This window comes from Cricetulus griseus, chromosome 2 (genome assembly GCF_003668045.3).
Source record: "Cricetulus griseus strain 17A/GY chromosome 2, alternate assembly CriGri-PICRH-1.0, whole genome shotgun sequence".
NCBI lineage: Eukaryota > Metazoa > Chordata > Mammalia > Rodentia > Cricetidae > Cricetulus > Cricetulus griseus.
Genome location: NC_048595.1, coordinates 270139584 through 270211672, shown reverse-complemented (window position 1 = coordinate 270211672; position 72089 = coordinate 270139584). Strand labels below are relative to the sequence as shown.

At 41.4% G+C, this 72089-nt stretch overlaps 2 protein-coding genes across 2 annotated transcripts; both read left to right on the top strand.

The window, feature by feature from the left end:
- Window positions 1–14094: 14094 nt before the first annotated feature.
- On the top strand, window positions 14095–43232 carry Ifngr1 (interferon gamma receptor 1). The gene is made up of 7 exons (XM_027401938.2): window positions 14095–14276; window positions 23215–23329; window positions 26526–26692; window positions 28742–28917; window positions 32719–32905; window positions 39837–39961; window positions 42147–43232. The coding sequence occupies exons 1-7, from the start codon at window positions 14192–14194 to the stop codon at window positions 42705–42707; spliced, it is 1416 nt and encodes a 471-aa protein (XP_027257739.1). The 5' UTR covers window positions 14095–14191; the 3' UTR covers window positions 42708–43232.
- Window positions 43233–53925: 10693 nt separating this feature from the next.
- On the top strand, window positions 53926–65372 carry Il22ra2 (interleukin 22 receptor subunit alpha 2). Its single transcript, XM_027401884.2, has 5 exons — window positions 53926–53983; window positions 56089–56224; window positions 58494–58672; window positions 63958–64127; window positions 65223–65372. Exons 1-5 carry the CDS (start codon window positions 53926–53928, stop codon window positions 65370–65372), a joined length of 693 nt encoding a protein of 230 aa, XP_027257685.2.
- Window positions 65373–72089: the final 6717 nt, after the last annotated feature.

Genomic DNA, 72089 nt, shown 5'->3' with positions numbered 1-72089 from the left:
CATACAGTCAGGTTTATTACAAGAATGGCCTCCCTTCTCAATACCAATTCCCGTTCCCTGTTACTGTGGTAAAATCACGTCAATAAAATACCAAGCTGTTGCGAAGTACTTCTTTACACTGTGTGAAAAATGTGTCACTGTGATTGGTTTTAATAAAGAGCTGAGTGGCCGGAAGGTGTTAGGCAGGACTTCTGGGAATAGAGAGGACTTTGGGAAGAAGAAAGGTGGAGGTGACAGTCAGACACAGAGAAAAAACAGAAGGTACAAGATGGAAGAGAGGTAATGCCATGAGCAGAATGAATATTAATATAAATGGGTTAATTTAAGTTACAAGAGCTAGTGGTACCAGCCTAAGCTAATCACCAAGCTTTTATAATTAATAAGTCTCTGTGTCACTATTTGTGAGCTGGCAGCTAATGAAAACGTATGCAATACCAAGCCAGTCACAAACCCTTTATCCATAATGGTGCACTAGGTATACTAGCATTCAAGATATGCTAAAGCAACGGTGGCACAATTGTGGGAATAACCAACCAATAACTGATTTGACTGAAGGTCTACTCCACAAGATCGAACCCACACCTAACACTGCATGGATGACCAAGAATCTGAGACCAGATAACCCAGGGACCTAGGGTAAAACCAAATAATACTGGACTTAAAAAATATTTATGGTGATGAAATGACTCCAAATAATATTCTGCTATACCCATAGATTAGTGCCTTGTTCAGTCATCATCAGAGAAGGTTCCTCCAGCAGCAGATGGGAACAAATATAGAAACCCATAGTCAGACATTACACAGAGAGTGAGAGACCTTGGAACACTCTGCTGTAAATGGGATGTCTCATGAAATGCCTCCCCTCAGAGTTCAGGGAATGCTGTAGAAGAGGAGGTGTAAAGAGTATAAAAGCCAGAAGGAATGGAGGACACACACACACACACACACACACACACACACACACACACACACACACACACACACACACACACACACACACACACACACACACACACACACACACACACACACACACACACACAACACACACACAGACACACACAATACACACACACCAAAAAAAAAAAAAAAACAAACAGGCCTTGTAAATCATCATGAACAAAGCTCATATGAATCACAGAAACTGAAACAATATGCACAGGGCCTACACATGTGTACTGAATGGTTTTGTGTGTCAACTTGACACAACTAGAGTCATCAGACAGGAAGGAATCTCAGCTGAGGAAATGACTGTATGAGATCCAGCTGTAAGGCATTTTCTCAATTAGTGATCAATGGAGGAGGGCCAGTCCATTGTGAGTGGTGCCATCCCTGGGCTGGTGGTCCTGGGTTCTAAAAGAAAGCAGGTTGAGCAAGCCACGGGAAGCAAGCCAGTAAGCAGCTTCCCTCCACGGCCTCTGCATCAGCTCCTGCTTCTAGGTTCCTGCCCTGTTTGAGTTCCTGTCCTGACTTCCTTCAGTAATGAACAACAATGTGGAAATATAAGTCAAATTAACCATTTTCTCCCCAACTTGCTTCTTGGTCATAGTGTTTTGTCTCAGCAATAGACACCCTCACTAAGATACCATGTCTTCACCAAGTCCTCTGTGAATATGTTATGACTTTATTTTAGTGTTTTTATGGGATTCCTGAGTGTGAGAATGAGTAGGTCTCCTCCCTTCTCTTGGGCTGTTTTTCCTCTGTTACTTTGTCTTGTCCAACTCTGGTGTGATTGCTTTTGTTTTATCTTATATTTTATTTTGTGATTTTTTTTAAAAAAATGAATAAATGAATGAATGAATGAAAGAAAACCTAGCCACTAGGGTAAATGTTAACTGAACTGTCATTTGTACCTGCTGGGAGAGGGAAAATCAGTTCTCTCCAATGGAGTAACCCTGGTTACATCAGTCACCTCAGGGCAAGCCTCAAGAGTAGTTGACCAACATAATGGAATCCACAGTTTTTTTGTGTTGTGCTTTTATTTGGTTATAGTTCAGTGGATTTTTTTTTTATTTTTTGGGTATAATTTTGTTTTCTTGGTTTTGTTGTTGTATTGAGTTTTGTGGGGTTTTAGAGAAAGAACTTAAAGTTGGGTGGGTAGGGAAGGAGAGAAGATCTGAAAGGATTGGGGGAGAGAAAGAATACAATCAAGATACAGTTAAATTTAAAAGCTTGTCTAAATATTAAAAAATAAATAATTAAAAGGTCAAGATAAAAGGGAAAATAAATAGGTAAATATATAAATCATAATGAAATGGGAAAGCATCACCTCAATAGAAACAACTTAATAAGAAAAGTCTTATTTTGCATCAGAATTCCAGGTTAGTCACATCACAGAAGGGAAGTCGCAATAGCAGGACATAGAAAGAATGAGCCATATTATATCCCAGTCAAGGGTAGAGTGCAATGAATTAATGAACACACCTGTTCAACTGATTCTCTTCATTCTTACACAGTTCAGGAACATCCAACAAGGAAATGGTATCACCCATGCTGAGTGTATTTTCCCATATCATTTAATGTAATCAGTATAATTCCCAATAATCTGTAGCAAATTAATATTATGAAAATATTTCTTACATCCTAAGAGACTCTAAAGATTTGAGACTGTTCTCCCAATCTGCACTCAGCCTGTTTCTTTACCTTTCTTTTAAGAGGGTGGTTCTCAACATGTGGGTCACAACCCCATTGGGGTTAAGCAACCCTTTCACAAGGGTCACATATCAGATATTTACATTACAATTCATAACAGTAGCAAAATTACTGTTATGAAGCAGCAATGAAAATAATTTTATGGTTGAGGGTCACCACAACATGAAGAACTGTTTTAAAGGGTTGCAGTGGTAGGAAGGTTGAGAACCACTGTTTTAAGAGAACAGTGAGATCATCAACTTTACTGGCCTTGGATTTCCTGTTTAATCACATTTACAACCTAAGCCAATGCATAGCTGTACTGTTATGTACTTAGAGCTAATCACTAATTCATTTAGTGCTTGCGTTTATAAACACACCCACAGGCAAAGCTGATCCAGATAAGCCTTCTGAGACTTTCTTCCCAAGTAATTCTAGATTGTGTCAGGCTGACAATTAAAACTGACAATCACAACATCCAATCTACTTTTTGTTCTAAAATCTTCCACTGAGACAAGCCTATTCCTGTAAACTTGATCTGAAGCAGTATTTACAGTGAGTGTTTGTTCCAAGAAAACCACAGTTATAGCTCACCTACCCCTTACCGACAAATTGACGCATACTTTTCAAACCACAGAGACAAAAAACAAATCTTTTTAAGTAATAAAAGTAATGAATAAAACTTAACACCTTCTAAAAAGGAAACCCTTTGATGTTGATATTTAAACTTCTAGACTCACACTCAAATCCCCCGTAAGGTTTGACAGAGGGAGAAAAATCAATTCTACCATCCAAATATTATTTTCATAATTCTATTTTTTTCCTGGAAGAAACATAAAATAATTTAAATTTAATATAGTCAGCATCACCACACCATTTTGTAGCAAAACTGTTAACAGGTCATATTTTTAGGCAATGAGAAGACACAGAGCACAGACAACATGGTCTGCAGAGCTGGAATTCATGTTTGTCCTCACAGTCAGACATGGTGCCTATGTCCTGCACAGCAAGATCAGGACACAATCGCTCTCCTTTTCTCAACTTCAATAATTCACTGCTTGCCTCTTAGACTTCCAATCGTTGTAAGGCAACATGCCTAGAAACATCTGCCACAACCACATGCTGCACACAGATTTCCTGCTAATTTACCCCCTTTCAGGACATTTTACCTCCCCAAAGACCATCAACATAAGTTCAGCTATGTAGCTGGGTAGTCTGGCATGTGCCACCAAGCCTGCTTCTGGAAACCTGGCTGTGTGCCAGCACCTAGTTCCTTCCTAAGCTCACTCAGCGGTGAGTCCTCCAAAACTGCAACACAAAAATTGAGCAGGAGGATTCTGGAGCAGGCAGGTTCCCCACTGGAGCTGGGACCCCAGCTCACCTGTCTTCAGGCTACATCCTTTTAGCCTTGAACTAAAGCACCATTCTTCATTAGGCTCTTCAGACTGCTATCAATTCCTGCAGATTTGGCCTCACCAAAGCCCAAAATCATGTCAGCTAATTCCTTAAAGTCTCCTCTCCCCTCTCCTTCCTTCTCTTTCCCTCCCCTCCTCTCCACCATCCTGCCTTACTTCCCTTCTCCTCCCCTCTCCTCTCCTTGCCTTCCCTCCCCTCTCCTGTCCTCTCCCTTCCCTTCCCTTGCCTTCCCTTCCCTTTCCTTCCCTTCCCTTCCCCACTCCTACACACTAAGCAATTGTTATAACATTGAACTATACACCCATTCCTCTGTCCACACATATCCATATCCACACATACATCCCATTGGTTCTGTTTCCCTGCAGACCCCTGACTTATCCAAATGTGCTCAATACATCACAAGTTTAGTTGGCAATTTAATGGGCTTAGCTATCATTTATATTTCGCTAAACCTCAGAAATCCCTCTTGAACAGATTGATTGACCCCTGCTGTGACCTCCTTGTGAGGTCACAACCTTCGTACCAAGTGGAACAATGATGATAATTTAAAGTTGCTACTTGCCCTCAGTTTCTGTCTCCAGAAAAAGTGTTTGAAATTTGTGGCTAATACCCATCTTTTGATGTCAGCAGGAAGGAGTCTCGTGTTTCTTTTGCTTCTGCAATCCACCCTGTGATCATGGGGAAGTCCTCCTTAAGACAAGGAAGGAAAGAGAAGTGTGAAAAAAAGCATGTAGATGTCTGAACCAGAACATCCTTAGTCCTTGTACCAAATCCCTTGATTAAATCTTATCTAATGTCCATCAACTCATTCCCCTTAATATTCTGACTTTTCCAGCTGAAGATCCACTACATTGTTAGTTCAATACTTTGGGTGGTGAGATGCTGGGCTGGGAAGGACTGAAGCTAGGAGGACCGTTAGAGAGAGGCTGTAGTAAGCTATTGAAGGAGGAAGAAAACATGGCAATTTCATGATCTGGACCACCATCCTTAATCAGCAGAATAGCAATCCTTCTACAATTTTCTTTCTTCTTTCTTTTTTCTTTCTTTTTTCCTTCCTTCCTTCCTTCCCTCCTTCCTTCCTTCCTTTTTTCTTTTTCTCTCCCTTCTTTCTTTCTTTTTTTTTAAACCAGGAAACATTCACTAATTTTGTTAGAGCAATAACAGAAAGTTTCTAATTTCTCAGAAGGAAAATAACATGCAGCCAGGGTCACTTGGGAACTGTCACAAGGCATCGTGTTACTGTTCTGATGGCTTCCTGCCACAATGAAGGTCATCAAGGACAAATGCCACCAGAGCCACCAAGAAACCAGTCTTTTCACTGGGGGCGGCTCCATTGTCAGGACCTCAGACAGAGGCTGAGAGGGTGTACTTTGTGTTTTGAAGATTTTGATGAGGAAAAGAACAAATCAAGATGAAGAGCAGAACCTCACTTCTCCAACGTAAAACAACAAAAGACAAAAAAAAAAAAACACCTGAAATTACAAAACAACCTAGGAGTATTTCTTTCATAGTCATAACGGAAGGGTACTCTGGGAAGAATGCTTTTTCATGCTCACCCTCCTGGGTGAAGCAAAGAAAGGGTAGCAAGGGGCTAGGACACTAGCAGATAGTTGGGCTGACACTCTGGGCTCCTTGGTTCCCTTTCTTCTGGAGCAGTAGGTGTCTTTGTTGGTGGCTGCAGCAACTTAATGGGGTATGGATCCATAGTTATACTCATCACGCATGTGTAACAGGGTGCAGGGCTCACAAACCACACACTTGTCATCACCTTTTCCAGTTTTCCAGCAGTTACCACAGACACTCCTGGCAGTTTCTCCACTAAGATTTGCACACAGGACTAAACGTAGTCACTTGCCAGGACTCGGAATACAGGAGAGTCTTGGAAATGCACTGTCTGTTTATCTTAATTCTACCTTAATCAAGCAAAACGGAAGGAGGGGTCAAGGTGCATCAAAAGGCAGGATTTCCTTCGTGAATAGTGCCTGCTGTTTGTATCTAATTGGTCACAGCTGAGACTGTTGGTATGAAAACACATGATGTAGGTAGTGGACTACCAGTGGGCCATCGGTAGTTTCCATTCATACCGTATCAGAACCACTGACTCAGCAATAGATAGATGGCTCAGTTTTCCATGCAGTGTAGGTTACCTCCAGACTTTGCTTTCCTGTGACTTCTCTAATAATTACAAGGTGCATCTCAGAGGCTATTTGCTCCTCCCTGCTGTAATTCCCATTAGTTGCCATAATATTTCTGAGTCCAGTGTTCAGACAGAGCTGATTATTTCCAGAGGTGCCCAGTGATTGGGGATGTGGGGGTTATGACTCAGAGGCTCTTTCAATCTCCTGACCTTTTTATGATGTGCAGGAAGTGATCTATTACTAGGTTGGTGACCTTGGTCTGGTATGATGGTGTCTATTCCTCTTTATAGCGGGTGGTTTTGCCCAATACCACTAGTCAGAGTCTCATCTTAAATGATGAAAGCTCAAGTTGAGCAAACACAAAAGGAGTGGACTGTATATAAATTGTCCTGGGACCTAGGCTGAAGCTACAATCAGCCAATGTAGAGGGCATGATTTTTCCAGCACTTTCTCTCTTCCAGGCCCTGAACAGTTTTGTTTTTTGTTGTTTGTTTGTTTGTTTGTTTTTTACATTAACCAGACTCTCATATCTATCTACTCCACTAAGGCAGTGCAATGACTGAGCATGAGCATGAGGCTCACAGAGTGAAACAGTGAACAAAGGCCACAAAGCTATCAAAAGGTAGGGTTGCAATAGAATCCAGACAATGTTTTCCTGCTGTTAGTTAACCCCTGCATTCTGTGTCAAAGAAACTGCTTGAACACCTCATTAGGAAATGGCACTCCTTATCTTAAACATTTTAGAGACACTTTGGGCAATTTTGCCTCCCCCAATGCCATATTTTTGTACTCAAAAAATATTCAAATCACCCGCTTTCTTTTTGTGTTGGATTGGTGTTGCAGTTGTTTTTTTTAATTCTATGGTCTCATTTAAATTGTTCCTCCATTTTTTTGGTCTTAAAATCACAAAAGCACACACACACACACACACACACACACACACACACACACACACACACACGTTTTGCCTTATTTAGAGAGAGGAGTGTTTTGTTGTTTGGGATGAGCATGAATTCCTAAACTCAAGCATGTCTCCTCAACCTCCTAAACAAGTAGACATCACCACATCCAGCTCATTACATTTTGGTTGCAAAAATACATTTTTATAATCTTTTACCAAACTGTGAATGTATTTCAATCTGAAATGAATGACTGAGAAATTAGGTGGAGGGACAGTGCTTGTTTGGTGGTCAATACAGGAGTTGCAAAAAACAAAAACAACAAAACAAAACAAAACAAAAAAATAAACAGAAAGCATATCCTGCCGGCGCCTTGTCATATGCATTAAACTGAAATGTTAAGTAAGGAAATACACAGTTAAAAAGACTCAGTCTTCTCTGCCACTGTTTGGCAGTTGCTAGGAGCCCAAGGTGAGAGGAGAAACTGGTTTCAAGATTGAGCCCAAAGGTCCTTCCTATTGCAAAGGGTTTCCTGACCACTCCCAGCCCACTGGGTTAGAACTGGCATTTCCCTGCAGCAGTCTCACCAAAGACACAGCCAGCATCTACTGCAGTTCATGAAGCTGCAGCAAAAGTCTTCCACTTTATAAATCAGCACCCCTGCCCTCGGAAAAGACTGTCTTGTTCTCTCTTGAATGACAGCCAGAATTGCCATGACCATATTAACGTATTTTTCCCACATGGTAAGTGTCCACAAAGACAAAACTGCTTTCAATATCATGTAGACTAGCAAGACCTGGCCTTCTCACTGCCCTCTGATTTCAGGGCAAAAATTATGTTAGAAATACATGTTCTCACAAACTCCATGAGGTAATTCTCTCTTAGAGGTCTATGTGCTGATGCATACACATTCTTAGATCTTCTAGAAACTTAGAGGTTGGTTGGTGTGGGGGTGGGGTGGGTGCCTTTTCCTGCCCACCATTCATCTCATAAGGGTCCTCATTGGAAGAGATAAACTATGGAAACTAGAGCCTGTGTGTTCTCATGCTGCTTAGTGATGTGGGTGGGTGGAGAAAAACTGGTTTGGATAACAAGGGTGTGTTCTAACAGTAATAAACTGGGAGGGATGTAGCAATGTCAGGTTGTTCACATTCTGCTCTTTGTCCCTGTCTGTGCCTGCAGGCTTAATGAGAGTCTGTTCTAGCAGACAGCCAACATCTACCTTTGGAATGAGAGTCTTATGGTTTCAGCAGGTCAGAGAAAATTTTCATTGTCTATGCCAAAAGAGACAGCCAGGAAGTCACAGGGCCTTCCCTTCTCCTGCTTCCTATCTCCTCAGTTGCCAAAACACCACATTCCACATATCGTTAACCCAACCCGTGGCAAATGCCTAAAATAAAAACCAAGGAAGTAACATAAATCAAGAGGTGTGTGAAATGATTTGATGGTGACGGAGATTAGCTTATTTGCAGAATCACAGCCACAGAAAAATATTCTTATATTTCTGCACAATTACGATTTTGGGGAAAAGTTTACTGAGACATGGGACCTCAGCTGGAAGAACAAGGCTTGACATTAAGAGTGACTATTAAAGGAGAATTCTAGAGTCATTGACCTCCTCCCCAAAAGTGCATGCCTTTTCCTATCAAGGGTTGGTGGTTGGGGGTGAAGCCTCGGGACCTGATAGGTATAAAGTTCATGGCTCCAGTCTTCCCTTCTTTACAAAGAAATCTATTTAGATTCCTGACCATAAGCAGCTAGGTCTTTCTTTGTATTTCCAGGGTGTGTTTGTCTATACTAAGAAAGAAAAGATTTCTCTTCATGTCTCAAATAAAGTGAGTGCCTCTTTCCTTAGGTGTAAATGCCCAGGCTGACTTTGGAAGGTGCCCTTGCCTGCCCTAGGCACCAGTAGTTGCAGGGTGACTGGCACCTGGGGTAAGAATTTAGACAAGAGGAGCCAGGCCTACCCTCATACATCTGTACCCTAGGCTGAGACAGGAAGATTAGAGTTTGAAGCTAATCCAGTTTTATGGCAGACTTTATCTCCATAACAAACAAAGGACAAAAGAAAGCCTCATATTTGCTACAAATAAAAAATGTCTCCTTTAGAAACCATCGCTGACATTCAATGCAATAACAGTAATTCAGACAGATATTAAACACTAAGCAAGAATGTGTGCCCCCTTAGCCTCTGTCGACCAAATAAAACATGTCTCTTATTTGACTCCAATCACCAAACTGCTAATGTAACTAAGAAAAGGTTAGAGCTGTCACACCATGATTTGATAGCAGTTCAAAGACTCCTTTGCTCAGGGAAAAATGTATCAATTTCTGCTTTCTTTTTAAGACTCCCCCTCACCAACACCATTTCTGAAAATTCATTCTTCAGCTGATTAAAGAACTATTTTAGTGTCAAAGTGTAGATCAGGAGTGCTGGCCCCAAAGTTATCAAATACTGACATCAGTAAATTAATTTGTTTAAGTGTGACCCAAAGCCAGGTGAAGACATTTGCCTAGAGGTTGGTGAAAGGTAAGAGTGGAGAAAAACCTTACAGTTCTGCAAATCAGAGGAGCTCTAGCTAGGAGGAGGCTCCTTGTCTGCAAGCAGTGAGAGAACAGAGAACAATGTGGGGCACAAGAGTGCTGAGTTCCCTTTCTGCTGTGTAGAGGGGATGGGGGTTGGGGGTGGCAGGCACTGAAACAGGAAGTAATGGGGCACTGGGGACAGACAGTGTGTTTCTTCAGGTTGCTCAGTTCTTTTTAGCAACATTTTTTTTTCAGCCCTATATTTTGAATGATGTTGGGAACTGTCTTCTCAAAGTGCATGGGAGCTATCCTTTTGGGAGGCTGACCACACTTGGCTGCAAATTATGCTCACTGGGCTCTTGTAGAGTAAAGCTCCAACACTGAAAGTGACAGGGGATATTATAAAGACATATGGGAAAGCCAGAAGAGAAAAGTAACCAGTGAACTAATCTCAGGGAGTTCAGAGCATACCTCAGTTCCACGAAGACTTCCAGCTGCTGCAGCTATGACAGCTTGACAAGGCCCTTGTTCTTGTCCCCATCTCCCACCCAGACACAGGATCCTCTTTGCTTGCTAACTGTCTAGCCTCTGTGCTTGAGCGGTAGCCTCTGCTTCTGCATTTTCTTCTGCCCTGTGGTTTACACCCCAACTCTTTCTCTGAAAGAGAACTTACTTAGGATGGTCTGAGACTGAGTAAGGAAAAAAAAAAAAACAATACAATGAACAGAAAATCAACTTGGCAATGGTTTCAACCATAAGCATTTATTTTTCTCTCCTTGGCAAACATGCAGAGGTGAATGGTTATGGACACTGAGTCAACGGTTCAATGCTAACACTGATGACTCAGGCTGCCAGTATTCACAATCCTCCGTGTGTGTGTGTGTGTGTGTGTGTGTGTGTGTGTGTGTGTGTGTGTGCGCGCGCGCGCGCGCGCGCGCGTAAATGTTTGCATATATATGCTCATTTGGGTGTGTAAGTGAGCATGCATGTGTGTTCACTGGCATAGGGAAGTCAGAGGTACATTGTAAGTGTCTTCATCAATCATTCTCCACTATATATTTTTGTTTTGTTTTGTTTTTCCAGGCAGGGTTTCTCTGTGTAACAACCCTGGTTGACCTGGAACTCAAAGAGATCAGCCTGCCTCTGCCTTCCAAGTGCTGGGATTAAAGGCATGCTTCACCGTTGCCCAGCCTGCAGTATATTTCTTGAGGCAGGGTTTCCTATTGAACCTGGAGCTCATCAGTCTGGCTGGACTGTCTAGCCAATGAACCCCAAGGATCTGCCTTTCTCCTTCCCACACCACATCCTCATCACTAGTGTTACAGACTTTTGTCTGCTGCACAATGTGGATACTGTAGATCTGAATCAGGCCCTCACGCTTACATGGCAGGTACTGCACCAATTAAGCCATCTCCCCAGTTGCACTTCCATTTTTAGTTGTGGATTTGTTTTCTCCTAAGACTTAGTGCATGAGGGTTGCCGATTGCCACTGCCCAGTAGACTTCACTGTGTATACCATTGAAGCAGGGAATTAGAAAGGGTCAAGTCTAATGTGTCCTCTTGTTGCATCTGTTCTTATAAAGCTCTCCAGTCATTTGCAAAAGACTGATGGGAGTTCCAAGTGTTTGATATCATACTGATACTAAGAAAAGCACTTTTTGTTTTTACTCCCCATACCTCTCTCATCTGTCTTGCTGTTATATCTGATCATGTCATGCCACCCCCTGCTTCAAAGTCAGCAGGACAGGAAAGTTACCCACTGAATGAAAATGAGGACATGACTGCTTCAAGGTATGGTTGAGAAGTGTTTTGTTGTAGATATGAGAGAGACCACAGCCAAGCATAAATTAAATTACATATGCTTTCATCCTATGTCTCTTTAAAAGCTTGATTTTCTTTCTTCTTGTGTTTATTTGATAAAGATTAATGTACTTTTAGATACTTGTCCAGGGGTAGGAGATGTGGCAGTGAGGGAAACAAGGAGTTAATCTTTCTGGCAAAATTTCTGGTAACTTTCAGTAAAAGGTTTATCTTTATAGTAAAAAGAGGCAAGTTAAAGAAATGTGTGTGTGTGTTACACATCTACCCACATATGAATTTCTTAAATCTCATATTAAATCCTTTTTTGTGTTCCTATAGTCCTGCTGCATTCTTTGGTAATTACAATAACTATTTGTGGAGATTGTGTCACCTATGTTTATACATTTTGTATAAAAAAACCCAAGTGTATATACAACACATGTGCTTTGGAGATATATAATTTACAACAAGCTCTCCAGATGGTGATAAACACTACACCAAATAGAAAGTTAGATACAGAGTAGTGTGGAGACAGAGGCCTGGGGAAGCACATGGGGTTAAGGGTATTGGCTATACTTTATGGCGAAGAGAATGTAAACCTCTGTGTTCTAGCTATAGACCCTCAGGCTCTCAGCTTTAAAGGGAAGCACAAAAAACATTCCTGCCCTGATAACGGGGAAGGAAATGCCAGAGCTTGGGCACAGTGTGTTACTCCTTGTTGGCTCTGGATCATGCTTTATATCTAAGCTTTTAGTTTATTTGACTTGGGAAGATTTAGTTCCACGTCCTCCCCGCCACCAGGAGTGCTGCTGGTAGTCAGTCTCAGCTGCCAGTTTTCTTTGGGGAGGTGCTTCAGCTAAAGTCACAGGAGCCCCAAATCATGTCCTGTTCTAGCTCCTATTCAGGGCTGGTAAGATATAGCTTCACTTCCCACACCCATCTAGCCACCCAGACTTCAGAGCAGCTTGTGAGGTTGGGATGTCCTCACACATTAGTTCTTGCTCTGCTTCCTCCTACCTCCATTTTACAGCGGCTTACATCCAGCAGCAGTCCCTAAGAAATGTTTTGCATCTCCTTTTCAATTCCTGTATCAACTAGAGCAAAGTCTGCAAATCACATAGAGTGGTCTATCCTGCTATATATTCCTAAACAGCAAAGTGCAGTAATTTATCCTCACACCCATAAAATGACTAGAAATGTCTTTCATGGAGTGTAGATCACAAGCACACCAAAGGAAATAGTCTTGCAGACAGTGTAAAGTCTTCCTATTCCTAGCACCAAGGATGATTTGCTGTGTACCTTTTCCAGAAATGCAAAAAGCTGAAGTTTAATCTGGGTCAGATCTACTGAATACGAACTTGCACAAGATCACCAAGGTCTGTACTGACATTAAAGTCTGAGAAATACTGGGCTATGTGATTAATATAAACAGCAAGCTTTAGCTGGTAATTCCTAGTCTGCACAATGTCTTCATAACAGTTTGCTTAAAGATAAGACTTTCTTTCATGCAGCAAAGACTGATTGAATGTCATGCTGAGATTTCAGACTTTCTGAGATTGCATTCTAAGAAACAGAGAAAATCAATCAATGGGCATATGTGTAGTGTGTGTGGCGGTGGCAGTGGGGTGGAAAGGTGTTATTAAAATGCAGTGGGATAAAGAGAATGGAAGAGTGGGTTGCAATCTAAAATTTCTGCAAAGACGGTGATAAGCAGAGAACTGAAGCAGGTGAGGCAGTTTGTTTGAGGATAATAAGTCTTGAGTTTTGTCGATACTAAGAGCAAAGTCAACTAAAGTGAATGCAAGGGTTTGAGAGATGCAAACTAATGGGTGCAGTTACAGAGGCAACGGAACTGATCTCTTGATGAGACTGTAATAATTTGTCATTTGACAGTTCATTATTAAAATGGACATGCAGTGTGTGTGTGTGTGTGTGTGTGTGTGTGCGTGGTAGTCGTTTGGTTTTTTTCTAAGAACAAAGTGCTTACCCAAGCACATTGGGTTGTGTTGTGGGAGTCTGCACAAACAAAAAACAGAGGTTCAAGTTTCGAAGACAAAACCGGCAGGAATTGGAGAAAGCTTATTTGAACTCTTCTAAAAAACCTCAGGTTCCAAGATGCCTACAGGGATGAGATAAGCATGGTGTCTGGGTTGTATTCTGAGGCAGAAATCTGTAACCCCAGGTCACTACAAAAACTGAAAGAGGAATAGTGGAAGGTGGTGTCAAGTTGAAAGAACCTTTGGATCGGAGTTCTTCTTGTAGCCCAGAGGCCAGGTGCTGAATACAGACCGGGCACACGAAGGTTCAAGCCTTAGGCTAGTCCACTTCTCTTGCAACTTAGTCAGGCTTTTCCGCCCACGCCCTGATCCGATAGCTTGCCCAGCCAGACTTCTCCCATTCCTGGCATCTCAGTTCAGGACCCGCCTCCTCGTGGAGACCCCGCCTCAAAATCCCACCCCCGTCCCGGATCTCCAGTCAACGCTTACAAATCGAGTATTCTCCCCGCCCCTTTGCCTAGACCCCACCCTGGCCCCGCCCCTGACGGTCCTCCTCTGCCCCTACCTCCACTCTTCGTCCTGCCGAGACTCCACCTCCCTCTAAAACCACGCCTCTCAGAGGCTGTAGACGTCCACTTTGGTCCCGCCCATCTCTCCGGCCCCGCCCCCTGCGGACTTAAGCGCCCGGGCGGACGTGACGCCAGGCCCGGGCCTCAGGCCGCACGGGTAACCCGTCAGTCCCCTTTCTTGCTCTGGGATAGAGCCGCAGGCCGCAGCTAGAAGCATGATTCTGCTGGTGGTCCTGATGCTGTCTGCGGAGGCCGGGAGCGGAGCCGTGACTAGCATCGAGGATCCAGAGCCGCCTTCGGGTAATGACTCTGAGCCGCTGCGGGCAGGGTTGTGGCAGGAGGCCAGGCGGGAGGCGCCCGGCCGGGAAGTCCCCCCTAGTTGCGCTGCACCGCTCCGGGCAAGGCATTCCTGGGTCCGGGGTCCGGAGACCGCAGAGGCGCCGAGCTTACCGCGGTTTACACGCCACTTTGGCCTCTTCTTTGCCAAAGCAACAACGCAAACCTTTAGTGTCTAAAGTTTAGTCTGATACCATTAGTTTCCAGGGCAGTGTTTGGCATTGTGTGTACAACTCACTGTTTACAGACCATTTTCCGGGTGTTGTCCAAATCCTTTGTGTAGGAGAGAAGAAAGGTCTACCAGCTGATATTAAGTGATTCTGGTTTGTAAGTCGGGCTTTTAAGTATGAAAAGTGTTGGGCTGCAAGGGTTCCTCTCATAGCGTAACTCCTCAGAGCCTTTGATTTCACCTGCCCGTTCACATTAACCAGGGAATACATGCTGGAGATAGTTTTCCGTGATAGAGCTCTAGAGAGAGCAATAAAGCTTTTTTCATCAGCTCCCTCTCAGTCCCTAGCCTTAAGTGTCTGAGATGTTTGCAGTTAACAGCTGCCGGAAGGCATGGGGATCACCCAACCTCTTTAACTCCAGGCGCTCCGCTTAGGTGTGCAACATTCCCATTCAGCCCTGCTTTGACTTGATCCTCAGAGGTCAAGCAAAACTATTCACGATAGCTGGGAAATAGCCACCTAGATGTCAGTCGACAGAAGAACAGAGAAGGAAAACGAGGTGCATATACAAAATGAAATTCCATTTAGGTATAAAGAAAAATGAAATCATAATTATAGAAAAAAATGGAATCAGAAATAGTGTTAGTTGTATTAAGTGAAATAAGCCAGATTCAGAAATTCAGAAAGACAAATACTATGTAAACCTAGATATATGTGTGTGTGTGTGTGTGAGAGAGAGAGAGAGAGAGAGAGAGAGAGAGAGAGAGAGCATGAGAAGGGAGGAAAAGATCTTGAAGGAGGGGAGGAGAAAATAAAAACATGGAACATGAATGCAGAAGGGAGCTTCTTTTGGGAGGCAGGTGACCAGAAACAGAAGTAGGAGCAACTGGGGGACAAATTAGAATGTATGATGACAGGTGTGTGTGAAAATGCTGTGTTAAAATCTATGACTTTAGTAATTTAACATTTTTTAATTAAAATGTTCTCATTTAAAAAAAATGTCAAGCAAACAAATCCTTAGTTATCCCTTAGGATAGACAAGGTGCCAAGGGTTAGGAAGACTCACAGTATGGTTAGGACTTATTGAGTGCTGGGCACTGTCTTAACAGAGAGCATAGCAGGTCTACTTTCACAGCTACTTCTAATGTAGTGTTGCTGGTATCTGCATCTATGATGAGTCACACGGGGTTGCCCAAGTGGTAGAGGTCATTTACTAGGTAATAGAGTCCACACTCTAAACCACCCTGCCAACCGCCATTACCCAGGGCAAGTTGGCTGTCATTGTGGGCAATTGCAGTACACTGTGATAAGAACTTGAACTTATAGTCTGCTGGAAACCAAAATAGATGTCCCAAACCTAGAGAGAATGGTGTCTGCAGGGATGTGAAGTGGCATGTTAAGCTAGCGGGGTAGTTAAGTGTCTCATCTTAGACTGTGTATGTGTCAGGAGAGCAGGAGGAAGCAATTAAAAGTCATGTGTGTAACAGCAAGGGATAGAAACATGGCTTTAGCTGACTGAACCTGAAACAGAAGTTTATTGGTTCAGAGAATCCAAGTCTGAGGTAAGCAGAAAATGAGAGATACCAGCTTGGCTTCAGGAACACAAGAAGGCTGCAGCTTACTATTTCTTATTTCTAGTGGCCTGGCTATGGAAATATTCCCTACTTGGCAGGAGTCATGGCTTTTAAAATTTTTGCAACTTCTACTGGAACAAAATCCCAGAGGAAGACTCTGATATTCCTAGCTTGATTGGGGGCCAACTGGTGTGGGAAGGACATTGTTTAAAAGTGTGGTGTAGACTTTTCAAAAATAGCAGCACAGTGTTCCTGACAGAATTGAAGGGCCTGAGGCAAGAAAGTAATGTGTCCCCTATTCCTGGTGTCGATGGGCGATCTTGTGCAGGCTTAGACAATGCTATGTAGAAAGGCCAGGCACCATATAAAGTAGTTTGAAGAAGGAAGCCCATTAGGAGGCTGGAGCTCAAGTGTCAGGAGGATTCCATGAGAAATGGCTGTGTAATAGAGGAGAGGGGACCTTTTCAGGGACTATTGAGAAGGCAGAGTCGGTTGGACTCTGGATATGGGTAGAGAGAAGAATAACACGGCTGCCTGGCCGGGCAGCGCCTTCATTGGAGTGCCAGACACTTCCTTTTATTGAGGTTCCTCCTCTGTGTGACTTCATGGTTTCAAGTCTTCAAATCCTGCCCTCTATGGTATCTTCACCCTTCTGAACTGTACCCTAGCATTTTATAATACGGGATGGGTCGGCCCTCCCATGTTTTTTTTTTTTTTTTTTCTCCCCACTCTCTCTTCAATACATTCTGTAGATTTTTTTAAGTGCATGTCTTTAGATTTTGTTGTGTCCCCTATGATGGTTTTATTTGTTTGTGTATTTTTTTTTAGGTCATTCCATAACCCAAGCTAGTCTCAAACTTAACTCCCTAGCTCAACCTTCGGAGTGTTGGGATTATAGCCATTACACCAGTTCCTTTTGCTTACAGTTAAGATTACTTTAAAGTGTCCACTTCCACCCCTACAGATTCTGGAAGATGACATTTTGATTCTAAAACAAGCCCTGAGAGGTTCAAAACAAATAATAGATTTTAAAAGCTAACATACAAAGTTGAGCAACACACAGCAATAGTGTAGATGGTTTTGTTTCCATTGTACAGGTACTCAGGATGAGATTTTGATCAGCATGGAGTGACTTCTTGAGAGAAAGGAGTTGGTTCATATGTAATTTTCTTACTAAAGGGGGATCTTTCTTTTACATGTCCGAGGGATTCATTATCAAAATATACCATATCCATTTTAGTCCTGTCTGTGTTATGGAAGTGACTTACTTGCTGTTATGTACTATTAATGTTTCATGGTGGCTTTATACCAAGCCAAAAAACAGCACCATTGCCCGAAGTAGACTCTTGTGAGAAAATCAGGAACCTGTCATCTCCACTCTCCTTTGTATGTGGAGGTTATAGCCCTTGTTTTATTAAATAACCACAGGGATGTTTAATTAAAATAAACAAAATATTGTGTATAATCATCTTTACCTACCTATAATCCCTGAAGCTTTGTTTTCTCCTTAATAAAGTATCTACCGTAATCTACTGTCATTCTCAGGATGGCTGTGGGGACTACCTGAGATGTGCCCTGTAGAGTTTGATATACTTGAATCACTATCAGCACTTAACGTGTATATCATTACTTTAATAGATAGTATTAAATGTTGTTTTAGTTACGGTATGAAGATGTGTACTGGTTAAAAAAAATCTAGATCAGTATTAGGAATTTAAAATTTGCTCAGGAGCAAACACTCATTTTTCTAGCATTTACTTTGTTTTGTTTTGTTTTGTTTTTAGCAGAAAAGGGCAGTTTTATTTTCAGTTCCCAAACTATTTTTCAACTTTAGAATAAATTAGTTCAGGGACTTTGGCTATAGTTCAGTGATAGAACACATATCCGACATCCACAAGGCCCTGGGGTTCAGTCACTGCCAAGCAAAGGAAGTGGCAAGGAAATCTCAAGATACCCCTATTCAGCTTAATCCCAAGGCATGCTGCTGCCTCCCAAATCAGAAGCTGAAATGCATGAAGAAAAGCATCTCAGATTGTGAATGACCCATTCCAGAGGGAGAAGGTAATAGTCATAAATTTATTTTGATAAAAATAACAAAACCATGGTATTTTCTATGTATGTGAATTTCTCATACTGTTTCTCACTTTTAAATACAAAATCACCTTTGTGTCCCTGTGCAGATGTTCCTGTCTGCAAGCCAGTAGAACTTTGCTCCAAAAGTCAGTCATTTGGAAAAGAGACAGATGCTTCATTTAATTATGACCCTCCAGCTACAACCTTTGGTTTTGAGTTGAAGGAGTCTGGGAATGAGGTTATCAAATAATTCTGAGCCCTTCTCTGAAAACAGCAAGTTACAGAAAACTCTTTTCAGACCATGAAATCTGTACCATAGTTTTAGTCTGTGAAACTTTATTCTAGCATCATCTTAAACTCCATAGATAATTATGCCCCTTTGCTTTCTCTACATGTCTTTTTATTTATACAGTGTAAATATATCCTGAATAGAGGTTTGTTGTGAGCCTTAATTATTTTAACTACTCTACATTGTAATTTAAGGGTCAGGTGATAAAATCTGAAACTTAGTGACAAATTGACAGTTGTGTAAGTTTGGCAAAGACAAAAGTGGTATCTAATAACCTAACCACATGGTTTCTCTTCTGGTTATATTAAACCACAGGTGATATCTTTTGGTATAAACCAAAAGTTTCCCTTTAGTAGTAATTCATGCTATAATTCATTGAAACTTCTTCCTACCACCCATTTGCTTGATGTGGGCTATCGAGTGATTTGAAGGCCAGCCTGCGCTACTGTCTCAAACAAGAAAGTAGATACATGTAGTTGTAAGTTATATTTTATTATGATAAGGGTCTTCACACAAGATTCACACTCTAACTTCTGAATTACAATCGTAAGCCTATCTCCTCAAGGCTGCTTACCTATGGATCTTATCTTAGTTGAAAGTCAGGTCCTGTCTCTTAATAGAAGTCTCTGATTAGAGGGTCAGGATCCTGGGATAGACTATGCAGCCACAGGACAGATTAAGATGGCATGTCTCCAGATGTGCAGAGCTGGGCATTGCTCTTGGTCTCTGCTTATATGCTGTCTAGTGGGTGTTGTGGAGCTGTAGTTGTGTGTTTGTTATCTTGAGTGAGTGATGTCACTCACTGGGTTCTGGTTATCAGGGGCAGCCTTGGTGTAAGGGGGATTCCTGACTAAGCTATTTTTATATGTCTAAAAGGCATTTTTTTTTACTATGCTCACTACTTCTACAGTGTGATCCTGTCTCAAAAAACCAATCAATCAATCAATCAACCAATCAAACAACAACAAAGCACCTGATGCTGCACAAGTCTGTTATTGCTTGTGGTTTTATGTTGCATGACTCAATGGCTTCTTCCTATATATAAATGAACTTGGATAATCTGTTGAAAGTTTTCAGAATGACTTCTATGTGGCTTTTCTTCAAGGCAGGAATTTCATATTAAATATAGTTAAAAGTGTATTTCTATTGGGAATAGTTAAAGAGGATCTTAGGTGCTAGAGAGATGGCTCAGGGGTTAAAGATACTTGCTGCTCTTGCAGAGGCTTTGTTCCCAGCACCCATATGGCAGCTAACAACCATTGGTAACTGCACTTCCAATAGATCCAATGTTCATTTCAGGCCTCCACAGACAGCAGGCACTCCTGGGATGCACATATACACATGCAGGCAAACATTGATGGGCATAAAAATAAATCTTAAAAAGCTTAAAAGATTTTAAAAGGAAGTAAAGAGATTGTTTTTAGAAGTTGGAGGAAGGGGATCTTTGTGCTGTGGAGGCAGGAGGCTTGGGGGCTATGTGTGAGCAGAAGATGGGCTTCTGGAGCTGTGTAGTCCAGCCCAGGAGAGTTCCAGACAAAGTGTTGAAGGCAACACCTGGTTTTTGCTCATTTCTTGTCAAAATGTGAATGCTGACAGATTAACTATGAAAAAGACGGTTTAAAAGAAAGCTGGGTAGCAGACAGGTCTTTTGATGAGGTGCCTGATCCATTTGCAGGTTTGTGCAGGATGGGAGGTGAGGGTCTCGAGTCATTCTTCTGCACGCAGCTGTCTGATTTGTCCGGCACCATTTGTTGAAAATGCTGTCTTTTCCTCAATGTGTTTTTGACCTCTTAGTCAAAATTCAGGTGTTTATAGAAGCATGGGCTTACATTTGGATTGTCAATGCTATTCAGTTGATTAATGTCTCTGTTTTTATTCAGGTACTGTGCTATTTTTATTTTGATAGTTTTGGAGTATAGCCAGAAATCAGGGAATGTGATACCTCTAGCAGTGTTTCTATTGCTTGGGATGGTTTTGGCTATCCTGGGTCATTTGTACTTCCATATGAATTTTAAGATCATTGGAATTTTGATGGGGATTGCGTTGAATCCATGCATTGCTCTGGTAGAGTGGCCACTTTTGGAATATTAATCCTACAAATCCATGTGCATGGAAGATCTTTCATCTTCTGGTGTCTAATTTCTATCTTAATTGTTTTAAAGTTTTCATTGCACAGGTCTTTTACTTCCTTGGTTAGGTTTATTTCCAAGATAAATTGTTTTGTTGGTTTTTTTTTTTTTTGAATAAATGTCAAGCCATTCAAAATCCCAGCCTGGATGGGAGAAGGGCTCATGAAGTTCCACTCCTCACCCATCTCACTGAGGAGCTATTGGCAGTTGATGGCTACCAGGGGAAGGAAACTGTCAGCTATGTCCAGGGATATCCCCTCACTGACAGGCTGCACATGCTCCCAGGGGATGGCCCTACATCCATGCCCAGACAGTCAACACTAAAGGACTCAGTGCACTTAAAAAAACAAAAAAGCACCAGCTCCTGAAATTGGGAGGCGAACATGGTGATGAGGGATATGAATGGAGGGAGTGGGGATAAATTTGATCAAAACATCATGTATGAAATTCTCACAGAAAGAGTCAGGAGGAAAGTGAGAAAGAAGAACTGATGAGTTGACATTTTCAGGCCCTGCAGAGGCAGCTGATGCTAGAATTGAGAAATGGCTTCTGAAAATAATTCCGATTCAGCATGAACCCCAATCTGACCTGGTTTTTTAGGCTCCACTTACGTGCTCCACCACACCGATTCAGTTAATGTATTGGTTTGGTTTGAGGTATGTGTGTGTGTGTGTGTGTGTGTGTGTGTGTGTGAGAGAGAGAGAGAGAGAGAGAGAGAGAGAGAGAGAGAGAGAGAGAGAGAGAGAGAGAGAGAGAGAGAGAGAGAGCCGATTGATTTAGATATGCTATAGTCATTGTGTGCTGGTTATTTGGCATTGATGTTGAATTGTTCTTGAGGGGGGAGTAGTGGCTTTTATTTCTTCTTAAACCATGGATTATTAACTGGAACAAGGCTGTTTGGGAAGGCTGAAGTGCAGACATTCCCTATAAAAGAACACCTTCCTAAGGGATCCCTGGGGTTCCCTGCTATGAATGGTCGGTCATGGGCAGTCATCCAAACAACAGGTGAGGAAAGAGCCAGGCAACACCAGTATTTTTAGGCTTGCCCTCAAGGAAGTTGCTTAGAAAACCAAAGCAGATAGATACTGATGTCCCAGCATGCATCTGTGGTGTTTCTGGAGACATATTAGAAACTTTGCAGTTGTCTGGCTAATGATCAAAAGATCAGAAAGTCCTGCTGAGTGTCTGGATCTGGGACAGCCACCCTCCCTCCATCTTCATAATCTCAGTCTTTGCCATAAGCTTTACCCTTCCTAGATAAATTATATAGAGGCTAGATATTTAGGCAAAAAAATCTACTGGGAAGAATGAAATACAATAATCATAAAGCATTTTAAAATAAAAGCATTTTCCCTCCCAAAGAATAAATAGCTACTTAAAATTATAGACATACAGACATACAAAGCAGTGTCTCTCAACTGCTATTCTCTTGACCTTTGGGGCTGGGTTATTTGTTGCCATGGGCCTGCCCTGTTCTGTTCATTGTTGGATATTCAGCAGCCTCTCTGACCTTTATCCTCCAGAGGACTGTGGTGTATCCCTTCCCAACTTGGAGTCCACATTATCAGGACCAAAAATGTCTGCAGACATTGCATAATGTCCCCTGGGGAACAAAATTCATTTCCTGTTGTAAGTCACAACTTAAGGAAGAAGTTCTTAGGGGGAAAAATGACAGTAGAATTTGTGTCCTTTAGTTATGTGGCATGGGGTAGGGGTGTTGGAATATTAACCTACAGCCTCCCTCATGCTAGGCAACCTCTCTGTCACTGACCTACAGCCCCCTAGATGAAAAGATAATACATGTGTTAATTAATTATAAATTAAAACAGCAGACCAGTCTGGTTTTAAATATTAAAAACATTTATTTCAGGAGAAAAAAATCTGGTAGGTGTTTCCAAGCAGACATCTTGCATATGTAAATTAATAGGTGTCCTAGTTTCATTTCTGTTGCTGTAATAAAAACACCCTGACAAAAGCAGCTGAAAGGAAGAGGGTTTATTCAAGCTCACCATTTCAGATTTCAATGTGTTGTTGTGGGGAAGTCTGGGCAAAGGGAACTTGAAGCAACTAGCCATGTCATATTCATTCTCAAAGCAGAGAAAGGTGGATTAATGTATGTGTGCTAATTGATCAGCTTCCAAATCCAGAAACTGTACAACCCACCTTTAGGTTTCTTCACACAAAACCAAGATAATCCCTCACAAGCCATGTCCACATAACAAGCTGATCTATACAATCCTTCACTCAGACTCACCTGCCATATAATGTCTAGGTGTGTCGAGTTAGATAATTAAAACTCACTATCACAATGTCCCACTCAATAGACAACAAAGTCCAAAATAGCTATTTAACAGATAACTAGGAAGGACCTGGTTTTCTTAATGATTTGACATGGGGTGTAATTATTAATTAGAACAATCTAATTAAGCATCATTAGTATCAGTGTATTGAAAAGATACACGTATGACATGACAGTGTTTACATAGCTTAAAGTGATACAGAGCTCTTTGTGCATTTTTAATAGAACTCATCCTGTGAGTTTGCTCTGATTGAAATGGTTTCAATATCTGCAGTACTGACTTTTGTCTAACATGTCATCACGTAAGGTTTTCTGTTGCTGATGTTAGTTTCTTACTGTGACCCACTTTGTTTTTGAATCTCTTACAGTGCCTGTACCAACTAATGTTCTAATTGAGTCTTTTAACTTGAACCCTGTCCTGCACTGGAAATACCAGGACATGCAACAGACTCCCACTTTTACTGCACAGGTAAAGAACTATGGGTGAGTATTGCTTATTTATTATTTCTGTGTTAATCCTTGCATATTCCATAACTCTCTGTGTTCCCCCATCATCCCTCCTTCCAACTCACTGAACTTTTATCAGCTGTCTGCAGATGTTGCAAATTGCTAAGGATGCAGATTGGTTCTTGTCAGTAGTGAAGTAGGGAAGTACTATAAACATGCAAGATTTATTAGCTGTTAGCAAAGAATAGCCAAATGCATTGCAATTAATGTCAGTGAGGACAAATACCACCTTACAGTAGTTTAGCACTATTTCAGAATAAATACTTACAGATCAAATGGACTCAAATGGAAAACAAAACTTTATAGTGGATTTGTCTTCTCATTAATTCAGGAATTGAGGTTAACAACTTTTGGTAGGCATGCTACAAAGGCCATCTTTGTATCTACCATGTAGACCATAGTGAATGCACATCCTGGGCTTGGTATCATGCAGCCTGCATATTTGACTAAGGGTTAGCACTCACATCTATCTATTGTATAAATAGATTCTTTTAAATCAATAACTTGTGGGGCAAATTCCACGAGGACATGAATATCCTGTTCTACACTATTGCAAGAGCTGTTAGAGTTTCCATTGCTTCTGCGATAAAGCACTGTGATTAAAGCAACTTGGGGAGGAAAGGGGTTTTACACTTCCCTATCACTGTTCATCATGGAAGGAGGTCAGGACAGGAACACAAACAGAACAAGAACCTGAAGGCAGGAACTGATGCAGGGGGCATGGAGGGATACTGCTTATTGACTTGCTTCCCATGGCTTGCTCTTTCCAGTACCACCAGCCCAGGAGTGTCCCTACCTACAATAGGCTAGGCCCTCCCCCACCAATCACTAATTAAGAAAATACCACACAGGCTTATGTTCAGACCCATCTTATGGAGGCCTTTTCTTAATTGAGACTCTCTCTCTCTCAAATGACTTTAGCTTATGTCAACTTGACATAAAAACTCTCCAACACAGTCACTTAGTAAATTGACAGAAACATTAAACTCTGAAAAACATATTCTATTTGAAAACTGGGAGACAGAAACCCTCACACATAATTAATGTGAATGCAAATAGATCTGGCCCTGGGGGAAGAACTTTTATCTAACAAAACTTAATATGCTTACTTTGGCATGTTTTGTTTTGTTTTGTTTTTCTTGTGGGGCTGGAAATCACACCCAAGGCTTTGCACATGCTAGGTAAGCTGTCTACCACTGTGATACATTGCCAGGTCCCAAGCTTCTTGTATGCATGAGTGCATGTTCCTGTGTGTATGTGTGTGTTTGTGTGTGTGTGTGTGTGTGTGTGTGTGTGTGTGTGTGTGTGTGTGTGTGTATGCAGGAGTGTGTGCATATATATACACATACATGTAGAGGGTGAGAACAGTCTCAAATGTCATTCCTTGTTTGTTTTTTGTTTCATTTTGACATGGGTTCTGGGGATTGAACTCAGGCCCTCTTGGCTTTGCATAGCAAGCACTTGATTAACTGAGCTCTCTCTCCAGCCAGTGTTTGCTTTTAGATCTGTTGATTCCACATTAGGAACTTACCTGTAAGATACACTGTTATAAAAATACAACTTGAAATTGATTAGAAGATTAAACACATGACTGCTACAAAAATGGATCTCTGTATTAGCTTTATAAAATATGAAGGAAATTTCATATTTTATGGATCAGAATGTAGTGACTTCCAGACTATATTGTTCAATGAAAAGAAAAATTAAGTTCTACAAGATATATGCACTGTGCTCCATTGGGGAAGATGAATGAGATGAACTGTCTGTGTGGGTGTTGTCTTACTCTAGAAAAGCACAGGGAGTGAAAACCCTGAAGCCAGGGAGATTGGCTTCCTGCAGGAATGGGTAACAGTGGTAGAAACCAATAGGGAAGAGCTTCATGTTTTCCTTAAAGAAATGCTAATTCCAGGGTTAAGCCAAGTAACAAAATGAAGATTTTTATAGGTATTTGATGGAGTTTGACTTGTTTGATCAGTTTAGTGGGGTTTTTTGTCTTTGTGGGGCTGAGGTCCAACTTGTTCACTTAAAGGAGCACTGTACCTCCAAGCAACAACCCCAACCTGGGAAGATAGAAAGGTAATTAGAAAGTATCCCTTGTGGCAGAAACAACTAATGGGGACATGTCAAAAGGATCCAATAAGCATCTTGAAGCAGGCTCTTACTAGCCAAAGAATGGGACAGCTTAAGCAGCAATATCAGTAAGAACATGATAAATAAGAAAGAAACCCTGTATCTATATTTTCATTAAATTGTAATGATGTTGGGAGAATGAGAAGAACTTGTGTGGACAAGGAACTTCTAAAATGTTTAGTTTTGGCAAATGAAGCTGATACTTTAGGTCAATGCCTTCCTGTAATAACTGTAAATTTTATTAGAAAGATCAATTTAAAAACAAAACAAACAAAAGAGCCTGACCACAATGAAGAGCTTTTGTAATATGTCTGATTTCGTAATCGACTTACATCTGTGTTAACGGGATCCATAAGGGTTTCAAAGTGGAGTTTAAAACTTAAATATGAAATGTATTGTATGAGTTCTATCTCTTACGAAGGAATTTACAGCAAGGGTGAAGTATACCTTATCTCAAATGCTTGGAGCTCAAAGTATTTCATATTCTGACTTTTTTTAGCTCTTGGAAGGTTTATATATACCTAAGTAGATACGGTAAGGCTGGGACCTAAGTCTAAACATGAGACTTAGGTCATATATACCTTATCCACATATAACCTAAAAGTAGCTGTTGTAATTTTTTGGTGTTTTATCTATTCTTTTAAATATAATTTTTGTAAGGATGAGGCCTAGGCCTTTCCACATGTCGCACATGCTTTCTATTGGTAAGCTACTCCCCTAATCTATATGATATTTGAGTAACAAATTTCATGCAGGAAACAAACAACTTTGCATGGTGTAGCATCTTTTTCCTGTGACATCAGATGGATGCTCAAAAGGCTTGGATTTTAGAGCCACCGAATTTCTGGCTTTTTGGATTAAGGGTGCTAGGTTTGTACCTCCAATTCAAGAGTAAGGGTTTCTTCTTTCATCTGGCTTCTCTTTCTTGTTTTAGTTCAGTTCTTCCAAACAGCTGGCTGGATGCAATGTGTAATACAGATGGATGGCTGAAGTTTGTATGGTAGTAAGATTTACCATGTGTCTCTCTTGCTTTTCGTTTTAGGGAGGATAAATGGATTGATTCCTGCACCAACATCTCTAATCACAGTTGTAATATCTATGAACAAATTAAATATCCCCAATTATCTGTCTGGGCCAGAGTTAAAGCTAATTTTGGACAGAAAGAATCTGCCTATGCAGTGTCAAGAGAGTTTATTATGTGCCGACAGGGTAAGTAGATTGTATGCGTGAGTAATTTCTTAAAATTTTTGTTTGTTTATTTCTTTTTGTGTATATGGGTGCTTTGCCTGCATGTCTGTGGACTGTGCAACGCCCTGAAGAGGGCTTTGGATATCCTGGGACTGCCATTACAGGTATTTGCTAACTACCATGTAGGTTCTGGGAAGCAAACTTTGGTCCTCTGGGAGAGCAGCCAGTGCTCTTAACTATCAAGCCATCTCTCTAGTCCCTACATGGATACTTTTAATTTTGCAACACTTACACTTCTGTGTATGTTTGCTTTTATTGATAGTTGCTACAAGTGTCTAGTAAATACATGGCAGAGTTTAAGAAGCCATTGTCTTTTCCTTCCAGGCCCACAAAACAACACTAAACTGACCTACACTTTGCCACTTTAAAATCAGTTAGCATCCAGCCCATTGACATCCTGACCAGTGCTGTTCAGCATGGCTAGACATCAGCATTTCCCTCCCTGTGTAATGTGGAAGTCATTTCAAAGTTAGATCAAAGAGGATCTGGCCACTGAGCTCATTCCTCTTATCTACCTTAAGTCCTTGAAGACCTTGGAAGCATAAAATCAACATAATAATCCATTAATACATTAGAGTTTCAAGCAGGTTATGGTGGCCCATACCTGTCATCCAGCAGTCAGGGGCCTCAAGCAGGAAGACCAAGGGTTAGTGAAGAATTTGAAGCCAGCCCATCCCAAAAAAACAGACGTTTAGAGTTCTTTCGTATCTCTTGAGTCCAAGGTTTTAAGCTCTTTGTCCTGTGCCTTAGACTACTAGCCCCGTTGACATTTCTTCCAACCTCCCTTCCTTCCTAGCTCACCCTGTGACTGGTTGTGTCCACACTGCCATGCCTGTGCCTTGATTCTGCCCCAGCTTTTTGGGTGTACCCAAGGCTTTCCCTGGGTTCCTATGGTCCATGCCATCTTTATGTAAGATTTGTCTGCCACAGGTTTATCAAGGACCTATTGTGTCCCAGAAAGTATGCCCGAGATACACTGGAGAGTCAATGCCACTCAGATCTGGGTGGAAGACTGTGTGTGTGTGTGTGTGTGTGTGTGTGTGTGTGTGTGTGTGTGTGTGTGGTACATATGAGAAGCATACACAGATGTTCACCACACAAGCCCCATACACCAGAGACAGTCTGTAGTTCTGATTTTCACAGTGAGCACTGAACCATTAGCAAACTTCTTAGAACCATCCTGCCAGACACCCACTGTGTTTCAGTGAGGAAGATAACTAAAGAACTCTCCAGGAGCTGGACAGATGGCTCTATGGTTAAGAACACTGGCTGTTTTTCCAGAGGACCTGGTTCAAGTTCCAGCACCTACATGGCAACTCACAGCTGTCTATAACTTCAGTTCCAGGCAATCCTGGAACTCTTCCAACCTCCACAGGCACCAGGCATATGCATGATATGCAGACACAAATGCAGGCAAAATACTCATACACATAATAAGCAAGTAAACAAACAAATAAATAAGGGCATTTTCAGAACATTTTTAGAAAACAAGTTCCTTAAGCTACAAAAATAAAGAAAAAGGGAAGGTATTTATTTGTGTTTTTATTTTGGTGGGGGAGCGTAGATTGCTGAGGAATAAACCTTGGGCCTTATGTCCCTAGGCAAGTGCTCTACCATCAAGCTACATCTCCAGCCTGCTGTTTTTACCTTTTATTTTGACACTAATTTGCCTAGGCTGGTTTCACACTCATTCTGTAGCCCCAGCAATATTGAGCTTAATGGTCCTTCTGCCCTATACTTCTAAGTAGCAGATTTTATGGGCCTGTATCACTAGCCTTGCCTTTTTATCTTCTAAAAACCAACATTTATGACTACTTTTACCTTCCTAAAGACAAAGTCAATTAAATCACTAAAGCAGAGTTTGGGGAAGCGCTTCTTGTCCAGGATTTATTAAACGCTATATTCTTAGAACGTCTTCTAGATCTTTGCAGAGTTGTTTAAATGTGTCCATTGATGTGGGTAGATGTAGTGGCTGTGCTGGGAGGAATTATACTTTTCCTTTCTCCCCAGGAAAAGTTGGAGCACCGAGCCTGGACATCAGAGAGAAGGGCGACAAGCTCATTCTCAATGTTTTTCACCCTGAGGTTATTATAAACGGAGAATGGCATGGGGTCATGTTTGATGATGACAGCACCTGTTACACGTTCAGCTACAACATATACGTGCACAGAAACAGAAGTGGGCAGGTGTGTGCTCCTCTTTTATCTTTTTTAGATATAGGAACCATTCTATTGTTTGTGCAAGTTGTTATCATAAACTATAATGAAGGTACACTGCTTATGCATATACAATAGATTTGTGGGTCCTAGATTTCTGCTAAGAAAATAAACTACGTAAATACTATTGAAGGGACCAGTATAGAGTTAATTGCCAACAATGGCTAGATGATGCATTTAAGTTTACTCTTTGGTAAATCACAGGGCCCTCTCTACAGTGTCACCTTTTCTATATACCTGTTTCTCTACTGGTAAGATGGAGATCATCTTAGGGTTTTTTTTTCTTTCTTTATTGGTAATAGTAGCATATAAAATAATATACATCTATGATTTATTTCTGAAAAGTAAGCTAACAGTACAACTACAATAATATAATTACTCTGGTAGTGGTGTGGAGTCCATATTTTAATTCCAGCTGTGTTCCCTGCATTCTGCACAATGTCACCATTTATTTTATTTATTTTTTTAATTTATTTATTAGTTCCAGTTAGGAAACAAGCTTGTTTCACATGTAAGTTCCTTCTCCCTCTCCCTCTCCCTCCCCTCACCCCGATCCCTCCTCCCCCACCTCCACTCCATCCACCCACCACTCCCTAGGCAGGGTAGGGCCCTCAAAGGGGGCTCTGCAAAGTCCACCAAATCTTCCTGTGCTGGTCCTGGGCCCTTCCCCATGTGTCCAGGGCCAGAGTGTAACCCTTCACGTGGGATGGGCTCTCAAAGTCCCTTCTTGTACCAGGGAAAAATACTAATCCACCACCAAAGGCTCCCTGGAGTGCAGAGGCCTCCTTATTGACATCCATGTTCAGGGGGCTGGATCAGTCCCCAACAGCATCTGGGGTCATGTGCTCTCCCTTGTTCAGGCCAACTGTTCCTGTGGGTTTCTCCAACCTGGTACAGACCCCTTCGCTCTTCATTCCTCCCTCTCTTCAACTAAATTCCCGATTTCAGCTCACTGTATATCTGTGGATGTCTGTCTCTGCTTCCATCAGCCACTGGATGAGGGCTCTAGGATGGCATAAAGAGAAGTCATCAATCTCATTTTAGGGGAAGGGCTTTTAGGTTATCCTCTCCACCATTGCCTGGATTGTCAGATCGTGTCATCCTTGTAGGTCTCTGGAGATCTCCCTGGTTCCAGATCTCTTCTTGGACCTATAGTGGCTCCCTCTGATATGGTATCTCTCATCCTGCTCTCTCTCCTCTATTCTTCCCCCAACTCAATATTTCTGCCCCTCCATTTCCTCTCCTCTACTCCTCTTCTCTTGCTCTTATTGTAGCAGCTCCCTCCCCCCTACCCTCATGCTCCCAATTAGTTCAGGAGTTCATGCCACTTCCATTCCTGGGGACCATTTATCCCTTAGAGTCCTTCATGTTTCCTAGTTTCTTTGGTGAAGAGGATTATAGGCTGGTAATCCTTTGCTCTATGTCTAAAATTCATATACGAGTGAGTACATACCATATTTGTCTTTTTGTGACTGGGTTACCTCACTCAGGATGGTTTCTTCTAGTTCCATCCATTTGCCTGCGAATTTCAAGATTCCATTGCTTTTTTCTGCTGAGTAGTACTCCATTGTATAAATGTACCACATTTTCTCTATCCATTCTTCAGTTGAGGGGCATCTAGGTTGCTTCCAGGTTCTGGCTATTACAAACAAAGCTGCTATGAACATGGTTGAACATACGTCCTTGTTGTATGAAAATGCACTATTTGGGTATATACCCAAGAGAGGAATGGCTGGATCTTGAGGTAGCCATTTATTTATTTGTTTAATATGTGTTTAATATTTATCAAAACCCTCCTGTGCGCCTTCCAAGTACCCAGAATTACGGAAGTGAACAGTACAAACAAAACTCGGGATAATCCCAGTGCAGCAGAGAAGGGTGTGAGTAGCCTGCAGGGATAGAATGGTGGCTTTCAATGGAGGGGTCAGAGAACCCTGCCAGGAAAGGAGACAGCTGGAGTCAACGCTGGAGTCAGAAGCTGGTCCCTGCAGCTGTACATGGGGACATCATTTGAAGCATAGGACCTAGGAAAGGCAAAGATCTCAGCAGAGGCACCGTTGGCTTGTGGGGACAGCACCAGGGGCCAGTGAGCTTGGGGAAAGGGTACAGTGGGCAACAAAGCAAGCATCGCAGGGGTGGAGTTTTGTTCTTTTCTCTTGAGTGAGATGCTGCTCGCCCATGGCTCATTGGAACTTTCCCAGAACGCCCTTCACCATTTCCCTCTGGCATATTCCTGCCTAGTCCTTGGGTTGGGAATTGTCCTCTCCTCTTTGTATTCTTTACATACTCAACAGATTATTTCATTTCAGGCGGTCCAGATTTGTTTTGTTTTGTTTTGTTTTTTTCCTTGTTCCTTACAAGATTCTCCTTACAGTACTCCTGACTTTCTGTTAAATTTCTTACCTCTTATCTGCACCAAATTGTTGGCATATTAAACAGGCACTGTAATACACATGAACACACATCTAAGCCATCTAGCTTACAAAGTGGGAAAGTTTATTTAGGTCTCTTTTAGAGACACAAAGAGTGATGTTTACATCCACTCAGCTCTGGTGAGGGCAGCACACGGGGCACATAACAGCAGCACATGTACAAGTGATAACCACTCTTTCTCCCTTCCTCCTCATGCTGGCACCCAAACCCGTGACTCACACACACACAGCAGTCGCCTTGCTAGCCACCACTATCACAAGAGATTTCGTCTCAAACCAGAGCAGAAGCAAAGGAGGTGGTGGCTGGGGATAGGGGTAGGGGGATCTCAGCACATTTCAGGGGCATGCCCTGGGACCTAAGCATGTCTGTATTCATTGTTTTCTCATCACTGCAACCACATGTCTGACGGAAACAGCCTAAAGAAGGAAGGGTTTATTTTGGATCTCAGTTTCTGAGGGTTCAGTCCATGGTCACCTGACTTCATGTCCTTGGACAGGACATGTCAGAAAATGAGGCAGCAGTGGCCAGGACAAGGCTCCCCAAGAACTAAACCCCAAATGACCTATTTACTCCAGTTAGACTCTACTTCTAAAACTTCCCAGAATCTCCCATTATATCACTACCTACTGAAGACCTGGGCCTTATTACATAAGCCTGTGAGTGGCATTTTATTCTCAAAGCGTAACCATTTCCCATGAGGCCTGTTAAAGGGATTGTTTAAGACTTGAAGAATATAAGTGTCTGGGGCTATGGAACTAGCCAATACTTGCTTATCCAGTTCTTGGAATACTAGAAACAGCTGGGGAGAGAGGAAAGGGTTTCACAGGAGGCATAAGAAAGCAGCTGCATGAGGCTGCAGCTTCCCTGTGCAGTAAGTACATAAAAATGTTGCCAGGGATCTCTTGTACACTGGTACTTCATTCATTCTACAAACTACAGCACATGATCACCTGGGCTAGGGGCTGGATACACAAAGGCAGTGTTGTTAGCTTGCTTAGGTATCCAGTGTGGCCTGTACATTAAAGGCCTAGTCTCCAAGGTGGCAATATTGGGGTGTGCCTGGCTGAGACCTTGAGTCCTGTTCCCATTGCGCCCTCGAACACTTAACACCCTTCAAGTTTTAAACAATACCCATTCCAATTGAAAACATTTTTAAAGATGTTCTTCCTCATGCTGTGGTAAGTCACAGATTGACTTATTATTTGATATCAAAGCTGATTTTAATTTCCTGTTCATTCTATCCATGTTTTCCATTGTGTTTAACTAGGATAATTCAATGATTTTTCCCCTTCGGATTAAAGAAACCATACACTTTCATATTGTTGTTTTTCCATGTAGATCCAATATACAGCACATAGAATCAATATGGACGATTGCGATGAAATCCTGTGCCAGTTCAACATTTCAATGTCCACACTGGATTCCAGATACTGTGTCTCAGTAGATGGAGTCTCAGATTACTGGGGCATTACAACAGAAAAATCAAAAGAAATCTGTGTTTCTCCTGTCCATAACATCAGAAAAGGTAAGCTTGTGCCTTCTTCCAGCTGAAGACAGAGAATGCAAATTGAAGTAGGGCAACAGGAAAAGAAATGGGTTGGTTTATAACTTAAGCACATGTCTTTTCTTTTAAAAATATCCCATAATCCCTTTCCCCAGAGAAGCTCATAACTAAAAACAAGACAGTTTCTATGGCACTGAAATATAATGTAGCAACCAAATTAGAACGCCACCAGATGATTGACCCAGGAAAGAAAAGACACCTAACAAATACATAAAATCATGTACACAAATAACTGTATTTCAAATGGTAATATGAAAATGTTAACTTGAGAAAAGCCTGAAGTGGACCATGAAGATGTCACAGTGGGGAAAGGTACCTGCCTCCAAGATTGATGGTCTTAGTAGGATCCCGGATACACAACTGGAAATAAAAAACGAACTCCCTCAAGTTGTCCACTAATCTCCACTCGTGTGGGTTGGCATGTGCATGCAGGTATCCACACACAAATAAATTAAAATGTAGCTTGTTTTTAAAGTTAGAAGAGACAATTACCTGGAGTCCTGTCCTTAGTCGCAGTTTGGGGTTTTCTGTGCATTCTGGTTTTATTTTAGGTTTCTTCATATACCTGTAATGATATTGTGTAGTGTATACAATTTTGTGTACTGTGTGCCTATGCTCTCCAAATTTCAAAGGATAACTCTTCCATAGAAAACATTTTAACAGACGTACGTCACAATTGACTTACTTGCTATCAAAGCTGATTTTAATTGCATATTCATTCTATACAGGTTTTCCTTCAATGTTGACTACAATAAATACAATGATGACCCTCTCCCCCCACCCCAGAATAAAGAAGCCAAGCACTTTATTGCACTCGTTAAATATAAGAATATTTTAAGATGGGTGGTGGTGGTGCACACCTTTAATCCCAGCACTCTGGAGTCAGAGGCAGGTGGATCTGTGAGTTCCAGGCCAACCTGGTCTACAAAGCAAAATCCAGAACAGCCAAGGGTACACAGAAACCCTGTCTCAAAAAAACAAAACAAAAATTTTAAAGATTTATTAATATCCTATCATTTTCTTTCACATACTTTGTTAACATTTTTAAATCTGTAGAATATTTCATCTTGTAAATTATATTCTTGTTTATTTTCCTGTTTTCAAGTTTTCCTTAAGAATATCTTTTCTATGCTAAAAAAAGTGCTAGTTTATTATTATTATTATTATTATTATTATTATTATTATTATTAATTCACATGGCTTTAAAAAAAAATGTATACCTTTCCAGGGGAACAATGAAAGGCAGTTGAAAAGGAAATGAGTGTTCTGCAAGCTGCCAAGAAAGAAAACCAACCAGTAGTCCTACCCAACTGTGACATTTATGAACAGCAATGATCAGCATGGAAAGATATCCCCAAACTGAAATAGTGGTATTGATTGATGTCTTGGAGATAACCAACAGCCTCTGAATTGGAACTTAAGACATGCTAAATAGAAGGGAATTTGCATCTGGCATTGTAAATTTAGCCAACTGCCCATAACTGGTGGGGCCATGGGACCTAGATGAGAACCTACTACTGCCACTTGCCCAAACCAGTATACTTGCTAACTGTGTTCTAAATACCCATGCTTATGCACCCACAGAAAAGTGCAGCTCTCACCCCTTATCAAACATGCTTTATTTTTTAGCAGAGACCATTAGAAAACAAAATGCTACAACTGGTCATAATGCAGAGAACAACTGACTCTGGGGTGCCAAGCACCCACCGATAACAACTACAACCCCTTCACCTAAGGCTCAGGGCATATTACAGAAGATGGGATGGAATGATTTTAAGAGTTAGAGGACCAAGCTTTCTCCTTTTATATGTCAAGGAAGTTATACCCAAGAAATCTCACCACTGTGGCTCCCTAAATAAGACCCAAATAATGACAACACCACTTGACAAGCCAAAATGGATGGGTGGAATCTTAGAAGTCCCTACCCCTGAATGAAGAGCTACAGGCAATTAAATGACTGCTGAGAGAGGGGCAGTCACTCTTCCCCAGGCATAAGCTCTCAATTGTTTATCCAATATCAAGTGGTCTGCCCTAAAATCATATACATTCTGGCAACTCTACACAGACTCAGAAGGTTGTATTTATATATTTGGTGCTTTTTAAACTTTTTTTTATTTAAATTAGAAACAATCTTATTTTACATATCAATCCCAGTTCCCACTCTCTCCCATCCTCGAATGCCCCCCACTGGCTCCCTCTCTCCTCCTCCCCCATATCTATATATCTGTATTATGTATAAAATGTATATATGTAATGATAATAAAACAAAATGATAGAGATATTTGAGAAAGTCAAAGGAGAGCTGGGAGGTCAGGAAAGGAGAACAGACATGCTGGTCTGTGGGAGGGAAGAACTGGGTAATACTTGTTGGAGATTGAAGATGATCAAAATATATACATGTATGCAATGTCAGAATGAAGCTCATTATCTCATACAATTAATAAGTGATGGTGTAGATAAACTCCTGAAAAAAAGCTGTGTCTGCCATTAACTTCCATCATGAAGAGGGGAGGGGCTCACAAGGCCTCTACCGTAGCCAGGTGTTTAGACAATTATTGGTTGCTAGATGTGAATGGCATACAAGCCTCCCCCTCCTCCCACCCCCGAAGATTTGTAGCAGTTAATGGATACTGGGAGAGATTTTTTTCTTCTTCAATGGCATAGTCACTCATGAGTTGTTCATGCTCTTATAAGTAATCCCCCTACTCATACTTCTCTAGATAACCCCAGTTGAACTCATTGGTCCACTAAGCTCACCTAAGTAGAATTATTTCTTTGTGTCTGTCAGTGGTACTCTATCCAGGGTGAGTAGATCCTGTTCACATCTCCTCAAAAAATGTTCACACAGCATGAGTGTGCTGCCCCCATATCCATCTTAAGTCCCCAACCAGCTCTCTGATGGACTAAGGTGACCTTGGGACAGACCGTAGTATAACTTGTAAAGTCAGGGACAGACCACAGCATCACTTGTAAGGTCAGTGAAGACAAGCAATCTCTACATACTCAGTTCCTGGGAAACAATCACAATATTTTCTTTTATCAGGCAGTGGTGGCACACACTTTTAATCCCAGCACTCGGAAGGCAGACGCAGATCTCTCTGAGTTTGATACCAGCCTGGTTTTCAAAGCAAGTTCTGGAACAACCAGGGATCTACAGAGTAACCCCTAAAACCAAAATAAAACGATATTTATTTTCTTTTTAAAAGTAAAAAAAAAAAAAAAAAAGCTGTGTCTGCAGAGACTGATGGGAATCTCAGTACTGTGGAGAGACTGGAATTCTGTAGGGTCAAAGACTAACTACTTTGTCTTGGGCTGTTTTTAACTTTCTGGAATAGCCATGCCTTACCCCACTCTGCATCTGAACTAATGTATTGTGATAATAAGTAAAACCCTCCCAGAAACTATTATCATAGAACACAAGCTCCCACCAATCCAAGAGAGAGGACTGTCATCAGCATCGTGAGCACTCACATCTCAATGTACTCGCCTCTCTGGTGCACACACCAGTATATTTTAATCTTGCCTTGATTTGTGACTTCCTTTGCTCTGCAAAACTATTAAAAACCCTCTGAAACTGCTTCCATGTTGGAACATGGAATTTGAGGCAAAGTAAATCTATGTTTCTGGTCTACTGTCACTCATAATAGCTCTAGAATAAACTGAAGGCAGGGGTTTAAATGAGTTTGACAGACCCAAGGTAAATGATAAATAGGTGTTTATTAGGGAAGGACTTACACAGATAAGAGTAAATAACCGCTGAGGTCTTCCTGCTTCAGAAGATGCAGTCTCTGCTCTTGCAGTGCTCTCTGCAACCCAAGAGAGTGTGTGCCCACTCCTCCTCTACCTTAACTTCAGGTCATGTCTGCACCTGAAACCATGCCCAAAGGGTGTGGCCACTACTGCAAGTTCACTGGCAAGATGCCACCACAATTCCCCTTTTTGACTAATGAAGAAAGTTTTAAGCCTGTTACCAAAACTACATACATTAACAAATATCAAGTATACTCCAGGAGAAGGAAAGGTAAAAGCATACACAAATTAAGACCTACAACCAACCAGCAAGAGCAACACTGAACAATAGGCACATTCTACATGGCCAGTTTTAGGGTAATGGCATATAGCAGAAATTACTCTGACAGCTGTCCTAATCTGGAAAGTCTAAGTCTTGTCCTAATATTTTTTTTATCTAAGATAAAAGAGTATATTAGCTGTGACAGTGTAGTCTTCATCTCCCTCTCAGGTATTATGAGTAGTTCTGCAATATGCATGGGCATGCAGCTTCATTTTCTCTCAGTACATACCCATGAGTGAGATGGCTGGATCACATACATGGTTGAAACCTTAGTTTCTTTCTGGCCTCTGTACTGTTCTTTATGAAGTCTGTACTAATTTACATCCCTGCCCGTAGCCTCCAAGATTGCCTTTTCTTCTGCACCCTCCCTGCATTTCTGTTGTTGTTTTGCTAATGGCCCTATCAACTAAAGAGATGATCTGCTATTATAGTTTTGATTTGCATTTTCCTGAGGGCTAAGGACATTTAGTATTTTTCTGTGTATGTCTTGCCATGTTTCTTCTCTCATAAATGTCTATTCACTTGCCCATTCTTTAACTGGATTACTCATTTTTGTTAAGTTTTTAAACTCCTTATATTAACTTTCTATCAAATGAGTGAATGGCAGTGGTTTTCTCCCATTCTCTTCACTGTGTCCATTGTTTCCTTTGTTACACCTGAATTTAAATAATTCATTTGCATGGTCTCTTGTTGGTTCCCTGTCCAGAGCATCCCTATACCTTTATCTTCAAATGTGACTCATGTTTTCTAGTCCTCGATCCATTTTGAGTTGAGTTTTGTGGGAAACATAGCAAGGGTTGGCCTCTGCATGCTACTGGCGGGTTTTCCCAGCATGGCTTATTGCGAAGGCTCTCGTCTTTGGTGGTCTGTAGCTAGTGGGTTCCTTTCCAGGACCTCCGCTCTGCTACACTGGCCTGTGCATCTGCCTATCCGCACCTAGCATTCTGAGCTTTGGTGACTGTCCCTTTAGTTTGAAGTCAGGCGTTTTGATTCCTTCAATTTTGACCTTTTTGTTCAAAATTATTTCAGCTATTTTGGGTCTTTTATGGTGGATTTCATATGAATTTTAGGATTGTTTCTTTTAGTTCTGAGATGAATGTAATTAGTGTTATGGTGGAGATTATATTTAAAACTGTAGACCAGTGCTAGTACAGATGTTTTCACCAATACTCACTGTAATCCATGGATTTGGGCAGTCTTTCCATGTATTGTTCTACCTGTTTTGCCAGTGTTTTGTTTTTAATTTTCATTGGCAGGTCTCGTACCTCCTTGGTTACATTTATCCTTAGTTTTTCTTTTAAGCTATTGTGTAGGGGATAGTTTCCATTATTTTTTTCACCAAATTTAATATTAATGCTGTTGTTTTTATATTTTTTAGTTTTAGCCTGAACCTTCACTGTTTTCATTTATCATTTTTTAGAGTTTTATTTTATGTATATGGGTGTTTTTTAGTCTTTATATTTGTCTTATGGACCACATGTATGCAGTTCCTGAGAAGGCCTGAAGAGAGCATCAGATGACATGAGGCTTGAGTAACATATAGTTGTAAGCTGCCTCGTGGGTGCTGGGAATTTAACCCCCAGGTCCTCTAGAAGGGTAGCCAGTGCTCTTAACCACTGAGCTACTCCTTCAGCCCAATATGTCTTTTTGAATAATGGAAATCTAGGCTGAAATGTTAGAGCAGACATGTAAAATTTAATATTTATAGTTTTCAGGCCATTCTATAAAAGCTTCAAATATGACTTAAAATAATGTAGTGCATTTTGTGCTGTGATTTGCATTAAGCTATTTGGAAAACAAAATCCTTCGTTATATACAAAATTGATGCACTTATCCCAGACCCAACTATGTAAAAAGCCTAAACTATAAAGGGGGGAGGGTTGATTTAATGGTCACATGGTGGCAGCACCTTAGCTAATATTATGTCCCCCTTGTCACATGAGTAGGCCTTGCATGCTGTTTTTCCAGCCTGGTGGGATTTCAGTGGGACTTTCTAATACAACACTGATATTCCTTATTTTGTTTCATTTATTGATTGATTGATTGCTATTGTGATGATTTAATTTGTTTAACCACAGCCCATATTGGACATAGTATAGGCATTCATTCATTGAGCAGTATCATGTAGTTACTATTCCAGAGAGGTAGTTTTAGAGCAGAAATAGAGTTATGAAATGCTGTTACAGAGACACACACTGTCACAACATGTAGACTACTGTATATTTTTAGAAGAGAGGACTCTGGGAAATGCTGATGATGAAGCTTTGTAAATAGAGAGCAGAGTAAGAGCAAAATACACAATGGGTGGGTATTTACTGCTGTCCAATGCTCCTCTGTGGGCCTGGGCATGTGTGTGCAAGTGGCTTCTCTGTGTTTATAGGCACATGAGTCTTCAAATGGATGTATAGTAAGGAAGGAGCAGGGCTACATTGTCTTAAGAGTTATCAGCAATGTCGCTGGAATTTATTTCTTCTAAGGAAGGGCATTTTAAAAATGCCTTTTTAGCTGAGGGGAAAGGGTCCCCTGGTAGCACCCTGCTGTGAGGCTGTGGAGATGTTTAAGAAGCTATTTCAGCTACCTTGTGTCATGACAGTGTAGTCCCAGGGTGCTTCAGTACGACAGCCTGGGAAGAGCTAACTTCTAGGATGCATGCTGAGCTTTCCATCACACTGCCCAGTTCTCCAATGTTCTTTCAAGTACTGACGATATTAACATGTACATCTGCTAAAGAATGGTGCTGAGACTTTTGATGCATAATAGAAGTGTTCTCATCTTATTTGTGACTTATTTGTTCCTTTTCTTTTATCTTTTTTTTTTTAGATTCAATTTGGATTCTGATTGTTGTTCCTTTGATCCTCTTTCTAATGGTTATCATGGTATTTGCATTTTGGCATATTAAGAAGAATCCATTTAAGAGAAAAAGCATAACGCTACCTAAGTCCTTGGTAATATATTTATTTATTTATTTATTTATTTATTTACGCTAGCATTAATTTGAATTTTCTTTAACTGTCCCTTCAATACTAAGTATCACTCAGAAAAATGATGGACTGAGATGAATAGCATTCTATTTGATCTTGTTATAGTACTTTTCATTAAAAACTAATCTTTCAATCTGCCATACACCCAAAGTCACTTATATTTCGCTATGCACCAGGTACCTTTTTTTATAATATTCATGATGAACACTGACAAGTTTGGTAAGAAGATGAAGGTCCAGAAGGAACAATACACTGTGGTACAATCAGTGTAAGTGTATAGTGCAATAGAGCCCTGTGCATGAGCCAGCGAAGACCTTGCCCCACTCTGGTGGATGCAGGTAGTTAAGACTCTCTAAGAGGCAAGGAGGCTTTAGCCCTCAGGGGCAGCATATGGGAAAGCCTGTTGCTGGATTTTCTTGTCCTGCCAGGTCCCACCACTCTTCTTAGCTCTGGATAAACACACAAAGACTTATATTAATTATAAACTGTTGGCCAATGATTAGGCCTTCTTATTGGCTAGCTCTGTCTTAATTTATTAACCCATTTCTATAAATCTCTGTATTTCCACGTGGTCTTGGCTTACCGGAGAATGCCTGGACCGGTATCTCCTTTACCGGCTAAATGTGGTCTGTCGTTCTGGTAGATTCTCCCTCCTATCTTTCCCAGAATTCTTCTCATCTCCTAGTCCCACCTATCTCCCTGCCTCTATTGGCCATAGTGTTTTATTCATCAACCAATAAGAGAAACATATGTACAGAAGGACATCCCCATCAAGAGCTAGCCTATAGCCCTCCTCCCAAACTTGGCTTCTGAAGAGCTGCAAACATGCAAATATTTCGTCACAGTTGGCATAGAAGGAAAGATGACCCAAAATGAAACAATCACATTTGACATTTAAGTGCAGTCACACTCCTGTCTCTTGAAATGGTTTAAACAATGCTTAAAGGTAATGAAATGATGACACATTGACTCAGACATGACAAGAATACTATGTATGATGCTCAAAGGGTGCCGTGGAGTTTGCTGTTGTAAAAGTCTCTAAGGTGGCCATGAACTATCAACAGTAAGTAGACAGTACATATGTGTTCTGTATGTCCTCATCTCTAGTAGATAAGCAGGAGACCACCTGTGTTAAGCCATCCCTTCCTCATTAGAGCAGGACAATGAACCTGACCGTGCAGCAGTGGCAGTGAAGATGTAACTGTGTGCCCCTTGCCAGTAAGCTGCTGGCACAGCAGCCTTTGACATAACTGTTCCAGTCATTTACCCTGAGGAAATAATTCCATAAGTAAGAATGTGTGAAAGATTGAGCACAACTCGTTCTGTGTCTATTAAAAAGAAAACATCACTCTAAAGAAATGCCAAGTCACTGACATGAAATTTACGTTGGTAAAACTCTTGACGGTAGCTTTCCCACAGACACATAGAAGATGGTAAGAAAAAGGCAACATACATTTATGAGATATTTAATGACTTAATATTTTAGTCTTAAATAAGTTCTCTTAAGAAGAAAAGACAAGGGCTAGAGATATGGCTCAGTGATTAAGAGCATTGGAAGCTCTTCCAGAGGTCCTGAGTTCAATTGCCAGCACCCACATGGTGGCTCACAGCCATCTATAATGGGATCTGATGCCCTCCTCTGGCCTGCAGGCATACACGGAGATAGAGCAACATATACATAAAATAAATAAATCTTTTAAAATTATTTTAAAAAATAAAGAAAAGGCAAGCTCCCAGAACTTGGAAAGCAGAGGTAGGCAGATCTCTGTGAGTTTGAGGCCAGCCTGAGTTCCAAGCCAACAAGAGCTACATAGTAAGACCTTGCCTTTAAATAAATGATGAACAGGTAGGTAGGTAGATAAGTTAAGCCCCAGGGTGGCACACATTTTATGTCCTAGCACTTGGGAAGTGGAAGCAGGAGTGTCACAAAGGAGTTCAGGGCCATCCTCTGCTACACGCTGACTTCAAGACCAGCCTAGGCTACATGAGCCCCTGTCTTAAACAAACAAAAAGATCAAGAAAAAAAATGCAGTGAGCTTATTTTAATTATGTTTTCTGAAATATGTTATTTGCTTTTAAGACCTTTTCTTTTTTAACAAGCATTTAAGCTCAATAATTTTCTATCTTTACTTGCTTCCCTTCAACTTAGCTCTCTGTAGTAAAAAATGCCACTTCAGAGACAAAACCTGACTCTAAGTATGCATCACTTGGCACATCGTACCAGCCAGCTGTCCTTGAGAATGAGACGGTGATCTGTGAAGAGCAGCTGTCCACAGTGACACTTCCAGACAACCCGGGAGCAACAAAATATGGAGAATTTTTAAGTGAAACTGAGGCTATGATCCCCGAAGGAAGTACTTCTGCTGTGGCCCTCGATAGTCCTCCATCTCCAATACAGAGACGCAGTTCTTCCCTTTTAAGTAGTAACCAGTCGGAGCCCTGTAGCATCACCACCTATCACTCCAGAAACGGCTCCAGCTCCGACAGTGGCCTCGTGGGGTCAGGCAGCTCCATGGCTGACTCGGATTTCCTCCCACACAATAACCCGGAAACCAAGACCACAGAGCCAGAGCCCACCCCCGTGAGGAAGGCCCCCACCTCCTTTGGTTATGATAAACCACACGTGCTGGTGGATGTGCTGGTGGATGACGGTGGTGGGAAGGAGTCCTTGATTGGGTATAGACTCACAACAGATGCCAAAGACACCTGAGACCACCTGAGTTCTGCCAGTGGTGAAGGATCGGATTTTCCTAGGCGGTTTTCCGCTTTGAATTTGTGAGAAGTTGTTGTACCTTTGATGATATTAACCACATGGAATGTCTTGATTTAGATCCATGTGTGGGGGCACTGTGGGCACGGCCGGGTTTACTCTGCAAAATACAAGACTTTTTCAAAGGAATATATTGTTGCTGATGAGCTCCTTTCTGGATGTGTTAGCTGCAATCAAGTTTCCTCTATTAGCCTTGCTTCCTGCAGCCACTGCTGCTCCCTCCTTATCGCCTCAAGGGACACGTTGAACAATTTTTTTTCATATGCCTTCATAATTGTAAGTTCATGTATACAGTATGTTTACAAGTTTCACCTTGAAGGAAAAGCTGGAAGCTACTCAAAGTTGGGCTTAAAGTTTAATTCAAACTGATAGAATTTGAAAGAACTTGTCAGTGGAAGTTTGTACATATTTTTTTTTTATGGAGCATTACTTGTTATTTTTAAGTAAAATGTTTTGAAACCAAAACTTACTTGTGTATTCATTTATTGAAGCACTTGGGCAGTCTTTCATAGCTATTTGACATATTTTATATATTACTTGTTGCTATGCATGAATGCTATAGAATTGTTTTCTAACATATATATATATGTTTTCTAACATATATATATATCCTTTAAAGTAATTCTAAGAATAGCTTCTTTTAAAATGGGTCAGTGGGTAGAGGGATGCTCAGTGGTTATAGAGCTTGCTGATTTTGTTGCAGACCGGGGTTCAGTTCCTAGCACCCATATGTTGGCTCACAAAAATCCACAACTCTAGTTCCAGGGGATCCAGCACCTGCTTCTGACCCCCATTGGCACCAGGCACCGACATGATATACAGACATACAGGCAAACATTCATACACAAAAATCTAAAAACCCTTATATAATGGGGCATTTATATAGTAAGTAGCCAATGAGTAAAAGCCTCTTCTGAGTAGTTCAGAAAGTAAAGCAGGTCTCACTGGACAGCAGGGGACCAAGGAAGCTTTCTCTGTACAGGGAAGAAGGAAGCCTTGAGAAGAGTGTTGTACAGAAAGAGAATGATTAAGAAGTGAGTGCCAACAGCTTCTGCTTTACAGGAATTATTGAAATCACTAAGACGGCAGAAAGATCGCTGCATGGGTGTGGTGCAGGACATGTATGACTCCCTGAGTTCAGATCCTCAACACAGGCATAAGTAGTCAGGTGTGACTGCACCTGCCTGCAACCCCCAAACAGGAGGCACAAGGATTACGAGCTCACCAACCAGCCAGCCCAGCTGAAAACAGTGAGCACCGGGTCCAGGGAAGACTATCTGAAAAGGTAAGCTGGAGAAGAAGAAGATAGGAGAAGTCCAGCCCCGGGTTCCACCAATGTTTTTAGTACTCTTGCTACCAACTTTCTGTATTAATTACTTTTGTTCATGTGACCAAATACCTGACAAGAAGCAATATAGGGAGAAATTGTTTGTTCTGGCTTACAGGTGGGCTACATCCCACTACAGCATGGAAAACTCAGGGAAGAGGAGGAAGCCCACTAGCCACATTGTACAGCAGTTGGGAAGCAGAGTTAGTAGAAGCAGGGAGGGGCAATTTAAAAACCTCAAGGCCCACCTCCAGTAATCCACTTCCTCCAGTGGCCTTCCACCTCCTAAGATCATATAACGCCCCCCAAAAAAGTGACACCAGCTGGGGACTGTATAAATTAGAGACTTGACCCTCCAAGGTCTAGTTAAAGGGAAGGTTTTATTGTACATATGAGGGAGAAAACAACCAGAGGCATCTGGAAGAGTCCAGATGAAAGAGAGGACTAAGAAGGGCCAAGAGAAACCAGGGAGAGCATAGCCAAAATAGCAGGGTTATAAGGAGAAAGGTGTAGCTGCGGGGAGGGAAGCTCCTGGGGAGTGGGGTGGCGGGGGCTTGAGATAGGAGGGTAGGCCAGAAGGTTGAGAACAGCATGGCCTCTGCAACAAATACTTGTCAGGAGCCTGGAGGCCAGCGTGTATCTTGGTATGCTAATAGGGACCACAGATAGTCATTTTTCCCTTCTGCCAGTGATACGGGAACTGGTTCTTTTGGTAGAGGGGAACCAGCTTCCTGAGTTTCTGAGGAATGCTTTTGTCTAACCACCAGAATTGGGGGAATGAAATTTCCTTTGGACTTCACAGGCACCAAGTGTTCAAACTCTTGAGCTGACAAGGAAGATTTTACATAGTTGAAACAACATAAAACATCCTGTGCAATGATGGTAAGTGAAGTGGATAACAAAAACAGCTAGGTGAGAGGGAGTGAGCAGATGGGAAGTCACTGTCAAGGCAATATTTAAGCAGGCAGGAAGGAGGTGAGACAACGAGCATGGACATCTCAGGAATGCATTCAAGAGAGTGGGAGGGACTGCGCCTGGCATGATAAAGAAATGTCAAAAAGGCTGTGAAGTCTGGAGAGCTGTAGGTAAAGTGGAAAGTGTGCAAGAGATAACTCTTACTCTTAGAGGTAAGAGTCAAAGGTAAGACTCTTACTCTTAGAGGTAAGAGTCAGCTCATGCAGGGTCCAATAAACGACTGTAAAATGTTTGATTTTCTTTCTGATTGAGATGGGAAGGTTGGCATCTTCTGAGGGAAATGTTCTAATCTCATGTTTAAAAGGAACACCCCACTTGGTGCATAGGACAGCAGCAGTAACAGGAAGGCAAGTCAGGAGGCCATGGCCACAACTCTGCCAAAACATCATGATAGCAGGGAGCCAAGTGATTATGATGGAGGAAGGAATGACCAGCCATTCAGATTCCAGTGAAAGCTCTTTCCAGGGTCACCAAGCACTTGAAACGACCTAATGGTTGATGATACCACATAGGATTTCAAAACAATCAAAATAGGCTCCCTAAACATGGCCTGAACAAGGGTGCCAACAACCAACATGCTGATGTGGAGAGTAGAATGCACATAAGGCCTCAACCCTGACAAAGACTAACGATGACTGAGATGAAGTGTGTGTCAATGGATTATTAAATACCAAATGGTCAGCTGTGAAAATATACCTACAAGAAGCATACCACACAGACATGCCATTCTTTGAAAAAAAAAAAAAAGCAGGAAAACAGAATCAATAGCCTCTCTTGCTCAGAAAACAAAAATTATAGAAAAAAAAAGAAAATGTTAATGTCATGAAGTCTTATTAAGTTTTATGAATGTTATACAAACCAATTATTCCAGAATTCAGACCTGCTTGAAGGTCATAGGCATTCCTTGGGGAGGTTATGAGTGAGTAAGAGCAGCAGGTGTCCCACTTTGCCACTATAGGCATCCACAGATCTGGTGTTCGAATTGCAATGACAAAGAGGGAAAGGTCTGAAACAGAAACAAGAGACAAACTCTATCTGATCCACTGTGGATGGACATGCCAAGGTCACCCTGAGCATCAGTATTTAAGCACCACTCTGAAGGAGAATAAGGGCATCTGCTTCCAGTATGTGGATACAGAAAATTATCTTGGCTCCATCATTGCTGAATCTGCTGTCTAACTCATTTTTGCCTATTCATGCCTAGAGAACAGTACCTGCATCTAACAGTCTTAAAAAAAAAATGGTTTCTTTGAGTGTTGTATTCTTCTTTGACATCTTTTTATCCCTTCTCAGGATGCATACTCCAAATGATTTATTGCTATGTACCACCCCAGCTGGGTGTGAGGGTCCCTAGGACAAGGGTTCTCAAAGACTAGGTGGGTAAGGATTTGGCAGTGACAAACAGAAACAAGTACAGAGTCAGTTTGAATCTGAGTATATTTTTGCAATTCTCAAGCAAGAATTTTTATCCAGGATAAAGCATAACTTCTCAGACTTTGTGTTCACTGAAGCAAACCCAGATAGAACAAATGACATCAACATTACTAGGCACAATAACATACAACTTATCCAAGGCTAACAATAAATCAGAAAATCATTCAAGGTTGACCACAGCTAACCGCCTATTTTCTAAGATCAGGTTAATAAATTTTTATGGTCAATTATTGTTTAACATTTGTTGCCTAGCTCTTGTGAATCTTTGGAATATTGAACTATTTTGACTTTTTCTTATCAAAAAGCTTTCTTTACCAAACGTTTAAACCTACTCTCAATTACACATGTACAACATAGTTTTATTGTTGGAAAGTTTTCATCAATACTATTTGTACTTATGTGAATGATATGAATTACTTGAAAAGCGCTGGTTTTCCTGGAGACGAGGTCATGGTTAGTGACCACATCTCAGGGGACGGTTTCTCACTTATATATTTTGTTTAAAATATCAGCATAGGCTTTCAGGAACATTTCATTGATATGAGAAATGAATAGAAGAACAGAGATTGCCGTGAGAACTATGGTTCAAGATTTTTCTTCAGCCCAGAGTTCCACAACCGTTTCCAGGAGACCTCCTTTTGAAGTTATCGCCTCAGTCTGTGGAACTTGTCACACAGAATCTGGTGTGGCATCTCTCCCTTTCTTTTTTAGTTGAAGCTTGTAGATATCTCTTTTGGCTGTAGAAATGGAGGAAGAAAAGACTAGTCGGAAGATGACTAGGAGAATAAGGGAAAGAAGAATTATTCCTGAAGCCACAGCAACAACAATAATCCAATGTAGCCAATTAACAGGATTTAATGACCATAAACCAGAGCTTATAGACGGAGCCAAATCTTCTAAGCCAGTAGATTCAACATGTGCTTTACTCATAGCAGAGATTTGGGGGTTGTACTTGAGCCATATCATGAGCAATATCATTATTTTTCCAAATTCCCAACAAATGATTTTTAGTTAAACTCCAATTATGACTCTCATTAGAAGGAGAATAGGTGAAGGAAACCTTTTCCTTCTCATTTAAGATAGAAAGAAAGAAACAGAGGAGACAGGGATGCAAAGTCACAGCCAAACTTAGCTAGTGCTGTCTACATCCCTGACCCTCTCTAGAACTCAGCATCAGGAACTTAAGGGTAGTCTCTGTCTTATTTACTGTCAGAACAATTACTACTGTGGTAAGGCAGCACATATTTGCCAAGCATGAGTGGATAAATGCTACTCAGTAGCCATCACCAATGGAGCTCTTCTAAGAATTTGAATGAGTTGGCCTGTATACTATTTGGTTTCCAACCTGGGACTAAAGGCTGAGGTACCTATGTAACATATCAAAGTGGACCTGGCTACCAGGTTCTCCCAGCATCCCTGTCCCTACCTGTTACAGGGTCTTCCTGGCTGGCACACCCTGCCCCTAGACCCTGAACTCTCCAACTCAAAGGGCTGGGCTGCCCTTCCCTATAATCCAACCATTTTGGTTATTACTCTCCTTGTACCTTTGCCCTCCTGGCTGCTGCACTTGGTTCCCTTCTCACCCCTCTACCTACCCCTACCCCCTCCTCACATGGCCCAGGGTCACGTCCACTCTGGACTCTCCCAGATGTCCCTGCTTCTGACTATGTCTCCCACATATCTATAATAAACTTTCTGCTCTGCCAGACCTAGGAGCAGTCATATCCGTTCCTTTCCTTTTTTATTTATTTATTTTTCACTCATTTGTGCTCGGAATGAGCATTCTTCAGGGAAGCTCGTCCCATCTGAAGCAAGCTGCTGAGCCAACTTCTCTAAAAGTATTTATGGATCATTTGTTTCTGCTGGCTTCTGCCACCCACAAAACCTGATTCCAAATTCTAGTCCCTCTACCTGCTTCCTAACTGCTACTCTGGCCTCTGGCCTGTTCCACCCACATCTCCCCTTTCTCCTATGAGGATAAATGTCACCACAAGCAGCCTGCTTTGTTTCCTGTTACTACAAAAGCCACACAGGTATTCCAGGAAGCTCCTCTCATCCCCACTGGGCTCCTATCATAAGGACAAGAGATGCCTTTCTTCTGTGATTTGGAATATTTTTCTCTCTGACAAGTTTCCCATTCCACTTAGGGGTGTCCTTGATGGAAATTCTTGTCACTATGACACTTTATCCACCTAAGCTATCTCTGGCTCTAACTTGCTACACCTGTCTTGGTTTCTCTCCACTGGATCCCCTTGTCCCTGATCTCTCCTCGTTTTCTCCAGCCTTCCCCCAGGAACTACAGCCTGCTTGCAGTCCACTTAGCCACCTGTCAACTCCTGCCTGCAGTTCCACAGTTCTCAGGCCCCTCTTGGAATTTACAGGAACCCCCCCTTCCTGGTACACTTTGTGACTCTCTCTTCCTTCACGGACTCATATTTTATCGCTGCAGCTTGGCCCCAGTACAGAACAATAGCCAAAAACTAGCACACTTGATTTTCAAATCCCCACAGATTGTAACAACTTCTGCTACCACACAAGCAAATAATCCCAAAGTCTCCTATTTCAAGGTTCTACAACTTTCTTCCCACTATTAAAAATATTTTATCTCTATGATTTTTCTGTACTCGGTTCAAACAAACAAACACATGCTTAAGATTAAATGTAAAATGCTTAAAATAAATGCTTAAGATTTCTGTAAACTCTATCTCAGGATTTATAAATTCATTGGGTATGGTTTAAAATCTATAAAATCTGTAACAAAAATTGGCTTTAAACTTGCTACAAAAGACTTATCATTAAGAACTGTATATACGTAGGAATTTTAATTTGCCACAGCATACTATATATGTGATTCAACTCTGGTTTAGAATATACTGTATATGTAACATACTTTTGACTCTTGTTTAGAAAAAATAGATGTTTTTAAATCATCAAGATGTAAGCAGCCTCATGCTGGCAGCCATCTTTACTGAGGTTAAAGGATACATGCGATATGACTCCACCATCTTAATGGTATAAAACAGCAAGTATACAACTTCTCAGTCCTGCTGAGCCCTTACTTTATCACTGTCTCTCCTTTTAGGCTAAGGAAGCAACAACAGGTCTCTAAAATATTTTGGATTGGTCTGGAGTTTTTGTATGATGATAAAATTTTAAGGTTATAAAGGTCTACTCAGATTAACAAAAGCTGATTTAAGATGTACTTCTAACTACTGACGTCCTTGCTAACTGTTCAACACCAGGCTTCTAGAAAATTTAGATAAGTAACAATATATGTTTAATAAATAAGGTATATTTGATAAATAAGGTTTTAAAATTCCTAAGGTCTACTTGGGTTCACAGTAATATTTGTCTAGCTCCTTTGTCTTTGGGGACTTTGTTAAGCTACTAACATGTAAACTGTTCACTTAGTGAGAAGCTTTATTTGACCTCTTACGTTTTTTCCAAGTTAAGCCTAAAGCTAGTAAAAAAGATGTGCTTAATGGATAGATGATCCTCCTCAGACTCTTCAGAGACCTGCTGGATATGGCATTTTAAATGTTTAAACTTCCCACAAAAGACAGTACTGCCCCCTCCTAGCAGGAATCCTTAAGGTCTCCAAGGAAGACGAATAGAACATGGCAATGAAGACAACACCTGGATTGTGGTAACACTAATCACTGGGTGAAACTGCCTTATACTTTGCCTGCCACCAGCACTCTGCACAAACTGGACATTTTTGGGTTGATTTCCCTACTTTGTCTGATCAAAGTAAGGTCAGCTTTCCCAAGATCCTCTACGGGAAAAATCTCTAAGTCCTGGGTCTGGACAGCCAAAGGCTTCTGCTGTCTTGTATGACAGTCAAAGTGCCCGGCTGGAGCCTCCACCTCACCCCTGCATGATGCAGAGAGCCCTATCCCTGCCCCCCTCCAAACTCTGCCTGTTCAGAGGATCTCAGAACAAAGGAAAGGCCCCAAAAGCTCACTTCCAAATTCCTGTTGACTACTGAAGGTTCTTCCCCTGAAGTTGCCAGCTGACCAAGTAAGTCCTCACCTGAGTGCTCAGTTTTTGATCACACTTGAGCATAAACCCAGCTTGTGACAGACATGTCATCACCCCTCTGCCTACAACCCATAAAATCTCCCTACTTTCATCTGGGGGTACAACTTCTTTAGCCTTGATCTCTAGGACCAGAGAAACTGCCTGGGAGTTGCTCTGCTCAAATATGCCTATTTTTATACATTTTCAATTTGGTTTGATCAGATTGGTGGAAAAACCTATTTGTGAGGGGGTGGGTCAGAAAACCTATTATAAAGATCAACTACTTCTGCCCCCAAAGAACTATGGGAGCCTATGGTAACCTGTCTAGGTAATGGATCTCTGTTGTTTTATTTGATACTGAAGGGACCAGCTTCCCTTTTGGCAGCCATAACGGTCGAACACATGCTTCTATGACCTTGTTCTAGACACTAGAAAGTCAGATGCCTGCCTCGTGACAAGGAACCAATCAGAAGTTAGCTGGTGGCTCTATGCTTTACGACCCTGGGTGTGCTTTACGGACAAGTGCACAGCAATGATGAGAAGAGCATAGCAACCACCCTGGGAGGGCCTATGGGCCATAACAACCAGTTGACCAATCAACACAGGGCAAGCCCTCCAAGGCTGGAGGCACACCAATCCTGAGCCTGTGCATACCCCTAGACACTCCCCTTACGCTGCCCTATAAAGATCTGTGCTCAGCGGCTTCAAACTGTCTTTGCTAGCCATCTGACATGGCGGGTGGATCAAAGGCTCGAGCTAACATGGGGTTAGCTCGTTAAATTACAATAAAGCCTCATGCAATTTGCATCAAGCTTTCGCCTCCACTCTGTGATTGGGGTGGCCGAGGTCCTGGGCTAAGATTCTGGAAGCCTGAGCTTTCCGAGGGTCTTACAATACATAGACTATTTATATTATACTTCCAGCTATAACTTATCCTTCTCAGATCTCTGATGGTATTGAGTAACTGTAGCTTTGCCAGTTTAACATCAGCAAGCACCCAGCTCCTTCCCCAAAGCTTCAGCTGCCTTCTCAGTTCTCTTCATATATAAAAAACAGGCCTTGCTTATGGAGAGCTTCTAGGCCTCCATCTGAGAAAGACAAATAGGTTATCTAGCTACCACATTCTGAACCAAGAAAACTCACAAAACAGGTTTCAAAGTAACTTTTTACTATTCCTTCCTTTAAAGGAACTTGCTTTACAGTGACTACTGTCAATTATCAACCACCCATGTCTCACTGTAAATAATTGGGTTTAAAAAAGTTTGAAGTTTATGGAAGTTATAAAGGTGTAAGCAGTGATTTAAAGTATATAAGAAATTACATTTTTCTTTCCCTTGCTATGCTATTGTTAACTTAAGACATCAAGAGTTCAGAGTTTTAACATTAATGAATGGAGTTCTGATAAGCTGTTAATCTAGCTCTGATAAACACTGACCACTATTATCATAGTCACAACCTCAAGATTTTAAATTTCCTTTGGTCATCTTCTAAGAATAGACTTAAGTGCTTCTTGTGCTAAAAACATCTGTTCAGCCTGCATACATCCTCTGGATGGAGGAAAGAGTGTTCATGTTTTTAACCCAAATCATTTTTGTGTCCTAAGCTTCTACTAGGACTCAAAGTCTACTACCCTTTCTATAGTGTGGATTTCAATACAGATTACAAGCAGTGGTGATGCTAACATATCTAAAACTTTCTATCTCTACTTGCAAACTTCACAAAACAATTCTTACAAGCCTTAGGGAATCTACTTGGATCCATCTCTCACAGGTCAAATGGACTCCCCTAAACTCCTTAACTTTGCCTTCTCTCCCTAGCAGATTTCAAACCAACTACACAATGCTCCAGCAACTTGCTATCCTCTGGTGGTATAACTTCACAAACTGCTCCAAAAATCCTGCCTGCATGTCCCTGGCCCCAGGTAGGTCCCACAAAGCGTGAACAGCAGTGAAACAGCCTGCTCTTTCCAGTCTTGGCCAGCATTCTGGCTTTCCTGCCCTACCCCCGCCCCCACCCGCCCCAGCAACAAAGCCCCAGTGTCAGCAGGAAATACTCATAAAGATTGCATCGCCCTTTATTTACTCATTATCAACAAAAGCCTAGATGTTGGGTTTCAAACCAAGGACAAATGACTGGGATTTCTATTTAACATATCTAAGTGGACCTGGCTGCCAGGTTCTCCCTCAGTCCTTACCTGTTACAGGGCCCTCCTGGCTGGCATGCCTTGGCCTCTACTCGGAACTCTCCATTCCAGAGGGTTGAATGGCCCTTCCCTACATAATCCAACCATTTTGTTACCCACTCTCTTGGTTACTTTGGGCCTGCTGGCTGCTGCACCTGGTCCCCTTCTCTCCCCTCTTCTTTCCCTCCCCCCTCTCCTCACATGGCTCAGGGTCATGTCCACTCTGGACTCTCCCAGAAGTTACTGTCTCTGGCTATGCTCTCTCTCACATATCTGAAATAAACCTCCTCCACCATACCTAGCAGCAGTCATATCCTTCTTTTTTTTTTTTTTACATTAATATACAATGAAAAAGAAGCCAGAGTGCATTTCCTCTTTTGACCTCCAGTCTCTTCAAAGCAGAAAAAAAGCAAAGCAAACAAAAAACCTACGACTTTGTTGTGCTTATATGCATTTTTTAAATGTCCTTAAAAACACAGGGGAAATTTTTTGGTAGAGCAATATGATGATGCTTTGACAATGAGCAGAGGAGCTGGTTCAATCTGATTATATGGGTGCTAGGAACCAGATTTAATGCAGCTCATACTAACGGTCTTCCACAATCACTCTCTTCAGGCATCACTTGGTTTGGCAACTTTGAAGATCTTCCTTGAGTTTAATTGCTGAAAACTGTGGGGTAGAAATAGGAAAGGAGAGACATTTATTGAAAGGGACTCAAGGCCACCTTGGAGAAGAAAAAGCTAAGAGTATATATAGCATGGGGCTCTGTGGGGAGTCATTGTCAAGGGGCCTGAGGCATAAATACCAGAGTGACTAACTGAGAAGCTATAAAAAAAGAGTTGCCTCTTTGAATAGCTGCCAGGGGCTGGGGCAGACACAACTGCCAAGTATATTACTCTAAAGTCCTCCTGGTCCCCAGAAACCACCCTTACTCGTAGAGCCGAACTGAAGATTCATTTAACTCACCTTGCATAATTCCTGTCCCACCCTGCCCTGAGGACCTCAGGATTTGCTATCAAACTATATTATATTTGTTAAGAGATTCCTATTAGTGGTAAAATAATGTAACAACATAAATTTCTTTTAAGGAAACATTTGCCATTGGTTGAGCCCACGGAAGTGACGGTCGGTCCATGTGTGGATTTTTACAGTTCCCTCTTCTCAGCAGTCTCCACACTGAAAGGAACATTGGTTGCCAGACAGGCACACTTGCAACCATGATGCCGAACCATTGCTTTCTAGGCTTCTTCATCATGTCCTTTCTGATCAGTGCAAAAGGTAAGTACTTTACTTCCTTCTAATTGGCAAACTTTGAGTCTGATCAAGACAAGGTTAACAATGGCTTGGATGATTTTCTGGACTCTGTCATGTCACCAAATGGTCCCAGCAGGTTAGGGGAACAGTTTCTCTCTGCATCCTGAATAAGTAGCTCCACAGGTACCTGAGTTCAGGACAGAGAAAGGCCCCTTCATGGTAGAAAGCAGTTCATTACCCGATACGAGACTTTTCCTATCTGTGGAATGAAGATTGGAGGTTACTGTGGAGACTTAGAGTTAGTGTATATGCTTAGAGAAGCGCCCCCCCCACCCCAGAACAGAGACCACAAGCAAATGGCGTTTACAAAGAATTCTTCAAGAACAGTTTATCAAGACAAATTGCTCAGAAAGGCCCCTGGAGTCCCAAAGTCAATAGATGGGAACTCTCACTTAATGGCTTAAGTAAGTGCCCACAACTATGCAGTTGTTCTATGACTCTACATTAAAGTGACCCCAGCCTCTACCAGACAGAAATATGGGAACTAGAGTAGGCTATTCCTCTTTTCTGTGGTAGCAAGGACTCATTTGGCAGGAATTCAAGTGCTGGCAAAATGACCCTGCTTTAGCACACCTGTAACCTTGGGAATGATGTGTAACTTTGTTGTGCCTGTATCCATACCTGCAAATGCAGTAATAATAGTATCTCTCTTATGTAGTTGTCTGGGTATAACTTGAAAAGAATGAGCATAGCCTCTGATGAATATTTCTATCTGTTCACTAATAAGCATCAAGAAGGAAGAAATTGAAGGAGGCAAAGGCTTATTATTATTGCATTATTCTGCCTCCACCATCAGCTCCTTCTCATCCAGGGCTTTACTTTTAGTTTTCAGTAGTAAGAAGCAGGCTGTTGAGTCAGCCTGGGCACAAAATCAGCTTTACCACCTGCTCCTGGGCAGATTCCTTCACTTCTCCAAGGCTCATTCTCTAGACCATAAGAGGAAGACTTCCCCGGTATCTTTAGCATGGAGGAGCTGGGCATGTTCAATGAGCAGATGACGGAAAAGCCCCTCAGTGCTTTGTGCACTGAGTTGTTACTGAGAAGGCATGGTGACAGTGAAGCTGTTAGAAAAACCCAAGACAAGTCCAGAGACATAAGAGACAGAGGGCAAGGAGCCAACCATCTTCAGGTTAACAAGCCAAGTCTGGGTGGGTCTTCACGAAACTGCCTGCCATCTCCTGATAATTTTTATGTGCTAAATAGGATTAATCAGGTAGTGATTTGGGTGCACAAAATAAGCCGTGGTAATAGACCTTTTCCAAGTCCATAGCAACATTCATGCATGGCAGGAGGCCTTCAAAACATACCAAAACAAAAAACAATGTCAACACCATCCGTGGAAAAGAAAAAATACCCAAGGAAACCATCCTTTTCTCCCTTGCCAGAAACTTGGGCCCCTGAAATAAATCTTATTATAGATCTCTTTTCTCTGTAAGATTAAATGCAGGTAAAGGTAGGTCACCCTTGTCATATGATTTGAAGAAGAAAACACAAATAATCCTTCCATGCAAAGTCTTGCCCTCTCCTGCCTATGACTTTGCACCCTCACCAGAGCCCACAGCAGGTCTTGGGTAATTCCCCCACTAGTGTGGGTTGGTGAATCTGGACAACTCTTCTTGAGTACTTGTAGCAAGTAGACAGACAATTGGTCTTTCATCACAGTCATTACATCCTATCACTATTTGGGAATAAACAAGAGATTATATTCTTTCCATGAGTTTTAGTTCCTTTACCCATTGGGAAGTGCTAGGGGAATGGTATCATTACCTTTCTTTTTCTAGTATGAAACACATCCTTCTGCAATTTTACTTTAGACTCAGGTGTAGCTCAGTGGCAGAGAACTTGTCCTGAGTTCATTCGCTAGAACTGGAGAAGGGAGGGGACTTTCATCATGCATCAAAATCTCATACTGAAGAGTTAAAAATGTTGATTTTTAATTCTGTCACCACTGCCTTCCCTTAGAGTGACTCCCCAGGGGCTCCTGATGCAGAAAATACATGAAACCCTGCTGCTGCTCACAACAGTAGTGATCACAGTAATGTCCAATGCTGTCCTTCTTGCCACTTTAGGAATTCAGCCCACCCATGGATCTCTGAAACCTCAGAAGGTCCAGTTTCAGTCCAGAAACTTCCACAACATTTTGCGCTGGCAGCCAGGAAGTTCCCTCACCACCAATGGCAGTGTCTACTTTGTGCAGTACAAAATGTAAGTAGATTTAGTTGGCGGGGAAGGCCATGGAGTAATGCATTCTGGGATGCAACGGAGTGTGAGGAGCTGAAGACCTTTGGATTTTGCTTTATTTGGCTTTTTGAGACTTTCCAGGAGGGTTGAGAAGAAGCAGAGGTGGGGACAGAAGGTTGTCTGGTGACACAAGGGTATGACGATGTGTGCAGTCTTTAAAACAGATACTTCAGCTCTAAGGAGCTCAGAAAGGAGTCCTTCAGCTTCATGCATTTCCAGCACATGACGGCTTTCAATTTGTCAAATGAATGTTGGCAGCTACTTGCTCAGACCAGAGCAAATTCTCAGTTAAGAAAAGCTACTGGTGGTTGCACTTGAGGCAAACATGGAAACATATAAAACATATATATAAAATATATAAAACATATATAAATATATAAAACATATATATAATATATAAAACATATTTTTAACTGGTAAGTTTGTGTGTGGGCAGGTTTACTATCTAGAATGGCATTAATGGCTCTGTGAGCATGTACACACACTAGGACACACAGCAGCATGCTCCTCTTGTTGGATCTCCTCTTGTTGATCTTGCGGGATCAATGCCAAAACTCAGATTTTATCAACTCCATTCCTTTGTCAAGGCTGAGAGATAGGCCTGATTGGAGAGTGGCAGGTATTCAACTTATACATTCCATAGGGGTTTTGAGATTCTCTTCCCTCTAAATAGTTTGGGAACTTGGCTAAGTAAAAGGCAGGAGTAATTGCAGCGTAGCTTTCATGGATCTAGAGTAGAAATCCAGGAAAGCAGGTGAAGATATGAGCCAGAATAACACCTCTTTTTATTTATTCATTTAACTATTTATTTATTTGTTTATTAGAATAGTACCTCTTAATCAACAAATCTATCCATGTGCCTTCAGTTGATGTGTGTGTGCGGGAGGAGGGGAGGAGGGAGGGGGGCCCTTGCTCAGATTTTCTATGAAATAATTTCTAAAAAGAATATCCCAGAGGTTTTCTTGAATTTACCTCTGTAAAATGTAGCAATCTTCCAAACTAGGTTTGGACCCAGTTGGAAAAGTTTGTGGCATGTAGGAAATAGGGACCAGTGCTCTAGTCATATGGCCTCCCAGGCACTACCAATGACTCCAAAATGAGCCTGTCAGTGGCCAAAGCAGTAAGAGGATTTGAAACTGTTCTACCATGAAGGAAAGATTCAACTTGAGGCTCCATGGAACTTTAATCTGTAATTCTTTAAGTTTACATAAAATCCAGACCTCAGAGTATCTGGGACGATTCCCCTCGCTATATTATTTTCAACAGTATAAGACATGTGTATAATTTTGAGAACTTTTATTTGTTTGTGTGGCTCATAGTTTATTGACATCTGCCCTAGTTTGAATTGAACAAATACAAAATCTTATAGCAAAAGAAACAGGAAAACTCAATCACAGATGAGTTCCCCTAACAAAGACAATGTGTCATCAATAAATGATGGTCCAAACTCATCAAATTGTGCAGCATTTGTGTTGTAGCTTCTGTTTTAATCCTGACACCATGAAGCTGCTGTTATTATGCAAACTATAGAGTATAGGGACCAGCAGTATTGCTCATTATATGAATACCAATAGGTCCCTTCAACCAGGGACCTTTCTCCTCAGCCTTCCACTTGCCACACTTCCATGGTCTTACTCTGATTTGTGAGTGGCAGGAAAGGAAGGTGGTAGTATTCTCTTTGGTTGCCACACTGCCCATGGGTTGAGGTTGGCCTTTTGCCTCACCCCATTTTTGCAGCGTTCTTTCTTCCAGTTCTTAGAACCAGAGCTCCCTAAGGAGCCCTCATTGTAACTTCAATTGTCAATAAGGAGTTGAGCCATGTGTGCTCATTCAGTAAGCGTCACTTCAGATGGCATGTGGTAGCAACTTCTGAGAGTTGGCCTTGTAACCCAACAGCAAGCTGATGAGAAGTGCAAGGGGGAAGAATCATAGAGCCGAGGCTTCAGAAGATGTAAGGATGTGGATGGAATGCTTAAAATGGAAGCTGGCCCATACACCAAAAGAAGACACACTGGTACACAGAAAAGGAAATAAACCCTTATGTTAGTGAGACAGAAAGCTTCAGAGTTCAATTTATCCTTCAGCAAGCTAATGCCCTGGTTAACATGAAAGAACTTTTATGCATTCTTGATAGCATAAGGTGTCAGTCTGTAGAAAGATTACCACACTGGAAAAACTGGAGTCCTCAGATGGGAGAGAAGAAACTCACATGTTTGTGTTTCCCCTTCTTCAGGTATGGACAGAGAGAATGGAAAAATAAAACGGACTGCTGGGGGACCACAGCGCTCTTTTGTGACCTGACCAATGAAACCTTAGAACTGTACGAGCCGTACTATGGGAGGGTGATGACAGCCTGGGCTGGGAGCTACTCTGCCTGGAGCAGGACACCCCGCTTCACCCCGTGGTGGGAAAGTGAGTTTCAGCTAGTCTCTTGCTTTTCCTTTTCTGCCTCTGGGTGCTGAGACCCATATTATCCTCTTGATGGAACCCTCAGGACTACACAAGCCGCTCTTTTTATCATCCTCATTTGACAGCCCTGGAAATCTGGGGCAGAGGTTCAGTCAAAGCACCAGTTCCCTGCTTACAGGGAAACATTTCATCTATTAACTCCAATACACTTAGAAACAACAATTATTTCTCTCTTTATCCCAAAGGTTTGTTACTTAACCTACCCTGTCCCTCTTACTTACAGTCCACGTAACCTGTACTTTCCCCGACATTTGTAATTAAACAAGGTTTATTTATTTGCTGCTGCATGTACAACTTTATGCCAAAAGAGGGCATCAGATCCCACTACAGATGGTTGTGAGCCACCGTGTGGTTGCTGGGAATAGAACTCAGGACCTCTAGAAGAGCAGTCAGTGCTCTTGACTGCTGAGCCATCTTTAGTCCCATAAAAATACTCTTAGTTCTAACTACTAATACTGTAAGTCCAGCAGACATTTGCCAACCTTGCTACCAGTATTTATGAGATCATGCCCCAAGACCTGAACTTTCTTCTGGCTAACATCTGTAATGGTTTGGCTTCCCTGGTCTGAAGAGTTTAGGGGCTCATCTGTCTACCTCTTCTAAGTGATGTAATGCCCAGTTAGATTTAAATTAGTGACTTGAGTTCAAAATGCTACATGCAATGGAACTCAGAAGAAAAGTTATTTATTTGCTTATTTATTATCTCAAGCTTTTTACTTAGGAGATGAGCAGAAGAAATTAGCAAACCATCTGTGCTCTCTAGCATCTTTTCTGGGCATGACTTACACTCCATAGACAGTTCACTAACTGAGGTAAATGAGAAGGCTACAAGACTGAGCTGGTTGGTAACATTGAGTCATTTGTTATATTCAAATCTAGAAATGGGATCAAGTTCAAATATTTATCAAAGTCTGACCCATCAGATAAGAACAGCCAAAGATACTGGCTCAGAACATTGGAGACTTCAACTGTCCTACTTAAGTAAGGATGGTGTCAAGTTAACAAGGGGTTAGGTTATTTCTATAGGACCCCTTTTCACAAAAGAAAAGGTCTCAAGGGGGCTGTTCTTGCAAAGCTCCCCAGGTAGAAGAGAAACCCGGCATCTAAAACAGTTAAATGGAGCCCTTGGGAGGAGTCCCACCCCCTCCTCTGACAGCTCGCTTTCATCTTGGCCCTCTTCTCCCCCAACTCCAGAGGGTGTACAAACATCCTGTTTTGAAAAACAGGTTTCTAGGATCTGAGGACAGTATGTTCCTAGAGCCTGTTGTGCCAGCTAATGAGGCACCTGTATGCATTGGCACTCCCAAGACCTGCTCTGAGAAGCATCTTGTAACAGTTCACTGAGCTGGGATTCCTGATGCCTCTCTAGAAGCAACATAGTCAATAAGGAAGATGGTTATGTTAACATTGTTATTTGGTGCTTGGTAAGACTTCAATTATATGGTACTGGAATTATGAGGACTTTGGAAATGGGTTACAGCCGTATTTGCCTCCTACATAAACTGATGATGTGACGACCACTCCATGATGTAGTTAAGGGCAAGGCTTTTATTGTAGATATGAGAGAGAGAACCACCAGAGGCATATGGAAGAGTCCAGAGCAGGTGGAGAGAAAGTAGTAGACTGAACATGGCCAGCAATGGCCACAGGAGAAGCAGGAGTGGGGGTGGAAGGGAAAAGAGGAGAACAAGGAGAGTGAAGAGAAGGAGGAAGACAGGGAGAGTATAACAAAAAGTTACATGCTAGAAAATGTGTAACAGGTATTCGTGACACTGAGGGAGCCTGAGGCCAGCATGAGCTTTGGCGTGCTAATAGGCAACACAGATAACCATTTGTCCCTTCTGCTTTTTGGCATTTGGGGAAATGAGGTTTTCTTTGGACCTGACATCTCCTTTGTTCACACAGCAAATATTTACAATGTGCTTACTACACTTAGTCTGGTCCAGAGAGAAAATGGCAAACAGAGCAAGTAGACAAGTTTCTTCCCAGAGTTTTCTATTTAGTAGAGAAGTCACATATTAATACAATAACCACTCCCTCACAAAATCCACTTGTGGTGGATGCTGTAGAACCAAAATGAGGTCTATGAGATCCTAGCCAAGGAGGGGCCTGGCCAGAGGAGTTGGAAAAAGCAGCTCTAGGAAAGGACACTTGAGCTGATCTCAAGATGAATAGGTGTCAAACAGAAGGAGGGGGAGAACATCCCAGGTCAAGGGAAAGGCAATTGCAAAGGCCCTCTTCCAAGAGGAAGCAGGATATGTGTTAGAGACAGAAAAGCAGCTGGCACAGTGAAGCCAGACATGCAGTGGTGCAGACTGGAAAGGTAGCCAGTGGTGAGAATTTTCTCTTAAGGTGTTAGGACTTCCTCCAAAAAAAGAAATGTGTTTTAAAACTTGTGTTTTTGTGACACTGGGAATTAAACCCAATATAGTGCATAGCACAACAGCACCACGCAGTGTCCCAAGTCTCACAAGATGTAATTTTGATCCCATCATCAGATTTCCCAGGAGAACGCAGTATCAGGCTTGTGTTTTGTAAAGATCAGTTGGGCTATGCTGGTGGAAATAGATTATACAGAGCACACACAGGATGCAGGAAGGGGAAGCGGTAGGCTGCTGTTACAGGCTACAGGATATGGGCTGTGGCTTGCATTAGGATCATGAAAAGGACTGCAGAAAATGTTAACATTGGATGGACATGGTGAGAGATTGGATATACCGGAGAGGGAGAAGAACACGTTAAAGATGGCCTCTATGACTGTCTCTGGCACAGCTACTTAGATGGATCAGAGATTATTTTTTGATGAGATTTCATGGGAAAGGAGCAGTTTTGTGGTATGCTGGGTAATTAAGAATATGAGTTCAATTTTTACTATGTTGAATTTAAGATGCTTGGAACCACCCATACAAAATAGCTGTACAGATCCAGTTCTCAAAGCTAAGGACAACTTCTGTTAAAGACACAAATCTGTGAGTCATTTGCAAATACTACAATGGACATTGATAAATTTGGATAGGAAAAGTGTACTGAGTGACAGGCACTGTTTTGTGAGACTAGATATTAAGGGTATTTCACCAAAAGATGTCCCAACAGGAAGAATTTCAGAAGACTTGTAACAAATAGCCAAAGAGACAGGAAGAGAGAGATTAACAATCTGGTATGTTCACAAACACCATAGGGAGGCAGTGTTTCCAGACCAGGTGTGTCAGGGCTGGGAATCTAGCTCATGTAGAGCACAGACGTCCCTGCTTTCAATCCCTGCACATCAAAAGCAAGAGGAGAGGAGAGTTGCCAGAGAGTCTTCCTAATGACAACAGATATTTCTAAGTCTGTGCACATTCCCACAGAAGGATAAGAACACTGGTGTTTAAAATTAGCAGTAGCAGTAAACAATAAGAATCCAAGATGATGAATTGAGACATTCAAAAAATAGGCCCTAGATGCTCACAATCATGAGGCTATTTCTGTAATCATTGCTTGGACCACAAAGGACAAACACTATATAAATATTCTAGTGAGAAAAAAATACACAATAGTATTTTATAAACACAGAGTCACACTAAAGAAAGGGTGTTTGGAGATGTCAAACATGATAATAATGTTAAATTTTTGTCTAGGAAAAATTAAACACATATCATAATGTCCTACGAAACTAAACCCGTCTGTTCTCCACATATGCACAAGATAGCAAGAGGTGTCTCTGGCCAGAATTTGGAGCATGGAATACACAAGCAAGATTAAATCCCTAAGCTCTTAAAGGGGTGAAGCCTAAACCCAGGGAAATTCCTCTTCTACAAACAATCAGATAAAAATTCAAGATGTTTGAAAACTCATTTTACTTTTGGTGCCAAATTAAGTAGCCAGAGAGGGAAAGGTTGTATTAAAAACTTAGCTCTTTCAAACACTTAGAAGTTTGAATAGAAAAAATGCTAACACAATGAACTTACAAAATATAAAAATCTCTGAAACAAAAATTGTGCATACAAGCTCCAGTCACCTACAACCAAAGAATAAACTCACAGACTGGAAACTGTAAAGGGCCATGGGCCCAAAGCTATGCTGTTTAAAGCCCACCTTTGTAAGCTTTTTTATGACCTTTAAAGTTTGCAGCTTAAAGCCAGCTCTGTGAGCCTCCTGTAACCTATAATTAGACACAATTTGGCCAAGCGGGACTGCTAACGACTGCTGTTGAGAAAAGGTGTGGGGCCTTTCTGTCTGCTGTTTCGAAGATACGAAGATACCGAAGATACAGAAGATACCCGCAAGAATGTTCCAGCCCCAGCAAATTCCAGAAGTTCCTTCCTGCTATTCCCCCTGCTTGCCTAACTTCCTCATTGCAGGGCTATATAAGCCCACTCTAAGCCCCAATGTCGAGTCCTTGACAATGCACAGATGGACTCTGGTCCCCTCTTTTGCACCGCTTGGTCTCCTTCCTTCTCTCGCCCATGACTCTTTCAGGCAGCCCCCCTTCAGAACCCTGAATGACTGGACTCACGGGACGGGTCAGGAAACAAGTCTGAAAACTAAAACATTTAATATATTATCCTGAAGAAAAACAAATTAAAAATAAGAGAACCTAAGATACATTGCAAAAAGAATAAGGAAATTTAACAGATACTGAATCAAAATTCTTGGAGAAAAAGTACGTACAGAGCTCTGTATCTATGTGGGTAGGACATCTATCTATCTATCTATCTATCTATCTATGGTAACTTTCAAGAATTATAAAAGATGTGAATCTATAAAGTGGAAATTACAAAGAATTCCAAATAAGAAAATCCCCACTGCAAAATTTTAGTGAATCTGGAATCAGTTAAAATAATGTTATTCTCTTTCTTTATTGATAATAATCTGGTTACTGGCGACAAAGTGCATGAACCAAAAATTCTCTTCTGACCCAGCCATTTCCATAATATACGACATAATTCTGTTGAGTTAATTTAATAGATTCAAGTCTTTGGATAGTTTTAAAGCTGCTTTGAAACATTACCTCTTTAAGGAACTGGATAATAAGTTTCTTGTTCCAAGATCTTACTCTATGTAACTTTTATACTTAATTTTCTAATGAAATCATAGTGTTAGCAAAATGTTTGGCAGATGAAAACTATCTTCATAATGATTTTTGACAATTTCTGAACACAAAGAGTGATTTATTATGACGCATGGTGTCAATTTATAACATTTAACTGTTTTGGCTGCTTTGTCAAAATTGCTTGTTCTTTCTCCAGCAAAGCTAGACCCTCCAGTCGTAACTACAGTCCAAGTTAATGCATCATTGCTGGTGCTTCTCCGTGCCCCAGAGCTGCCATATAGAAACCAAAATGGAAAAAATACATCTATGGAAAATTACTATGACTTAGTATACAGAGTTTTCATAACTGACAATTCACTACAAAAGGTGAGTTCAGAGGAATAAATGTCTGGGTCTTTTGTTTCCTTAACTAACATTTTGATGATATCCCACGGCCCATCTCTTTGATGTTATGTCTCTGGATCTTTCCCTGTCTTTATTCTTTCATCTTCACTGAGAAGCAGTCAGTGCCTGTATCAGAATTTATGTGTGATTGCATTCCTGTGTGTGGTGTGTGGCAGAGATATATGTAACCTTTCAGATGCTCAGCTGGCTTCCTCAGACTTCCCACATATCTAAGAGTTAATATTTCATTCCCTTTGTCTGTTGTTAATGTTTATCCCTCTTAGCGTTATACTACCTACTTATTTCAGGAGCTTTTGAATCACGGTATTATTAGCAGTCTTTTGGGGGTTTGTTTGTTTGTTTATTTATTTATTTATTTATTTTGCATCCCTGGTCTCAGTTTCCCCTCCCTCCTCTCCTGCCAGTCTCTGCTCCTTTCCCCACTCTCACTCTTGTTTAGCAGTCTTGCTGTAGTGGTTTATATTAGAAAGCCCACTGCCAGCACCTTTATTTAGGTTTTATGATGAACAGAATGTCCCTTTTCTGTATCCATCTAAGTCAAGGGCTCATTTAGTTGGAAGGAAGAAAAAAAAAACACTCAAACTGGTTCAAATACAAAAGAAGGGGGCTAGTTCAGCAAGAGGCAAAAAGCCATCCATGGCAGTCAGAAACAGAAAAATGAAATGGGAGGTGAGGTCTGCCCATTCCTTCTCTGTCTCCACTCTCTCTTTACCCGTCCCTTCCCCTAATGCAATCCTCTCCTTCCCTTCCCTCCCCTCTCTCGGGTCAAGTCTGCCTCCTCCATCACCCCCTTCAAGTCCATGCCATTTCCTGACTCAGAGCTCACATACTTGAAAATGAGGGAGCCATTACTCCCGCCATCCTTAGCCTTGAAGAAGTCATGTGGCTTGACCATTTAACAAGTGTCTTTACCCAGTTATGGCTCAGGACTTTGGGGAAGAAGGCTTTATGTGAAGATCTACAGTGATCACATACAGCTCACTGGTTTTAACAAAGAAAACGCAAATCAATGACTCACTAGAAACCTTTTATCATCTGATTTCTCCCCCTGTGTAGGAGCAAAAGGCCTATGAAGGGACTCAGAAAACTGTTCAAATTGAAAGTCTGACACCTCGTTCTGGTTACTGCATAGTGGCTGAAATATATCAGCCCATGTTAGACAAAAAAAGCCCAAGAAGTGAGCAGAGATGTGTGCAGATTCCATGAGCTGGTCTGTGGCATCCTGCAGTGTGGAAACCAAAGGCATACTGAGGATGGAATGGCTCATGCCTGCAACAGCTTGCTGACCTTCTGTTTCTATTTTCTTAGAGCAATGTCTATCAACAACTTCCTAGGGTTTATTTGTCAATACTTTCTTTTCTGTTTCACTTTTAAAGTAAATTTGAGCAGATTCAAAAGTCAGAATTGAAAGAAGAGATAAAGAATAAAGAGCCTGTGATGATACCTGTCTTTAATCCCAGCATTGGAGAGGCAGAGGCAGGCAGATCTCTGGGACCAGTCTGGTCTACATAGAGAGTTCCAGGCTAGCCAGGGCTACATAGTGAGACCCTGCCTCAATAAAATAAGATGGTAAGATAAAGATCTTCTTTAAAATACAGAAGTTTATTTCTGAATATAACAACCTTAACAATAATCTTTTTTTCTGTTAAAACCACCAAAATAAGAATCAAGGAATGGGCAGGCATTTAATAAAATGTTACAATAATTTTTAAAGCATTATAAACAAGCAATTCTGCATCAATATTTTGTTTTGCTTTTGTCATAGATACACTGATTTAATATTTTATGTAAATGAATATATTTCTGTATGTTTCTATTTTTATTTCTTAAGAGATATTTCTATTTAGTGAATCAACACTTTAAAAATAATCTTTCATGACTCTGAATTAATCTCTAGATTAAGATTTTCAGCAATAACATGTAGATATTGAACAAAGTCTCCATAATACAATTTCCTCTCACTGAACACATAATCTTAGTAAGACTACTCTTTCTAGTTTTGTTTTTAATATTGCCTTAGAGTTTACCTGTATTGTCAAAATGAAGCATACATTTATCAGAAGCAAGGACAGAAGAAACTTATAGGCCACACTGATAACTCAGCCATTCGGGCAAAGGGGTCCCTTTCTGTTAGAATGACTATTTGGTTGAGGACAGTTGGAGTCCATATAGGAAACTTGGCTTGAAGCTAAAGACACACAATGGATTCTTAAATTGTGTCTTGAGATTATAAAGAAAACCAAACCCCTGTGAACTCTACTGCCTGTCCTGAACACAGGTCAGGTGGCCCAAGGCTTAGAAAGTGTCTGGGTTAAATCCTTCTGTAGCTCCCTGAACTTGAGTTATCTGCTAGCCAGGAGACATGTATGAGAGAACACTTGCAATCTTCATGAAAGAAACATGCTCCAAAATATAACATTCAAAAATACAATCAGGGATAAATAGTCAAAGATATTCAAAATGTGGGAGAAGCGTGTAAAGCAAGATCTGGAGTGTTGGCCCTACTGCCCAGTAAGTTCAGAAAACATTGACTTTTCTTACTCCTATTTTTGAATTATTCAATTTTTATTTCTTTTTGTGGCTTACTAGCTTTTTTATGATTTTGTACTTTGGGGAGGGTGATGACTTGAGAAGCATGACCCCATGATTGGGGCTCAGGAGCATGAACATGGTGGTAGAATTTAGGTTGTGAACTCAGTCATCTGAAGCCTCATAACACAAAAAAGCAATTGTTGGCACATGAATGCTGCCAGATAACATAGAGTTTTGCTCTGATTTTGTTCTGCTTTGGGTTTGCCTTCATACCTGAGCACAGCCATGCGTATGCAAATATGGAATGCTTTGAGAATCATTACAATTTTCACATCTTTGATTATGTTAAGAACATATTGTCACATTATTTCAATAAATCTTACTTTGCACATTGAAGTACTTGTGATTTTCTGTGTGTCTGTCTGATGAAATCCTACTTAGTTATCTTAGGTTTACAGGAACTACAGCTAGAAAGGAGCTCTTTGAGCAAGCCTCTGGGCACTCACTGCACATGCCCTGCCATCATTATATTGTGCAGCTGAAAATATGAAAATATGTATTTGAAGTAGACATACCCTCTGTCCTGCATCTGAAACCATATTGTACCCAAGGCTGATAATCCTGAAATCTACTCTATTTAATTGACTTAGACATTTGTCCTCTTTTCATGCCCATCCCACATCTTAGCAGGAAGCCCAGGACTCCTGCATGACATCCAGAGCCTGGCTCACATGCTATCTCCCTTTCTCTATCCCTATTTGTCATCTTCTTAGCGGACCATCTCACCTCCATCCCTGACATACACATAGGGTAATCGCCTGGTGGGAATTGTCTTGGGTAGGACAGTCATGGTTCTTTTTAACTCTTAATATTGGGAGTGGGGGACATAGTCTGTTGTCACTGCTGGAATCGTGTACTGTTGGGATCAGATGAGCCTGAAACTGTCAATAGCACTGGTCCCAGCAGGTGGAGAAAATCTAGAAGAGAAGGCAGTCCCTACAGACAATAGAGCAAACTGGGGAGAGAGGATCTTTGATAATATAATCCAACTGAGCTGCCAGCCCTTTGGGCTCCAAGTGGACAAATAAATCACTCCCCCCCCCACTTTAATTGCACTTGAATTTCTGTCCTTTTCAATCAGAAGATCTTTGAATGAGAGAACAACACAAATGTGTGTGTTATAGGTTATGTACGAGGCTTACCAAAGTAACCTTTGTCCATTGTTCTTTACACTTTACATTTTCAGAAGAACATACTGGAGAGGCTTTCTTTCTGTAGCTGATACACTGGAAAGCCCCACAGGAGTGTTTGTATTTATTCTGGTCAAGGCTCTACAGAAATGGCTCCAACCAAGGGCTCGTGCTTTTAGCAAATTCTCATTTGGCTAGACCACTTGGTCCAAATTTTAGTTTTCTTGGCTCTAAGTAGAAGCAAGACTTCGTTTCTATTCATTGGAATAATGAGTCAAGGGCCCATGTGACAGTCTCCAGAGGTCACGAGGCTATGTAAATACTATCCAAATACCAATATCTCTCTTTTGCTCTGTGAATATAATGTACTTCAGGGGCAAAATGTCTTTAACTTTTAAATTGAGAGAAGGTCTTGCTCCATAAAAGTCCAATTTTAACTTCAAATTTGTGATCCCCTTTCCCCAGCCTCCCAAGGACTAATGCTGAAGACACAAGCAAACAAGCCAGACTCAAAGCTCCTTTTTCTAAATATTCCAAATTTAGACAAGAAATGGTTTTTGACATTCTAATACATGACCAGGGCATGTTAGCAAACAAACTTTTATGAATCTCATCTATAATGTCCTCAGGGCTTAGTCAAATGCATGCCTTGCATTTAGTCTCTGTCTCTCTGTCTCTCTGTGTCTGTCTCTCTCTTTCTCTGTCGTGTGTGTGTGTGTGTGTGTGTGTGTGTGTGTGTGTGTGTGTGAGTGTGTGTGTGTGTGTGTGTGTGTGTGTGTGGTGTGTGTGTGTGTGTGTGTCCCTCAACAAATCTCCTTTTACACTGTCAACACTACCATTTTAAGAATAAGGCTTTGTCAAGAAGCAGCTGTCAGACCCCCATCAGATAAATCTCTTTGTGCAACTGATGGTGGTTACTGTGGACACTCACAACTCATCAAAGTACAGATAATGAATGGCTGTGGGGTGCTCAGCCACAAGTGGGACAACTATATCACACCTCCTCCCCAGGCTCAATGACTGTCTAGGAAAAATGGTGGAGACGTTGTTAAGAGTCGGAGGTCAGGGAGGACCAGGGTAAAACAGTGTCTTCTGGATATGACAGGACCACTGCACTCATGAACTCACAACAGCTGTGGTCACCTGCACAAGATGAGTACAAGATCAAGCCAGTCAACACTCCAGAATGGAGTACAAAGCTATTCATTAGCCCCAACACATGTGGGGTATATAGAGATGACAGCTTCTAGGGGAGAGTTAATTTTCTTTAAAGATTTGACTCTTGGTAAATTGACCATGCTTCCAAGGATAGCATAAACCAGAATTTATGAGTTATTAAAATTATTAAAAAGATGACTCAAAATTGAGGGTTAGATCGTGAGGAGTTGGGAGTGAATATGGTAAAAATACATTGTATGAAATTCTCAGAATTAATAAAAAATTTATTGTATTGTATTTTATTTTGGTTTTTCAAGACAGAAATTCTCTGTGTAACAACCCTAGCTATCCTAAAACTCACTTTGTAGACCAGGCTGGTCTTGAATTCACAGAGATCCTCCTGCCTCTGCCTCCCTAGTACTGTGATTAAAGGCTCATGCCACCATACCTGTCTCAAAACATTTTTTTTTATTATTTTATTAGTTCTAGTTAGGGAACAAGCTTATTTCAAGTCCCTTCTCCCTCTCCCTCCCCTCACCCCCAACCCTCCTCCCCCACCCCCAGTCTACCCCCCACCCCATCCACCCACCACTCCCCAGGCAGGGTAGGGCCCTCAACTGGGGCTCTGCAAAGTCCACCAAGTCTTCCTATGCTGGTCCTGGGCCCTTCCCCATGTGTCCAGGGCCAGAGTGTAACCCTTCATATGGGATGGGCTCTCAAAGTCCCTTCTTGCACCAGGGAAAAATACTAATCCACCACCAGAGGCTCCCTGGAGTGCAGAGGCCTCCTTATTGACATCCATGTTCAGGGGTCTGGATCAGTCTTGTACGGGCCTCCTGGACAGCATCTGGGGTCGATGTGCTCTCCCTTGTTCAGGTCAACTGTTCCTGTGGGTTTCTCCAACCTGGTACAGACCCCTTCGTTCTTCATTCCTCCCTCTCTTCAACTAAATTCCCGATTTCGGCTCATTGTATATCTGTGGATGTCTGTCTCTGTTTCCATCAGCCACTGGATGAGGGCTCTAGGATGGCATAAAGAGAAGTCATCAATCTCATTTTAGGGGGAGGGCTTTTAGGTTATCCTCTCCACCATTGCCTGGATTGTCAGATCGTGTCATCTTTGTAGGTCTCTGGAGATCTCCCTGGTTCCAGATCTCTTCTTGGACCTATAGTGGCTCCCTCTGGTATCGTATCTCTCATCCTGCTCTCTCTCCTCTATTCTTCCCCCAACTCAATGTTTCTGCCCCTCCATTTCCTCTCCTCTTCTCCTCTTCTCTTGCTCTTATTGTAGCAGCTCCTTCCCCCCCCCCTCATGCCCCCAATTAGTTCGGGAGTTCATGCCACTTCCATTCCTGGGGACCATTTATCCCTTAGAGTCCTTCATGTTTCCTAGTTTCTTTGGTGAAGAGCATTATATACTGGTAATCTTTTGCTCTATGTCTAAAATTCATATATCAGTGAGTACATACCATGTTTGTCTTTTTGTGACTGGGTTACCTCACTCAGGATGGTTTCCTCTAGTTCCATCCATTTGCCTGAGAATTTCAAGATTTCATTGCTTTTTTTCTGCTGAGTAGTACTCCATTGTATAGATGTGCCACATTTTCTCAATCCATTCTTCAGTAGAGGGGAATCTAGGTTGCTTCCAGGTTCTGGCTATTACAAACAATGCTGCTATGAACATGGTTGAACATATGTCCTTGTTGTAAGTACATGCCCTATTTGGGTATATACCCAAGAGAGGAATGGCTGGATCTTGAGGTAGACTGATTCCCATTTTTCTGAGCAACCGCCATACTGATTTCCAGAGTGGTCTTACAAGTTCACACTCCCACCAGCAATGGAGGAGTGTTCCTTTTTCTCCACATCCTCTCCAGCATAGATTGTCATTGGTATTTTTTATTTTAGCCATTCTGACAGGCGTGAGATGGTATCTCAGAGTTGTTTTGAGTTGCATTTCTCTGATGGCCAATGATTTTGAGCACTTTGTTAAGTGTCTTTCAGCCATTTCAGATTCCTCTGTTGAGAATTCCCTCAAAACATTTTTTAAGAAGTAAGATGACAATTATATTTTCTTTATTCTTTTTTTCTGTTGAGGGACATCTAGGATGTTTCTAGTTCCTAGCTATTATGAGCAGAGGAGCAATGAACTTGGTTGAGCAAGTGTCTCTGTGGTAGGACGAAGCATCCTTTGGGTATATGGCCAAGGATTGTATAGCTGGATCTTGAGGTAGATCAATTCCCATGTTCCCAAGGAATTACCCTATTGATTTCCACAATGGAGGTACAAATTTTCACTCCCAATGGCAATGGATGAGTGTTCCCCTTATTCCACATCATTTGTTTTGTTGATCTTGGCCATTCTGACTGGTGAAGTTTAAATCTCAAAGTAGTTTTGATTTTCACTTCCCTGATGAAGAAGAATGTTGAATATTTAAGTTTCTCAATCATTTGAGTTTCCTCTTTGGAGGATTCTCTATTTAGATCTGTACCCCACTTTAACTTGGGTTATTTGTTTTCTTGACACATAGGTTTGTTGTTGTTGTTGTTTAGTTCCTTACATATTTTGGATATTATCCTCTATCAGATGTGGATCTGGTAAAATCCTTTTTCCCATTCTGTAGGCTGCCACTCTGTCTGAAGAACAGTGTCATTGCCATACAGAAGCTTTAAGTTTCATGGGGTCACATTCATTAATTGTTGATCTTAGTGCTAATGGTATCTATTCAGAAAGTCTTTTCCTGTACCAATGAGTTCAAGGCTATTCCTTGCTTTTTCTTTTATCAGGTTTAGTATATCTGGGTTTATGTTGAGGTCTTTGATCAAAGCTATCATCTGTGGTCTCTCAGAGTCTATAGAACATCTGTCCAGGCCCTTCTAGCTTTTATAGTCTCCATAAAAAGTCAGGTGTTATTCTAATATGTTTGCCTTTATATATCATATTACTTGGTCTTTTCCCTTGCAGTTCTTAACATTCTTTATTCTGTACATTTACTGTTTTGATAATTATGTACCAAAGGGCAATTCTTTTCTGGTCTAGCCTA

Bases quoted from the DNA above. Each gene is read 5' to 3' on its own strand.
- Ifngr1 (XM_027401938.2), top strand. From the start codon at position 14,192: ATGATTCTGCTGGTGGTCCTGATGCTGTCTGCGGAGGCCGGGAGCGGA. The intron at 28,918-32,718 runs GTGTGTGCTCCT...TTTTCCATGTAG, and splicing joins ACAGAAACAGAAGTGGGCAG to ATCCAATATACAGCACATAG. The intron at 39,962-42,146 runs GTAATATATTTA...CCTTCAACTTAG, and splicing joins TAACGCTACCTAAGTCCTTG to CTCTCTGTAGTAAAAAATGC.
- Il22ra2 (XM_027401884.2), top strand. From the start codon at position 53,926: ATGCCGAACCATTGCTTTCTAGGCTTCTTCATCATGTCCTTTCTGATC. The intron at 53,984-56,088 runs GTAAGTACTTTA...TTGCCACTTTAG, and splicing joins CTTTCTGATCAGTGCAAAAG to GAATTCAGCCCACCCATGGA. The intron at 64,128-65,222 runs GTGAGTTCAGAG...CCCCCTGTGTAG, and splicing joins CTGACAATTCACTACAAAAG to GAGCAAAAGGCCTATGAAGG.